General features: G+C 40.9%; 5 protein-coding genes across 9 annotated transcripts in view; all 5 read left to right on the plus strand.

Moving 5' to 3' along the window:
• The first annotated feature begins 5,509 nt into the window (after positions 1-5,509).
• Positions 5,510-12,392, plus strand: vps37a (VPS37A subunit of ESCRT-I). Of its 3 annotated transcripts, none has more exons than XM_084006155.1 (13): positions 5,510-5,590; positions 5,831-5,992; positions 7,025-7,099; positions 7,619-7,736; positions 9,561-9,664; positions 10,057-10,279; positions 10,434-10,504; positions 10,665-10,792; positions 10,906-10,964; positions 11,076-11,144; positions 11,768-11,911; positions 12,044-12,132; positions 12,299-12,392. In XM_084006155.1, exons 2-12 carry the CDS (start codon positions 5,883-5,885, stop codon positions 12,122-12,124), a joined length of 1,182 nt encoding a protein of 393 aa, XP_083862281.1. In that variant the 5' UTR covers positions 5,510-5,590; positions 5,831-5,882; the 3' UTR covers positions 12,125-12,132; positions 12,299-12,392. The 3 variants fall into 3 exon arrangements, with proteins under 3 accessions (XP_083862281.1, XP_083862282.1, XP_083862280.1); XM_084006154.1 differs by having other exon boundaries at positions 5,541-5,703; XM_084006156.1 differs by having other exon boundaries at positions 5,538-5,992; positions 10,060-10,279.
• Positions 12,393-13,995: 1,603 nt separating this feature from the next.
• Positions 13,996-18,586, plus strand: nsmce1 (NSE1 homolog, SMC5-SMC6 complex component). Of its 3 annotated transcripts, none has more exons than XM_084005674.1 (8): positions 13,996-14,092; positions 14,788-14,914; positions 15,307-15,428; positions 16,163-16,240; positions 16,560-16,706; positions 17,035-17,151; positions 17,781-17,907; positions 18,220-18,586. In XM_084005674.1, exons 2-8 carry the CDS (start codon positions 14,797-14,799, stop codon positions 18,225-18,227), a joined length of 717 nt encoding a protein of 238 aa, XP_083861800.1. In that variant the 5' UTR covers positions 13,996-14,092; positions 14,788-14,796; the 3' UTR covers positions 18,228-18,586. The 3 variants fall into 3 exon arrangements, with proteins under 3 accessions (XP_083861800.1, XP_083861799.1, XP_083861798.1); XM_084005673.1 differs by lacking the exon at positions 13,996-14,092 and adding an exon at positions 14,099-14,327; XM_084005672.1 differs by lacking the exon at positions 13,996-14,092 and adding an exon at positions 14,666-14,686.
• Positions 18,587-23,157: 4,571 nt separating this feature from the next.
• Positions 23,158-32,122, plus strand: caly (calcyon neuron-specific vesicular protein). Its single transcript, XM_084006658.1, has 5 exons — positions 23,158-23,341; positions 25,962-26,125; positions 26,773-26,889; positions 28,260-28,373; positions 30,076-32,122. The coding sequence occupies exons 2-5, from the start codon at positions 25,997-25,999 to the stop codon at positions 30,313-30,315; spliced, it is 600 nt and encodes a 199-aa protein (XP_083862784.1). The 5' UTR covers positions 23,158-23,341; positions 25,962-25,996; the 3' UTR covers positions 30,316-32,122.
• Positions 32,123-65,276: 33,154 nt separating this feature from the next.
• LOC311011225 (homeobox protein MSH-C-like) lies at positions 65,277-66,775 on the plus strand. Its single transcript, XM_084006045.1, has 2 exons — positions 65,277-65,755; positions 66,327-66,775. Exons 1-2 carry the CDS (start codon positions 65,335-65,337, stop codon positions 66,737-66,739), a joined length of 834 nt encoding a protein of 277 aa, XP_083862171.1. The 5' UTR covers positions 65,277-65,334; the 3' UTR covers positions 66,740-66,775.
• A 1,857-nt stretch (positions 66,776-68,632) lies between these two features.
• Positions 68,633-71,080, plus strand: part of atp5pd (ATP synthase peripheral stalk subunit d) — a 3,669-nt gene continuing 1,221 nt past the window's right edge. The window contains exons 1-3 of the mRNA XM_084005853.1: positions 68,633-68,699; positions 70,119-70,249; positions 70,974-71,070. Of these exons, the coding sequence (XP_083861979.1) occupies positions 70,128-70,249; positions 70,974-71,070 (219 nt within the window). The 5' untranslated portion in view covers positions 68,633-68,699; positions 70,119-70,127. The remainder of the gene's footprint in view (positions 68,700-70,118; positions 70,250-70,973; positions 71,071-71,080) is intronic.

A 71,080-nucleotide genomic window follows, 5' to 3' on the forward strand; every position in this document is an offset into this window, starting at 1 on the left:
AAGTGGGCTGTTAATACAGCCTGGCAGGCTTCCTACAGTCAGTTAGAGAAATTAGCCTTTTGTGTTCCAGTATTTATAACTTTCATTAAAAACCAGTCAGTCTGATGGCCAGTCAAAGCAGGTGATACTGAGTCACAATCCCTTCTACTTCCCAAATGGAGGAACCCTGATGGAGAACGGTTCTCCTCTGAATGAGATTCAGTTTTCACTCTCAGTCAAACTAAGACTATACTTTCAGGGATCATTTCTATAGTTTCTGACTTGAGAAATGTTTTTCTAAACTGTTTGGTCTCGTTAACCACGATGATGAGTTGTGATATTTCCTACTGAGCGTGAAGCTGACACAGTAATGATTCAGATCATATGCTTTCTGTTATTGATGATCGTTCTTTATTCTCTTGTGGAGAATTGAGGTGGGAAATATGATCATAGTGGAAGTCATGTAAAGTGAAACTAAAGCTATTCTAGTGAATGCATCTGCACTGTTTGACTGCTCCGTGTTTGAAAAGTGTTCTATTTTGAAAAAAACATTTTTATTATTAGTACACTATTGAAACAAAGGAACCACTTAATCATCATAGTATAACACCAAGTCGGTTAAACTTCAGTGAGATCAATCTGTCCATTTAGGAAGCAGACCTGATTGTGAATTAATTCCACCTGCTTTGCTCTCTCCTCCTCCTTCCTGACTGATTCTTCTCTAGTTTTGTGTTCTTCTAGTGTATTTGGTCCCTTCCTTTTTGGAGCAGTGTATATAAGGCTGTAAACGAGCTTTTTGGAGTATCAGTCAGTGAGAGAAATTAGCCTTTTTTTGTTTCCAGTGTTTTGAACAAGTCTATTAAAATACAGTCAGTGTAACTTTATGTAACTAATTTTCTTGCTTGTCACTTATGTAAGACCTTTAGTAAAACCATTTTCATTCTCTCAGTGTTGTCTCTCTCATCAGTGATTGATTGTTCTATACTGCTAATTTACATAAACATACGTGACTGGACAACAAGCAATAACTGGAGCTTATTGATGGCACGGAGGAACCCTGATGGAGAACGGTTCTCCTCTGAATGAGATTCAGTTTTTACACTCAGTCAAACTAAGACTATACTTTCAGGGATCATTTCTATAGTTTCTGACTTGAGAAATGTGTTTCTAAACTGTTTTATCTCGCTAACCACGATGAAGAGTTGTGATATTTCCTACTGAGCGTGAAGCTGACACAGAGTAGTTATCCAGATCATATGCTCTCTGTTATTGATGATCGTTCTTTATTCTCTTGTGGAGAATTGAGGTGGGAAATATGATCAGAGTGGTAATCTCAATATCTAAATATAATTGTATTTCATGAGTGCAGTTGTCAAGTATGTACTTTATATTGAAAGGCCAAGTAGCTGAAACATAAAAATAAACCTTTAATAATTTGAATGACATTGCCAAAGCATATTGTGCACCTTTAAACACATCTAAAAAGAAAGTAAGTGTCACTATGTTGTTTGATCAAAATCCATGATCTTTTTCTTCCAGGAAAGCAAGATATGATGCATTCTAAGATCAGCTATCACCATAGAATTTAAACCAATAATATAACCTGTTTCAGCTCGACTTTAAAACAGTGCATGTAAAACTAGAGATGCACCGATCCGATACCTGGATCGGATATCGGATGAATGAGGCCGATCCAACATTCCGATTCAGTCATTGAATTTTTATTAATATCATACACCCAATACAGTTACAGCGATCTAGTCACTTCAATTCCATGTTTGCAACGCTGGTTACATCATCACGCAGAGCACGCACAGCAGCTAGTGATGAGCAAACACACATGGCAAGGTATACGGTTCATTCATTCAACAGTAGTATCGGATCGGTATCGGATTGGATCGGAAGAAAACTGCATCGGTGCATCTCTATGTAAAACCAATGAGAACAAGATAAAATGTTACTGTTTCTTGAATGTAAAGTGGGCTGTTAATACAGCCTGGCAGGCTTCCTACAGTCAGTTAGAGAAATTAGCCTTTTGTGTTCCAGTATTTATAACTTTCATTAAAAACCAGTCAGTCTGATGGCCGGTCAAAGCAGGTGATACTGAGTCACAATCCCTTCTACTTCCTAAATGGAGGAACCCTGATGGAGAACGGTTCTCCTCTGAATGAGATTCAGTTTTCACTCTCAGTCAAACTAAGACTATACTTTCAGGGATCATTTCTATAGTTTCTGACTTGAGAAATGTGTTTCTAAACTGTTTGGTCTCGCTAACCACGATGATGAGTTGTGATATTTCCTACTGAGCGTGAAGCTGACAGAGTAGTGATTCAGATCATATGCTCTCTGTTATTGATGATCGTTCTTTATTCCCTTGTGGAGAATTAAGGTGGGAAATATGATCAGAGTGGAAGTCATGTAAAGTGAAAGTAAAACTTTTCTAGTGAATGCATCTACTCTTTAACTACTGCCATTGAAATGTGTTCTGATTCTGAACACTACTGAAATAAATGAAGGAACCACTTAATCATCATAGTATAACACCAAGAGAATTGAGGTGGGAATATGATCAGAGTGGAAGTCATGTAAAGTGAAACTAAAGCTATTCTAGTGAATGTATCTGCACTGTTTACCTGCTCTGTGTTTGGAAAGTGTTCTATTGTGAAGAAAACATTTTTATTATTAGTACACTACTACAACAAAGGAACCACTTAATCATCAGAGTATAACACCAAGTCGGTTAAACTTCAGTGAGATCAATCATTTAGGAAGCAGACCTGATTGTGAATTAATTCCACTTGCTTTGCTCTCTCCTCCTCCTTCCTGACTGATTCTTCTCTAGTTTTGTGTTCTTCTAGTGTATATGGTCCCTTCATTTTTGGAGCAACAAGCTTTTTGGAGTATCATTCAGTGAGAGAAATTAGCCTTTTTTTGTTTCCAGTGTTTTGAACAAATTGATTAAAATCCAGTCAGTGTAACTTTATGTAACTCATTTTCTTGCTTGTCACTTATGTAAGACCTTTAGTAAAACCATTTTCATTCTCTCAGTACTGTCTCTCTCATCACTGACTGATTGTTCTATACTGCTAATTTACATAAACATACGTGACTGGACAACAAGCAATAACTGGAGCTTATTGATGGCACGGAGGAACCCTGATGGAGAACGGTTCTCCTCTCAATGAGATTCAGTTTTTACACTCAGTCAAATTAGGTGATCAATCCTTCTGGACATTCTTTGTTTCTCCCTTATGCACTGAGTGGATTTTTGCCAATGATTGTAGTAGTTAGTTGCACTGTGGTTAAACACAGCCTGTAATCCTTAAATATATCAGCTTGCTTTCCCCCCATCGCTTTCTTACATTCAAGTTTTCTTCATTTCAGTACTGCCTTTCTCTCCAGTCGTGGAGAGAAAGGCGCCTTCTGTATCAAGGGTTTTGCTATGCCCATATTCACAGAAACACACATTACTGGACCAATTCATTAATGGCAGGGAGGAACCCTCAGTGTTTTCAGTTTCCTGTGAATTAGAAGCAGTATTCACCCTCAATGTGCTTCGATGGATCGTCTCTAGTTTCTGACTTGAGAAATGTGTTTCTAAACTGTTTGGTCTCGCTAACCACGATGATGAGTTGCGATGTTCCCTCTTGAGCGTGAAGCCGGCAGAGAACAATGATGTGTTTCATATGCTCTCTTTCCTTGATGAATGTTTGTTGCTTCCCTGTGGAGGGTTGGTGATGGGAATATGATCAGAGTAGAGTGAAAAGTGTTGTGGATCAACAATAAAACTCAAGCTCCTCTGAGTTTCTGCTCTGGTCAAGACGATGGCACTGGCCTTCAAGGCCATTAATGGAAGGGCACCCATCTACCTCCAAACACTGGTCAAACCACACGCCCCGACGTGAGCACTTCGCTCCTCTACTTCAGCTGGCCGGCTGGTACCACCATCGCTGGAATCAAACAAATGTCGCTCAGTAAAGTCCAGACTCTTCTCTGTTCTGGTGCCTCAGTGGTGGAACGAACTCCCGACCAATGTCAGGACAGCAGAGTCACTTGCCATCTTCCGAAAAAGGCTCAAGACTCACCTGTTTAGACTTCACCTGGACTCTACATAGCACTCACTTCCACACACAAAAAAAAGAATGCACTCCTATGTTCTTACCTATAGCACTTTGATCATAGCACTGTTGTACTTAAGGTATCCCATCTGAACAGCTACTACTTTACTCAGACGAGGACCTTACACTTGTTTCTACTTTTTTGCTCTTACTTTATCAGCAATGATATGTTGTGGTTCCTTTCTTTCGACAAATGTACTTATTGTAAGTCGTTTTGGACAAAAGCGTCTGCTAAATTTTAGTTATCTATTTTTGTTCAGACATAAATCACTACCATAGTTTAAGCCTCTTATGTTGCAATGTTGACAATCAGGGATCATTTCTGAAGTGTTTGACTTGAGAAATGTGTTTCTAGAGAGTTTGGTCTCGCTAACCACGATGACGACTCATGATATGATAGTGTGAAGCTGACACAGAGTAATGATTCACGTCATGTGCTCTCTGTCATTGATGACTGTTCTCTACTCTGTGGGGAGTATTGAGGTGGGGAATATGATCTGAGTGGCAGCACCAGAAGTCTAGAAGTCTGAAATATAAAATAAAACTTTTGTGTGATGATGTTCATCATATAAAATACAGATTTCCCCCCTAAAACGTAGTTTAGGCATCCACTTTAAGGTTGAAAAGGAACAGCTGTTTTAGAAACTTATGTGGTTTACTGAGGAAACAGCAAGGCCATTGATAGATTGACAGAGAAATAATCAACAATATTGATTATCTAATCATGTTACTTATAGAATCACCTAGAAGATTATACATCTAGTATTGATTTTTTTTAAATCTGTTGAAAGTTCAGTTCTTCTGTCTGGTGTTATGTTTTCCTCTTATTGCATGTCTAATAAACACAAATAATCTAAATTAAACATGTAGGCTACTCCATCTTACCAGCGTTGATTTAATGCTAATAGCACATTTCCACTTGTCTTAGTATAAAACGCACAGATTTTACGAATGACGGTACTGATTGCTCTGTTCTGTTAGCGTCCCATGTGTGAGCCTTCACTTTCCCCACAGAAGAAGTCCCATCTATCTTGCCAATAAATCAAAGCTCAATGTAATATCCTTTTGTCAGCCATAATTTGTCGAACTAAATATTGAATGAGAAATACAGGCTTAATAGAAAATAATATAAATTCAATAAACCAATAAGGTTTACCACAAAAATAATATGAAATAAAAATATATAAAGTGTATTGTATATTGTCTCTTGGGGTCCATAACTGTAGGGTTTACATGAAAAATAGTGATCTTTTTTTTGTTTTTATTAAGTTATTTTCGTTTTGGTCGATCACATACAATATATTATAAATTACTAAATGTAATCATTTTGTTTGGCTTCAAGGGTTTTATTATGAAAACAAAGCAAAACAGGAAGTTGCGCTTTACGTAAACTGCGGCGTGACGCAATACGTAAATAAGTTGATCAAGCTTCTGCTGCTTACTCGCAAGGATTTCTTGTTGTCTTCCTTCAGCTGTAATTGTCTCTCGCCTCGGTAATATTAATGGCAATGCTACGACTTAAATACACAACGCGGAGATTAAACGGAATCGACATTTTATTTGAAACATAAGGATATGCCATCTGACTTCGTAACGTAGCTAGAAAGTAAGCCCCGTGTGGACAACACACCGAATAGTTAGTCAGCCAGCTAACGGGGCTTAGCACCACGGACCTCCCGCACCGTGTGTCGTTCATGCTTTCACTCTCTCTTTCATTTCGCCCTCGTCTGTAGTCGGCCTTTCGATTCTGTCACCGAGTTCAGCCCGTGGTTTCGCCGGGAGAGGATGAACTGGCTTTTCCCTCTGTCCAAAGGCTCCGGACCTATCCCTCCCCTCAACAGCCTACAGCAACAAAGACAGCGGCAGATCGAGTCACTCAAAAACGCTCATCCCAGGTAAAGTGAACGGCAACCGGTGACACCAAACCAGAGCCCGGTGTTAGTGTTTCAAACTCACAATATGGTTACTGTAATGTCCCCCTGGACACTTAACCGACGTTGAGTAATAGAACACGCAGACTTGGTTTACATACACAGCTGATGATTAGTTAGCATAGCTAGCCACCAGGCTCACAGTTGAGTCAGAGGAAGAACGGCTTACACATAGTATAACTTATGGCCTCGTGTTTAGCACAGTCATCAATACGAGGCTGTAAATATGTCTGAATGATACAGCCAATGCTTTGACGTGCCTTCGCGTGATCGTAGAGCACATACTGTTAATCTGTCCCCATAGCTAACAAACGTTAGCTGTTAGCCGGGGAGCTATTTGTGTCAGCCAGTGACAGTTGCAGTTGTGTATTTCTAGGTATGTTGACAGTAGTAGCTGGCTGGGCCTGTCCCGTGGTCGTCCACGACAACGCGTCACACATTTGGTTTTAGGAGGAGCTAGCTAATTAGATGCGGAGATTAAAGTATTAGCCTTTGTTTACTAAGGAACTCTGTCATCTCGGTGGCAATTTGGTTTATCTTTCTACTCAGCTTCTATTCATGCTAAATGGTTTGTTGTTGGGTGCCCTGTGAAGGGTAGAGATGGTTTTAATGCCTGCAATTAATTATGGGATCAATACCAATATTACTGGCCATTATATTTCTTTGCAATTGTCAAGAACTGTATGACCTGATGGCCGCAGTAAACAGTTGTTGCATACAGTAATAGTAGGAGACTTTCACTGGAACATAGCCATGGGATGGTAATGCAATGAGACAAATAATTACTGGGATCAACATCACAATACATTTGCCCTTAGACTGTGTTGTGTTTGTTTTTTGCTAAGAAGTAGAGGTCTCTTGGGTGATAATGGGCATTAAAGGCTTATCTGAATGTTCATAAACGTTGATGGATGATGTACAGTAAGTGTTCTCAATGTGCTCACAACTACAGATGCACGAGTACTGAATATGTGTTTCTATTTCCCCCCCAAACAGCCTAGCAGAGATCCAGAAGGATGTGGAATACAGAATACCATTTACAGTCAACAACTCCACAATTAGTGTTAACATGTGAGTACATCTTTGCACATGCAGTTGAAGTGACTGACTTTGGTTGGAAAACCAATTAACCACATAGCACATGACAATGACGTACTCATAGAGTTTACATTAAAAAAACATGGGAAGATACACAAGGTTGAACGATTATTATAGGTGGTTAAAATAGTTATTCTTATTTATATATTTTTTACATTTCCAAACAAACATATAAACATGCATTAATCACAACTAATGCATGTATTAACACAATACACATATTGTATTAGCAGAAATGGGGCAACAACATGTCTCATTGGCTTAGTCCTCACAGCATGAAGGAGTCAAATGTTGTATTGAAAACCTTCACCACATTCCCTCCAGTGGGTCTCAGGCTTCCAAGTTTAAGAACAAGGGACTGTACTTTTATCAGAGTAAATGGATATTACACTACTATAATACCATAATCCAATATAGACCACATCGTTTGTAACTTGTTATGTATCATGTTACTGGGATTCCTGAAAGCTGAATCTCTCCTCTTTCCTCTAGTCTGCTGCCACCTCAGTTCCCCCAGGAGAAGCCGGTGGTTAGTGTCTACCCCCCTGTTGGTCATCATTTAGTCGACAGCAATAATGGCACCATGATCACTAGCTCCCTCATCACTAATGTAAGTAGTTGTCTAGGCTTTCTTGTCGAGGTTTCAGACAGCAATGTCTCCTTGCACAACTCATGACCAGGTTATTTAACATATTTCACACACCTTTTTGAGTAGCCAGAGTAACTGGCTCATGATTCATCATCTCTTGTACTCATGATTCCATCATTATGCAGGTTTCTGATCATTTTTGTGGAGCATCATTTTCACCCCTCAACAACTCAATTCCTATCTCATTTCTGTACCAAAACTAGGATCAGGGGTTATCCAGGTTTATTTGTTAATTTGTACGAAAACCAGGATCAGAGGCCTATACTACGAAGCAAATTCAACATACCCAGGGTATCTTTCAGTTATCCAGCTTAAGTAACCCTAACAAAGGCAATCAGAGATAAGCGGTCACACGAAGCTGGTTATCAACTCGGTAAGTCAACCCTTTCCAGCTATGAGTGCGTGCACATGAAAGAGGCGGCGTTTGCAGCATTTGACCAATCACAAACATGGATCAGTCTACTGACAGCAGAGCGGCGTATTTCACGTACGAGGAGCAAACCAAAATTCTTACAGAAATACGAAAAAGTTAATAAAAAACATGCAAAAAGCAACAGTTTCGTCTGCCAAATGCAGGAAGGACAGCTGGCAAAAACTCACAGACTGTGTGAATTCTTAAGTCGCATTAATAGTATTAATAGTCGTTTAATATGACTGCCCCATCATAAGGGCACTACTAGATCTGATTCATTAAATGAATGTGTTAAGTGTGCTGATGGCTTAGTGGTAGAGTCACCGCTTACCAAGGCTCCCTGCAGCCGTCCTGGGTTAGAATCCGCCTTACGGTCCTCTTTTAAAGCATGTCGTCCCTCTCTCTCGTCTCTTTAACTCTCACGCTGTTCTCCCGCAATAAAAGGACAAAAAAATAACGTTAAAAAAATGTTTTGCTGAGATATATTTTTATGGCGTGGTTTATGACAATATCAGCCTCATTCTTTCAGCTGCAATCCCAGCAGTGTAAAACGGACTTGGGAGCAAATAAAATAAATATAAAAACAAAATTCAAAGTGGTAAGTAGGCTGTACGCTGACACAGAAAAGTCTTTCCCTCCGATGAGAATCTGTATCTCTCATATAAAACATCGTCAGGGACAGAAAAAGGGTTTTGCTGGTCTCAGTACACTCTATAGTTCTCCTAAGAGACCCTCTCACGATCCACCAAGCTTTTTTTTTTTTTATCCGCGCACCAAGAGAGCTGATTGGTCAGTAGGCGGTGTTTTTCTACACGTTGATCAATTATCAGGAACATAACCTGCTCCGGAGCAGGTTAGCTCTGCAGCGTAAGTTACCATGGCGATCTACCCCGATAAGAGTGAACCAGCGTCGTAGGACTGAAAACCTGGGGTTAACCCTGAAGTTACCTCGCTAAGCCCAAATCCTGCTTCGTAGTACAGGCCTCAGGGGTTATCCAGGTTTATTTATTTATTTGTACCAAAACCAGGATCAGGGTTTATCCAGGTTGAAACCATGGTTTACATTTACGAATACAAAACCAACATAGAGTGTGTACACGTAAACATATTCATACAATTGACAAGACCTAGTTCAACACAGAAATGGGGATAGAAATGTGATTACATACCAGCTGCAAATGGATACAATAACATGGACACGTGGGTTTTCCAGCCTTTTCCTGATTTTCCATGGAGTCTGTAGCAGCATCAACTTGTTTTCTCAATTGAGAAAATTCACTTATTGAATCGAACTCCTTTACAAGTTAATGCTTTAGTTTAATAATGCTATTCTCGCCTTCCTTTAAATGTATATCTTGTTGTGTATGTTGTAGTTTGGGATGCACTCAGATCTGGGTAAGGTCATTCAAAGTCTGCTGGACGAGTTCTGGAAGAGTCCTCCTGCCTTGATGTCCACTGGCTCTGCTGGCTTTCCATAGTGAGCTTCCTCTTACATTCATGGACACTTTACTTGTCTCTCAGTAGTTTCTCATTGCAAAAGAAAGTCCAGGTGTTCTTCAAGTGTCTCATTTTAATATTTTACCATTATGTTTTTATGGGGCACTGCACTAAGTAAGTAACGCTAAAAAGTAGTGGATAATTACAGGACAATACTGTGTACTTGCCTTAATAGTCACAATTGAAAAGTTCGGACAGTGATTTCCTCATGTCCCAAATTCCCTACAATGCACTTGGTCAATAATGTATTCATGGTAATGAAACTAATAAAGTAAAAATATGTTTTCCTGCTATGATTTTCTCTAACATTACATTTGATATGCATGTCAAAATTTAGTAAAATAATCGTATTTCCTTCTCACATTTGCCCAGCAGTATGTACAAACCTTCAGGCATGGCTCCTTACCCCACTCAGGCTTACCACTATGCTCCTCGCCATGTGGGCCCCAGTCACACGGCGCCTCCCGGTGCAGGCCCAGCTCCAGCTCTCATGCCTCATCCAGGCGTCGATGGCAGCCACGGGCCCCCTCGAGCTCCAGCCCCATACGGACTGATTTCTGACCTGCCACTGCCTGTTCCAACTGGAGACCTGCAGGTACACTGATACTGAATATTGTACACAAGTGTGTCCATACCATCCGTTCAAAACACATAGAAGTGTGAGCTATAACTGCTTGCTTGTGTTCATACAAATCTAGTGTTGACTATGACATAAACTGACTTGCTGATATTACTGCTGTCTGTTTTAGGCTGGACTGAACGGACACATGTACAAGATGCCTGAGATTCCTGATTCTTTTCCTGAACTCTGTGACTTGAAGTAAAGTATTCCCAAACATTGTCAACTGAAAACCGTCTTTTTATATTTTCTGAATTGAGACATAGTTTAGGTTTAGGTTATAATCTATGTCTTAGATCAGGGAAGACATGGATTGTCTTTTTTCTCTTACTGACTGCTGCTCTGCTGTTCCTCACCCTAGCCTCGCCCAGTTGTCGGACATGTCTGAAAATGAGGATGTGTTACTGGAGTTCTTTGTGACTTTGCCACAGCTGAAACAGGTCACTAATGATAAAGAAGAGCTGGTCACCAACATAGTGGACATGGCTAGTAAGTTCCTCTACTGCTGCTGGACTGATGGCCTTGATGCTCAATCATGAAGGAGAAGTTTAAATTCAGTTAAGCGTTACAAAGATGTGTGCATTTCTCTTTGCCATTTACAGAGAAAAATCTTCAGATGGAGCCACAGCTGGAAGGAAAGAGACAAGAAATGCTCTACAAGGTCAGATATCACCTCCATGCATCTCTCGTGCTCTCTCTCAAGCAGACACATAACAAACCCATTCATGCTATTGTCCAGCAGCATATGATGTGTGTTTTTGACCGTTGACAGTATGAACAGCTGACTCAGATGAAGTTGGCCTTCGAGACAAGAATGCAGAGACAGCATGAGCTCAGTGAGGTAAGAGGGATTTTTTTTTGTTCTGTCAATAAGGTGCCAGAGTGTATCAAAATAGGCTATTGGAGCTTGTTCATCCAAAAGGGGCCAGAGGAGGATTTCCATCAAATTAATTTTTATATAATGATTTTAAAAAAAAGATTAGTTTTAGGCTGTAGTATTTATTTTATCTGATAATGGCCCCCGTGAAGAGCTCCACTCATCACACTGTGGCTAGATTGGTTTTGTATTAAAGCTGCTGAGGTTTTCAAATACATTTTCACCACTTTGATGACGTCAAACTGAACACTGTGGTTGTTCCTTGAATGTTGGAGCCCAAATGCATCTACTTTTTAACTCAAACTAAGTGTGTATGAATAGCATGTATCAATCAAAACAGTAACCAGTGAGCACATGAGGAAAAGGCTGAATATAAACTTAAATCCAGATGACGATTAACCATGTGTCAACATCTGTCTCCTAAGCGCTCGTACTTGAGATGGGATCATGCTCTCCGTCTCAGTCATAAGACCACGAGACCACATAGTTTTACCGTGTCAAGAAAGTAAACTTGAACATGTCTTGAAACATTCCACTGACAATTTCTGTCTTTCTTTGTCTGCCTTGTGGCTGTTATCCCCAACTAGAGTTGCAGTCTCAGTACTCTACAGGCTCGGCTAAAAGTTGCAGCCCACCAGGCTGAGGAGGAGTCGGAGGAGACGGCTGAAAACTTCCTTGAGGGACGCACAGACATAGACGAGTTCCTGACCAGCTTCATGGAGAAGAGAACGGTGAGACAGTGCAGTATTTGTGTAAAAAATATTCACATATCGTCTTTTTTGTGTCTGAACGTGATCAGGAGTGCAGTATATAACAGTATAAGAAAAAAAAAGATCTATTGGCTGTTTTGTGTAATTCCACAGCTTTGCCACAGCAGAAGGGCCAAAGAGGAAAAGTTGCAACAGTCCATCAACACACATGGACAGTTTCCTCCCAGCCACTAGAACACAAGGTACTAAACACAGTTATGTGTCTCTTTGTGGAGGGAAACTGGTGGTTCTCAGCTGACAGTTTCACAACAGGCAGCCCTCGTGGTTCCCTCCATCTTTAGCATGGCAAACCAATTTGTTGTGATCATGTCTCCACTCTCCTTCTTACTTCTTACATTTGGTCCTCAGGTTTGGTGTTTTCTCAGCCAACTGCTGCCAACTAAAAGAATAAAGACATTTGAGGGGACGAAAAGCACACTCAGTCAACAATGGGCACTTTGGAGAACGAGGAAGATGGTGGGCTAAAAAAAGAAGTCCACTGTGCCCAGATCTGGGCTACTAATACTGTTGAAGTTGGATTGTGTGAGTGCAAGATGGATAAGCTAGTGAGTCACCACAAGAGGCCAAAACGGGGAGAGTGAGTGACACATGCATAGCTTGTCCAACCACATTACTAAGGATTGATCACACCGTGGTTAATTTCTATTGCACATGCTGTTTGTCCAGTTTGACTTGACAGTGATGACGAGTTTTGTTTCTTTCCTAAGTTTATGTCACATTCAGTCAATAAGAGCAACACCTGCACCAGGTCGGAGTGGTTGTTGGTGTGAAGTCATTTGGATGAAAGTAGAAGTTGCTTAGGACAGAACTCATAATCTTAGAGGGATTTTTTTTCATGCGGTGAGTGAGTAAATGTCACTATAAAATAACTGTTAAAATGATCATGTCAGTGTCTATACTTCCCGTCTCTGAGACCATTGTCAAATCATTGCTTTATTATTCCAGACTGGTCCAACTGGATAGAACAACCTCTGCACTGTAAATCTACTGTTTACATTGGATTGGTTTGTCCCAGACATTTACATGAAACTAAGCAGTGGCAGTTTCAGATAAGATGTCCCAAGTTATTCCTGATTTGTAATCTAACAAACCAAAATTTTAATTCTTCAACAACAAAAAAACAAGCAAGGACGGGGCAGCATTGTCAGAAGAGCTTAAAGTGTAAACTTCATATGAACTTCGGGCAGTGGTCGAGTTTATCAAGTTGGTGTGTTTTCCTCTAAAGTAACGTCATTCACAACCTCGATATCAGCATGTTCTCAAACATTAATCATTCGACTCACTTTCCAAGGCAGTACCCAGATTCTCATCGCCTGGTTAATGCCATTTTATCTACTCTACCTCAGAATCAGAGACAACATAATTCAAATAACACCTGATTACTGGTCAGATTTTTTTTTTATTGCTGGATTAGGTTTGTGAGGCGGCTAATAAAATATTTACTCAAGGTTAATAGACGTTAACCAGTTTACCACACATGAAAACTGAGGTTATTGGAAAATCAGAGTACAGTTAATCATATAAACATTTTGTTTTTTACATGAATGATGAGCACCATAATGATAACTCGACTATTTTCTGACACCCTTTGAACTTTTTTGAATGTTTTTACCGACTCTCAAGTGAAGAGCCGCAGAAGATTTGGGATAATGTTGAGGAATATTAGGTTATGTGCTGCAGTAAAACTCAACATCGGATACTGTATTTAAATAATGTTAATAATAGGCTATATTGTAATCAAAGACTCAGACACCTTGTATTATATGTTCTTATTTAATTTGTTAGAGTAATAAAGCATTTAGAATAAATTGTTTGCTTTTTGACAATCACTTTCAGCACTCGGACCGTGTTGCACACTCGATCATAGCACAAATAATGTAACACCGGATGAATCATCGTAATTATCACAGTAAGTCATTAAATGCGATAGTAGTGCATTAGATTATAAATGGAAGATATCATCTTTTAAAAGGCAGAAATGGCAATGGAGGACGTTGACTGCTGCAGCAAATTCGAGAGTTTTCAAGATGTTTTTTGTGCGGCACAACATGATTTTCCCTTCCGAGCTGCAGGCGGCGGTAATTCACCACCACACCTGCCAACTACCGGAAGTCAGGAAGGAGAAGAAGAGAAGGCAGGAAGGTAAACAGTTGATATGTTCCCGCCTTATTTTGAGTTTAGAAGCGAATTTATTCTAATTTGTCCAAATGTGAGCAGCTTCGAAAGGCAAGCCGTCTACTCCAACGGACAAAAACCTCCGCCTCGTCACGTTAGCTTAATTTAGCTACGTCAGTGACGTTCAAGCGCTTGTATGTGGCTACAACGTTAGCTAGCTGAGTAACCAACATACCTAATAGTTGATCAAGTCGATACGAAGGTATGATTTAACTTAATTACAGTCATTACTCTCAACTTTAGTCGACGTTAGCCACTAATGGGTTGATGCCGTACACGGTCATCATTGTGACGACGTTAAACATGTTTCCGTTTGCTTGTAAGGTCTACGTTAAGCTAACGTTAACTAAAACTTTTGGATAAAACGTCTCCTTGATGGGGTTTTTTTCTATCTGTGTGCATTGGACACACCTGCAAACTGGTCACCTTTTGGCTACAGTCACCTTTTTTATGTCAACCAGGGTAGTAGAAGTGAATGAAGAGGGTTTTAGTTTTGCATGTTGTCACCTTTTTCACTTCTCCAGAGTTTGTAGGTCTGATTGGATAACCATGTGATTAATGGTATTAACACGTATTTACTTTCATAACCATTTCCCAATATATTATACGTTAAAGACGTAAGCAGAGATGTAAGCAAGTGTGTGTTTTGTTTGCCTCATCAGTCCGTAGGCATGTCCAGGCAGATGGATGACAGCCACCGGCGGTTCCTACAGACCATGATGGCCAATGGCATCCTTGATGCACAAGGGACGAGGAAGCTCTATCAGTATTGTTGTGAAATACACAAGAGTGAGTCATTGTATCTACCTAAATCCAGTTACTTGTGTTATTGGTCCAGAACAAGTCGAGCTCCCCCTCCTCTGTATCAGGATGCAGAATGTATAGCAGATCCTTGAATGACGAGAGTAGAATTGTGAAGGGAAATCTCCACAATCAAGATTTGCTGCTACTTGCTCATTTGCACTATTGTATATTGTAAATTGATACGTTTTCAATGTTGTGTTACATGTTTTGTATTCACCTTGCGGTGCTTAAGAGAAACCAAAGCCAAAGTGGTGGACATTAAAATCTATGTAATCTAAAATGCATGTTGAAAAGCACAAGAAATAATTTGAGGTGACAGGAGAACTAAAAATATATGGTAAATAATCTTAATCGTTCTTTTTTCTTCTTCTTTTCAGCACAGTACAACCCCGACAAACTGGATGATTTCATCGATACCATCAACTCAAAGCTGCAGCCCATCTTCATGCAGATTAGACAAGGGATGTCCGAAGACAGCGGTCAACAGTTCTATGCCTTGGTCAGTTGCTTTGATTACTGGGCCTCCATTGTCAGGCCCCTTTTCCTAATTAGGGACTAGTTTAAAGTCACAATAATTTTGGTTGATCACTTAATCTAGGATTAAGTATCACTGAATCCAATTATATGAAAGCTTGTTTTTTCTGTCTTTCTGCATTTAAAACCAGAGGTTCTCATCTAGTAAGTAAATACTCACCTGCTGATTGTTAAAACATGTCTAAGGATGACATGGAGAGAAAACAAACTGGACTGTAAATATGTGTTTGGCTCCATCCGCTGTAACGACTAAACCTCACCGTCACTGCCAGCCATTATTAATCCAAATTTAATATAATCAGGGTCATGTTCCCTCACTACGCACTTTGGAGCTTTCACTGGTGCAGTGTCTCTTTTCTCAAGTTTCAAAATCCAATCCACTTTGTGTCACTTCATTGAGGGAAGGTTCGCTCGCTGAAAACACTTTTGTCTCCCCCTGATGATGTATTGGGACTCACCTGGTCCTATTCAAACATAACGGGTAATTGTAATTATGCGTTGTTAATTGGAATTTTAATGTTTATTTGTGTGAATTATTGATTTTGAAACATATTTTAATTTAATCAAACAGTTAGGCAGTACCTACCCAGCCCACTTAACAGGCCGTCTGCGGGCCACCGCTGGACCCAGCAGTTGAGATTAGCTGTGTATAACCTCTAGGTGGCGTTTTAATCACTGTTTTACATTATTCCTGTCCAGGTGAACATGGCTGAGAATGATGTCACCAGAATGTCGTTAGATTATGCTGACAATGAGCTGGAGCTGTTCAGGAAAACGGTGAGTTAAATTCACAGCAAGGAATCTTGCATATCAACATTTTTGTAAATATTTTTGTCCAATGCCTTTTTCTGCACAGTTCTTACATGTATTTTAAAAGATGTGGCTATCATTTAAATTCAAAATTGAAAATTCAGATGACTGTCAAGCTCTTGCCCTGCCCAGTACTTTACAGCGTGACCTTAAAAGATAAATACAACTCTACATTGTAATTCCAACAGTACAGCAGTCTTGATACTACCTTTTGTAGTAGTATATGTTTCATATCGCACATCACCAGTGAAGTGTGCCATGACTAACTTGAGCTGTTGTGATTTAGATGGACCTGATCGTGGGCTCTGACAATGGCATGGCCTCCTCCACAGATATTCTCAACATTGCCGACACCCTGACCTCCAAAAAGCTGAAGAAGAGTGAGACCGAGCACCTCTTGAACCGACTCGCACATGACAAATGGCTCAGTGAGGTAAACACTGTGTTTCCACCAGGATGTCAAAGTCAAATTTAGCTTTTGTTCTATCTGCTTCATTTCCTGCAAACTGCTAATACTTTTTGTGTGTACACAAATCTACAAATGTTTTGATTGATTGAAGCACATTCATCACATTTCCTTAATGTATTCTAGATGTATTTTCCACTTAAATTAAAACCCCATTCCCTACTAAACCCCTAACTAAATTTAAGTCTACTAAATGTATAGATTCAATTTGACCAGTCTCTTTACTGTAGTATTTAACCACATCTTGCTCTTTGTTGGCTTAATTATTGTAATTTACTTCTGTTCATTAATGTAGAAACAGGGTGAATACACTTTGTCCACCAGATGTATTATAGAGATGGAGCCATACATTCGTACCATGTATCCGGAGCAGGTCAAAGTGTGCCACATCTGTCACAACATCGCTTTCCAGGTAAATGGTTACTCTGTATACATTATATACCCTGTGATTAATACCTGAATAAATTAATTAGATGAGTTCTGTCATTTAGAATCCATCAATACTACTTTAAGTACTTGTGTACTAATTTGATTAAATCACTACCTTAAGGTAGAAATGCTATAGGTGTGGTTGAAGGCATGCTTCTTTAGTTACATAATTACATTCAAAATTCTTTATCTTATTATCTTTGTCAGCAAATTCTTTACAGGCAGGGGCACAGCAGATATCTATTCTAGTTGTCAACTCTTAAAGTCTGAAATCAAAAGTTTTAATTAAATAAATGAATCACATTAAATAATTATGCTAAATGAAGCTGTCTGGATATACTGTCTGGACTTTGAGTTTGAATCTGTAATGAAGCAAATTGGCTCTTGCATAACAAATAAATATCAAGAATTTGCTTTTTTTAATAATAGACCGTTCTGTGTTTAAGCAGTACAAACCGATATTGTAAGATTTTCTACAGAAGTTTTTACTTCTTGTGTTTAGTTCTTTATCTTGTGTGATTATTTTTGCTGTAGTTCAGCTAATGTGTGACAAACCTGACGAAATACGTTTTCGCACAGTATTAATCTGATCTACTTTGATGTGATTCTCAGTGCCAGATTTGTGAGAATCCTACGTGTGGAATAAAAATACACAACCCGTGTGTGGCCAGGTATTTTAAAGGAAGAACCGAGCCGCGGTGTCCAGGTTGCGAGGACTTTTGGCCGCATGAAATCCCTGGTATTTATTGTTTTATTTATTGTTTTTTACACACACATTAGACCTATAATTATAGAAAAGTCCTACACACATTTACTTCTTACCTGTTTGGTAAAATTAACTTAATTATACATTTGAAATTTGGCACAATATACTGATCTACTGCTTGAATTGTCTAACTTGTTTATAGAAGGTAACTGCATGATAAAGGACCTCACTGTCTACCGTTATCAGACTTTGCTTTAGATGTATTGATAAATAGCAAGTGACTAGAACAAGATAATACTGTGTCTGCTTGTATGTTTCACATATCATTTGTTCTGTCAATTCCAGAAGTCTGACCGCCCAAAAATCACTCCAGATGATGAGGACTTCAGCATCAAGTGCTTTTTGTTTGTTAAAATGGTTCGTTTTCTAAAGAAGTTTGTATATTTGTTTTCTAAATAACTTTGTAATAAATGTAGCTGTTAATATATTTTTATTAGACATTTATATGAAAATAATTCAGAATGCATTTCACTGAAAATTCTTTATTTTGTGTATTTAAACACATTTGTCATCAAAAACAACCAATGCAATTTCTTATTTTGCTGAATGTATTCTATAATATCTGCATCTGTTTATGTTCATGTATTTCTTGCAGTCACGTTCCATAGATTGTTCCCTTCTGAATGACACAATAAAGCTTCTCAAGTTGTAATGTCGAGACATTTTTTTATTTATCTCTGCAAAACACACAGCAACACAGTTCTCTCTCCAACTCGGTCCTTGTTCTGATAGACATTTTGCTTATTATCACAAGAGCATTAACAGTTTTACTAAGCATGTGGAGACAAATATCATAAAATCTGCTGTTGAACATTTTTCTCATAAAGTGAATATGGTTTTGGACAATTGAATCGCTGCTGAATTCTTACGGTTCACACATTACTTTGATAATTGTATTGAAATTAAATTGATGGGCTGATGCTTCCTCTACTCTTTAATTCTTGCAACTCAACTATTGAGGGGGAAATACCTTAAAATCCCTGTTTCTGAATGACTATTATCCCATAATTTGTTTGTTTGTTTCAAACAGCACCTAAATATGTTGGTTGTAAACATTTGTTGATGTATATTTATATTTTCTCATAGACTAATTATCAAAAACAGTGCCATTTCAGATCGTTCTTGTCACTGATGTGGTGTTGCCATCTGTTGATGATCAATAGTCCTAATTCATCTAGAATGGTGTCGCACTGAACATGTTGCTGAAAACTTTCAGTGAGATCTACAGCAGCTCATCCCACCTGATAGCCAAACCTGCACCTTGTGTTGGTGTCATGTGTTTAATCAGTCACTAGATGGCGATGTCGGTAAAGCAGTCGGCATCGATTTAAAAACACTGGCTTTGACAGAAGAGCAAAGGCATTTATTTTGTATGAACACAATCGTGTGAAGTGATACTTTTACAGTCATACTCGACTAATTTGATCAGTTCTATGGTGAGATATTTTTATTCTTTTTAGACTTTTAACCCCTCTCCCCAACTTCCCGTTGTATGTCAGAACGGAATAAAAATGTTTGAGGCCACTGATGAGAGGAAATAAAATTTACAGCAGACTGAAAGAGCAAATCACGTGGTATTATTATTTTCATTCAGTGAAAACATATTATTGTCATTTAAAAGTATGAAAAAGAACATTTCAATTTCTCAAAAAACATCCGATAAGCGCAAAGAAATTATAATGAGTTGATCAGGCATAATAACTTTTTATTGTTTTTGTGATGAATATAAAAGACAATAATAAATAGTATTGAAACGATGATTTGTAAACTCACTTTAAACAGCATGTGTTGTTCTCTTTTTACTACCATACGGTGTTTTACTGGCGTTCTTTGTGATATTTAGAATTTTGAGTGTTATACCAAAGAAGACAAAAATAATAATGGCAATAGCCAACTTGTTGGGCAATGTTGTACAGGGCCTGCAGATCTGTATGTATGTGTGTATATATACACATGTGTATATGTACAGTATATGTATATGTGCACATATACATTGATTAATACTTCTGTGTTAAATGATATCACTGAGATTTCAATCAATAAATCAATGATTGTTTTTCTCACTGAATAACACTAACAAACATAGACTATTTTTAAAAAAGTAAGTAATTAAAACTTCACCCCAAACTTTTAACCAAAATTATGTTTCTAACTTTATGAAACTGACCTAAAGCATTACTGTTTTAGTGTATAAATGTGTACTTTTGTTAATAAAAGTTCAAATCCAAATGTGTAGTTAAAATTTAAAAATCATATATTGGTCGTCGCTTTTATATGATTTGAAATATTGTGGTCTTCATACACTTTCTATGAACGATCAAGTCAGTGTCTCGAGTTAACGATCGAGTTAATGGCTGTGAGAAAACACTGGAGACACAAGGAAGCACTGTGCTTTATTGTTTATGGCGAACACCAGTGGCTGTTCTTCTTTTGCCTTTAACCACATCATCACTGCTCTGCCTCAAATAAAACGGCACAAAAGCTTCAAATCCACAGTTACTCCAAGTGTTGCAGATGGAGTAGGAACTTGTGGAGTCATGCTTCACTGTGTTTACAAATGTGACAGGAGGACTGAATATTCGACAACTTTCAGAAGGAACATTTCTGCTGGCAACTGTATAAAATGTGATCGCAAGCTTAAAGGCATCCGTTTAAAGGATTAACAATTTGAGACTTTCCTCTTGGACATCACAGGAAAACCTTTTTGACCTAAGTTTCTAAAAGTTCCTTAAATTACCATTAATGACATTGTCTGACTCAACAGCAGTGAAATGGTTTTAGATAGATATATTTGTTTTAATGCTTTGCATGAAACAAATATGACAAATGACTTTTTAAAATTCAAAATATAAAGAATGAAATATTATAATTGTAACACAAAAGCATTATTTTAATGTAAAACAAAAAAAACCATAACCATAGATTTGATTGTTGATCATACACAAACAGTTAAGAGGAGTAATATTATACACTTAAAATACCAAATTTCATTTGTGAAATTATCAAATCATTGGAATGTCTCAAAGAACAAACAAATAAACTTATAAACAAACATGCCCGGTTTCATCCAGTTTTCTTTCCATACACCGCAGCCTAATTGATTCTCATTTTAATTATGTTGACCCAGACTCCGTCTCTCTTCTTCTCTGACAACAAGAAAGCCAGCGCAGGCCAGTAGTCTGCCTCTCACACTGTGAGGATGACACCTCCGTCTCCTTACAGAGGAACTAGTCCAGGAGCCACTTTGATGTCACTCCCCCCGCAAAGGAAAGGTCAAAATAATAAATGTAGGCCCAATTGATGGGTTGGCAGGGGGGCACGGGGGGCTCCGGGCTGATTTTTGGACGAGTGCTCCCCTAAAGGCGTAATGAATTCATACAGTCAGGCATGGCCAAAGAGGAAACCAGCATGGGTCCTCTTTCCATGAAAAGGTTGATCTAAATCTGTAGACGAGTCTGGCTCCTTCTTCCCTCTCATTCTCCACACACATCACTCTCTCTCTCTCTCTCTCTCTCTCTCTCTCTCTCTCTCTCTCTCTCTCTCTCTCTCTCTCTCTCTCTAACAGAGGCACGTCTCACGCTTACATTCACACGTATGAATAAATACTCAAATATATGTTTTTCACTCCTCTGCATATGCATCATCTTCTCCTCACCTCCACCGGAGAATTGAACTGCATCACTGCTAATAGAAGGATGCTCCTCCTAATTTCCTCCTCACGGCAAGGCACCTTTGATTGAGTATAAAACCCAGAAATACACGAATGCTTCGATATGTCTGAAGATTCCTCGGGTCATCTGGATCACAAGGTGTCTGTTGGTAGGTCAAAGACAACGAGGCTACACCATGTCTGCTAGTTTTATAATCTTCTGTTAATCATTTCAAAATCCTGGTTTTCAGCCAGAGAACTTTATTCTAAATGAAAGATCCCAGCCTCTTCAAAACTGCCAAATAAATACAAGTAAATGTGCGTAAAATAATACAAAAGCCATCAAGAAAATTTATATTGCATCTAAAAGTGTCACTGTAAAAACATTCATAGCATGGGCATATGTTTCACCCAACTGTCACTTAAATTAACGCAACGTAAAAATAATAATAAAAAAAAAACTAAATTACAAGAGAAAGTACTCAATTCATAATGGGGAAAAGTACGGAGGCATTACCTTCAAAAATTTGTTAAAGAATCAACAGCAAACATGCTTATTATGCAGAATAATGTAGAATTATTGGAATAGTATAACTGATGCATAAATATGTGAGCTATTTAAATTACTTAGCATACACTGATGGACCATTGAACTATTGTCTTATTTTTTTATTTAATTTAGAAAAAGTTAATAATATATATATATATATATATATATATATATATATATATATATATATATATATATATATATATATATATATATATATATACACACACACACGTTTTGTATGTGAAACCTGTATGACAACATTTTATTTCAAGTCCCCCTATTTAGCATATATAGTGGTATATTAGCATGTAATATTTGGTTTACTAAACACTATTTTGTAGTTATTACCAGATACAAGGCAGTAGATGAATGACAATTTAGTGAATACCGTTGTAAGTATTAAACATGTCTTCATTGTCGAAGTAGTAATTGTTGACATTAATAAACCCACTGATAAAATACCTGTATATCTGCTTACTTATTATAGTGTGTTATTAAAATGTTATTATAAATGCTAAACTTAACGTGATAGGCCTCAGCAACAGAAGCAGTCAGATAAGGAGTATCCCTCTGAAACGCAGTCAAAGAAAAATGAAAATACTAAGTTATAAGTAGAAGTACCTCAAAAAGCTGAAGTTACTTTCCACCCCTGAGGTCAGCAGACAGGGAAACACATGCTCCTAACAGTGTTTCATCGAATTTATGGGAATTGTTTTTACATTTAGCACTGTGATTTTAGTTTGGTTTGATCATAAATGAGCCATACAACAATAATATTGTTTCATTGACACATTGAACTATACATATAAAGCTTTGCGGTTATTAAATCATCTATTCAGACCGCGTTTCCACCCAGAGACACGTGTGGACCTCGTAGCTCTCTGTCTTACCGCGCTGACGACAAACACTCGGATAAACCCGAGATGTGATCGTTTCCCCGCAGATCGGCCGCAATAAGTCCGGCGAGGAAGATGCGCATTCGCGCTGCGCTGCCAGCTCCCTCCGGAGGAGCGAGCAGCTCCCTCCGGAGGAGCGAGCAGCTCCGGAGGCTGAATTACATGCGCAGTGCTGCCGTGAATCACACATCACCACGGCAACCGGCGCTGAATCACACCGAGTCCCCGTCAGCATCACCGGGCTCCGAATCCCGTCCACAGGCGACACGGAGAGCACAGACGAACAACCTCCCCTCCCCCAACCCCCCGGTAAGTTGTTTCTATGCTCTTTACCGCGTTCGTGCTTCCGTTGATTTGCGGGTTGGACGCGCGCGTTTGCGGGCAGAGAGCGCCTGTAGTCCCGCTGCGGTACGTCACCTATAGGAGAGTGCGTGTGCTTCACAGGACGGCTGATCCGGGATTTCTCACCTGCTTTAGTGAGTGGACTCGGACTATCTCTGAGCACCGTCGTGTTACAGAAACGGCTACAATATTATTACATTATTGACTGCCCTTACAGCTTTAGGCTACATTAATGAACTCCTTAAACACAAGCCCTACAGAAAATGTGACATTTTCAAGATCATGAAAAAGTAGCCTGTGATTCACATGCAGGAATAATATTTTCTGATCTAATTAGATAGAAAATTGGGTTTTATCAGCCTTGTGTCCATTTCCTGTGCTGCTGGCAGGCTACATCTCTGCTCTCCGATGCCTTGGTTACACAGCCTGGATATCTGGTCTCAGCAGTCTCCAATGCAGCAGGTTCAGATATGCATGAGCAGTGAACCCTGAAGAACTCCAGAGGCACAGGCATTAACAGCCCACTCTCACCCAATACAGCATGTCTTCACCTTTATGGAGCTGTGTCTTTCCCCCCCGTCCTGTGAAATTGATGACAACATGCCGGATTTGTGGCGATTAATTCAACTGTATCATCATTTTGAAATTAACACTCTTTTATATAGCTTGCGGATGAAATGTGCATTTAAAAATTGTAAAAAAATAATAAAAAAATTGCACTCATTTCCGGGGAGTGTTTGACAGCAATCATTTGTTGATCACAGATTCAGTATGATTCATCGGACCCACACTTCCCTCCAACTGTTAAGCCACCCACTCACCAAGTAGGCTAACTGTAGTCCTGAGTAATAAACTCAATCAAGATCCCTTCTTTTGTCACTCACTTGCCAAAAATTGCTCTTTGTTGTTTAAAATAAATAAATGAATAGATTCATTCATCAGAAGATACAGCCTTAGTTTTAACAGTTCAGTGGTCATTTTGCAGTAATATTCTCTGTAGACTTTGTCTGCTGTAAACTCAGTCCAACATGTCAAATGTCTAGAATTTAATTTGGTTTAAGGTTTCCACTTAAACGGTATACTTCCTCAACAGACCACTTACTCCACAATGGCTGTGTCTGGCGGCAACAGTTAATGATCCTGCATCTCCTTTATCAAAACCGCATATCCTGTGCATCAGGGATGTGTCCTGTAGCATAAAAACTGGAGCTCTTTGCCTCCTGGCGAGCGCATCATCATTGTGAGTCACTGGCGTCGCTGGGGCCTGTGGGGTCCTTGGCTGAGAGAAGGTGTTGTGTTGCACTGTGTGAATGAGATAAGTGGTTCCTCACCTCTTCCCCCAACATTTAGACGATCATTTGATCGAGGAGAGAAAATAGAATCGTCATGAGAGAGCCGAGGTGTTCATGGAGGTGTTGGCGGAGCGTTGGATTACTTCACGTGTCGATTCCAATTAATTCCGATTAAAGATAAGAGTTTGGCTGATTTGTACAAGAATAATCGTAGCAGTTGGTCTAAAACATATTTACTTGAGATTGCTGTAAAGCATAATCAGGGGGAAGGCATCCATATGAGGATCAGTGCAAACACAGAAAGTCATGTAAATATGCACTTGTGTATAATTCCATTACCTTAACCTCACATTGTTATTCAGTTATTATAGGAATACTCTGACATTTTCGGAAATATGCTTATTGGCTTTCTTGTTGAGGGTCAGATGTGAAGATTTCTATCTGATCATTCTGCTATCTTTAGCCTGCTGTACCTACTGCAAGCAGCCGGCTAGCTTAGCTTAGCATGAAAACTAGAAATGGGGGAAACTGCTAGCCTAGCTGTGTCCAAATGTAACACAATCCACCTACCAGCACCTCCTAATGCAGAAATTGAAGTGTAACGATGTTGTGGTTTTACGGTGGGTTACGTGCCGGACTATGTCTCGGCTCTGAGCAGTTGCCAGGCGACCTTCGAGGCCTCCAGGAAGTCAGTGTTCCCAGCCACAAGTGAGCCAGCATAACCTATAACACACATGGTTGCTTTTACGTTTTTATCCTCAGAGTGTTTCATTTGATTTAACAAGCTAACAAGGCAAAGTGCAAACACGCTGGTGTTTAGCAGGTATAATGTTTCCGTGGCCGCTATGTTGCTAGCGTATGCTAATATTTGCAAATTAAAGATCAACGCAGAGAGCAACTTAGGCTGATGGGAATATCTTGAGTTTTCCAGGTATTTGTCACACATCAAATCAATATTAGACAAAAAATATCACTATTCATCCTGACAGGGACCATGAAGTCTTCACTAGATATCATGGCCATCCGTACAACAGATGGACCAACAGGCCGACATTGCACATCAAACTGATTTCATGCAGTATGAGAAATACTTTTTTTTCTTCTTCTTCTTTTGTGTGGTCTATATTTCTCTTGTTGTCCCATTCTGTGTTTCATCATCACGCTGTCATCGTCTTTCTTGTCCTGGCAGGATCCTCGGTTTGAGCGAGCCGACAAGCAGCCCTGTCATGTTCGGTTACAACGCACACAGTCTGAGTCGGTCTGACCTGAGCTGTCTGTCTGTCCCTGCTCTCCAGATCTGTCCAGGCATTTTTAGGCAGCACAAGCAGCCATGGTGAAACTCGGCAGCAATCTGTCTGACAAACTGGAGAAGCAGCCGTCTTCGGATGACGGTTTTGATAACATCCCCCTAATCACGCCCCTGGAGGTCAAGCACCTCCAGCAGACGTTTGCGGACAAGGTGAGTGCGGCCTATTAGGTTGGCATTCGCGAGTCTGTTATATGCCTGTTTGTTTTTGTCTAAAATACTGTGTTTCTAAGTGCTTCACAGCATTACATGAATAGATAACAGATTACGAGTTGCTGCAGAACGCTCCTGGACTAACAGCATTAAAATTCATGCAGCATTCTTGCCTTCCAAGCATAAGCCCCGACACTGAGACCGCTGTATTTACCTTCCTTTACCCACCGGTGCAGGTTAAAACCTTGGCATCAGCCCATGCGATGCAAGCACCTTTTTTTGAATGCATAATGAAAGAGGTAAAGCTCATACAATCGTGTTTTGGTTGGATGATGCACTCAGCAGCACAGGATGTTCCACAGGCTGATTAGATATTTCTGTAACAATAACTTAACAAAAGAACACTTTGTAGCCCCAAATTGTGTTTTCACAGCATCACTTAAAACGTTGCCGCTTTTCGAACGATTATCATGTATTTTTAGAAATGCAAAGTGGTACTTTAAGTGGATACAGGATCCCTGAACCTGTGCTGAACACCAGGGGTAACATCCGTGAGGCATAATGCGAAAACAAATAGCAGCTAATTAGTAGTTCTCAATGTTTTTACCATGAGAGTCACAGTAACGAGTGCATTGTTTCTGCTGCAGGTCATTGTGAAGACGTCAACACAGTATCAGCTGCAGCAGAAGAAGAACAAGCTGTACATGCCCAATGTCAAGAAGCTGAATATCAACTTCTACAGTGATGTGTCGGAGAAGGCAAAGGTACAACAGCCACCTGTTGTCTGGGAAAAGCCTGATGTTGTGATGAAACGATAAGCCTGGCGATATTTAATGTTTTTCTTATTGTCAACACATTTCACAACAAAACCAATAATGCATGGATTATAATACAAGAATTAACTGTGTATCCGAAGCATGTAGTTTATTCCTCTGTGCTCCATTGATGCCCAATATTTTTACTTTAGTTTTGCATTATTGAAAGGAAGTAAAGAGCTCTTTGGGGACATAATAGAGACAGTCTTTTTTTTTGTCTGGGCCAGCTAGAGGAGTGTGTCAGCATCTGTGTTTGATAGACAGAAGTGCAGGCTGCCAGAGTGTCGGTGTTACGTCGTGGTGAGCGGGAGACAAAGTGAAGAAACCAATGCCGTAGCTCGGACGGACAGGTTGTTGTGAGGGATTTTCGAAGCATAACCGGAGCAGAGTGTAATTTGCTGGAACATTTAGCCTACATGCTCTTTTAATGTGATGCAGCTGAGCAGATTATTAGCGATCTAACCTGCAAACTGACAGCAGCGTAGCAGCAGCGGTGCACTTTTCCAGGTGGTTTGGTCTCTCGTTGAACAGGCCAAATACGTGTGGGACAAGATGTGTGGAAACTTCAGCAGGAAAACTTACGTGGGTTGTTGTTCAGAGGGACTCTTCTGTTGTGTAGCAGGCTGCTGTCTGCATCAGTGTGACCGTCGGCCTTGCCTTTGATAGAAGGCTTACGTCACTGCTTTATGCAACCCTTGATTGGCTGTGGGGAAGGAAGGATGGAAGAATACTCCAGCTAAACTGTAAAAACTAGAGGGTGCCATCCTGAAACCAACAAAAACAAAACAAAACAAAAAAAACATGCACACAAATGAAACATGATCCCTTCATAACCGACTGTTGTCTTGGTTAGACTCTGTTAAAGTTAAAATGCTGACTCATAAATGTAGATGCTGGAGGTTAGAAAGCCCATCCATGGTTTCATGATTAAATAAATATATAAAAGATATAGAGAGATCAAACTGGCTCCAAATACGATTCCCTGAAATGTGTATCGTATAAACAGAAGACTTGAAGAAAATTGTGAGCTTGAATATTTTTCACATCAATGCTTTCTTTTGTTATTTTCTGCTTTTTTTCCCAACACAGGGGAAATGATTTCCAGAGCACATGCTGTAGCAGACAACAAAAAATTAAAAATCATTCCACTTAGACGTAAAAACACAACAAGGAGCCAAACTATTGCACTGGCTGATAGTTTATTTTGAGTCAATCCCACATTCAATGCCCCGCTGCTATAATAGCTCACTAGACCACCAACTGTGTATTCATTCGCTGATTAAAATAGTCCCCAACTATGTGTGTGTGTTGTTTCTCAGATCACAGGTCTGATCCTCATCACTTTGGCCTTCCTGACCAGCTTGCTCCTCCTGCTCATGTACAAAGCCATGTGGTATGACCAACTGACTTGCCCAGAGGGATTCATCCTTAAGGTGAGCACCATGAACACACATATGAATAAACATGGCTGCACATGATTTAGGGAGACCAGCAGAAGCATCTCGTGTAATAGTCATTAGATATCGCAGACTTCTCATTACCTCATACAAGCCGCAGTAGTCTGTGCGACTCCCACTCAGAGGGTATTACACCGTCTACAATGCAGCTGGTGCTTTGTTTCTCGGCACACACCCGCATCAGTCACTTTGGGAGGATTTTCTGAAAATTGGAGCTGGGAACTCAAACTCATTATCTCCCAACGACACCTTGGAGGCATTGTGTATTGAGCCACCGCTGCCACGCATGTTAGTTAAAGAGCTTGTCTCACATACGAAAAACGAGAGAGGGGGAGAGGCAAAGTGAGAAAGAAGGAGAGGGAGCTACAGAGCCAGCTTTCTGGGCAGGCAGAGATTGGGACGCCCGCCTGTGAATCGGAGGGGTCTTTAATTAGGGCTGAGCGTGACTAAACTGTGATTAAAGGCTTAACAGTGAGGGGGGAAGCAAGGACGGGAATGGGGGGAGGAGGGGACCTTCCGGCAGGGCTTTTGAAGTTTTTGCCGGTTACAGTTGCTTTCAGCATTTTTCCCTGCTAATTCGTTGTTGGAGACATAAAAAGAGGAGTGAGTATGAAGGATGGAGGGTGGAGGGTGGAGGGTGGAGGGAGGCGTAGTCACTGCTGTGCTTTTGAGAGGTTGGACTCCTCGCTGTGAGAGAAGGTCAGGTAGTGGATCCTTGCAGGAGAAACACTCGTGAGGTCAACACAACTGTGTGACCTCTTTCCAAAACATTAACAGGATGAACGCTCCGTTACTTTGGTTTAACTCACCCGCATTGAGTTCAAGGATGTTCAGGATGCTTTTCCTTAAGCCATTGCATCTTCCATTTTTTTAATCAATAATCCTTTCATAAATAAAGTTAATTTTGTGGCTCGTACAGTGTTTGTTTTTGTTGTTTTTTTTGCTGATATGGGGTTTCTGAAACTGTCCTTTCCGAACCGTGCAAATGTATTTTGAAGTTCATTCATTCTTTGCTTTGGAAACCTTTTTTTTTTTTCTTTCTTTCTTAAGTTACGGTCCACTTGCCAGTTTTAGAGTTGAGACTGAGCTCATTTTTGCCGTTGATGAATATTGTCTCGTTGAAAGCCCCAGTAGAAAAGCTAGTGGGTGGACCCTGTGTTCGGATCATTTTGTTGTCTAATGTTTCCATTTACAGTAGCTGGTTCTCGCTCCCAGATGCTTGTTGTGGCTTGGATGTCATCACTTTGTCTGTTCAACAGTCCTTGTCTTTGCAATGTGGCAGTGTTTGGTAGTTATTGTAATAGTCTTTGTTGTGATGGTATGGCACATTTACTTGACCAAGCCCGCTAACACCACCTGAAAGTACTTAGATTGACTATCACCTCTGAAATGCTTCGTCATAAAGACAAACAGAACCTGTGACAATATCTACACGTCACATTACGGGATTATTGTTGTTTCTCAATCAAGTACTTATAAGCTACTCAGTTACTCAAGAACTGCTCGTTAACTATTGGTTTACAAGTTTGTTTCTCATTTGTTCCTCAGTTAACTGGTAACGTCTCAATTCATGTGCATCATTGACACATTGATGATGTCCCCTGTCTACTGTCAGTTGTGTGAAACTGTGTACTTTTAGGAGAAGTTGTATTTTGCGTTTGTCTCTGTGCCGTAACAGCAGAAGCACTGCACCCCGGCAGCCCTGGAGATGTACTACACAGAGCAGCAACAGCAGGAGGAGCCGGGCGTCCGCGGCGGGGCCAACACCGGGCTGTACGCCGCCCTCAGCCACCTCAACCAGGTCAAGAGGACTGGGCCTGAGCTGCCATCGCCATGGTTACCCGTAATCGGTGCTCTGAAGGAGGCTGAGGTGGCCAAACGAGGCCAGCTGAAAGGAGCGCTGGAGGGAGAGGATTGAAGGCTCTGGCAGAAATGCAGGTGTTGAAGGAGGAAATGATGATGGGGAGGCAGCATAGGTTATTTTTCTGACAGTGAGTGTGTGTGTCCCCCCTCCCTGTACAGTCTGTTGAATCACTCGTTTATACTGATGCTCCAAAACCTTAAAGGTGTCTGTATAACTACCGAGCATTTAAATCAGCTACGTAAACCTCACATTTACTCAACTTCAATCAACCTATAATCCGTTAATATTTATATTACAAGCTAACATCCAGGTGTGTGTGTATGTGTGTGCGTGCGTGTGTGTGTGTGTGTGTGTGTGTGTGTGTGTGTGTGTGTGTGCGGTGAGTTGTTGTGGTTAGAGGCAGGAATGTTATTAAAGTGTTGGAGAATGTGCCTGACTTTTACAGTGTTACTGAGGCATGAGTAATCGCCGCCATGTGTGTGCGTGTGTACTCACATAAATACTGTACGCCGTAAATGCTCACATACACATGAGTGCATATGTATTGTATACTTAATTGCATTCATGTGTGGGTGTGTACGCGTACACTGTATGATTTGTGTACCCGTCTGAGAAAGTTGGAGGTGCGAGAAGAGAAGCGAGAGCTCAGACCGAGAAGTGATGATCACAACTTTTAAATGAGATTAGTGGAATGTATGAAATCATCAGCGCATGTGCTCCCACGAGTCCACATCTGCTTATCTGGAGACTCTAAATTGCAGCTCCGATAAAGTCAGAGGAAGGTTTGTTTTACTTAATCACACGGTGGCTCAAACTATTAAAAAAATCAACTGAAAAACAACCTTTTTTGTCATTACGGGCTACTGTGTGTAGAAATAAATAATGTATTTCTCTAGATTGGAGGACACTTATTATGATACATGAAGATGTGAGCTTCTTACTGTAATTATGAATAAAACGTTTAACGTGTTACTACAAATTTAAAAAATGCGGTATGTTCATGTATGGAAGATGATTGTAAAAACTAGCAAATGATGCGTTTTGCTACTGAATTGTGTTGTTACTGTAAATGACCTTGTGCAGTGTAACCACAGGGTTCATCATGATCCCGATATGAATGTATGAAGTAGCTGCTCTCATCATCCAGTAGATGTAATTAGTGCGTATAATGTACAACCTAAAGGCTTCTATTGTCATCACGTCTTTATATTTATTTCATTAACAGAGTCACGTGTTCATTATTGGTGTCTTTTCAACAGTAAAGTTGCTTTGTTGAGTATAAAGAGTTCTTTTTCTGATCCGTTGATGCACTTTTGAAGGAGAAAAAACTCGTGAAGCAAATTTGTTTTTCTTCAGCCGTCAGCAGAAATAACTCACAAATCTTGTAATTTGTCCTCATAATCTACCATTACTGATGTTGACCTACTTATTTTTTGTCTTTTCTGAACAAAACTCTTTCTGTGAGGAGGACGAGTGTGAGATCATGGCACAGCTTGTCCTTTGAGGTTCAAATGCCAAACATTGACATCACACCCATCTGCTCTGATGTCAGCGACTGAACAGAAATAAATGACTACAGTGTTGAGTTCTCACATTCAGCCGGCCCTGTTCATTAACATCCATTGCCTTGGATGACCTCAATTAATGAGTCTGATGAAATACTAGTGGTGTTGTTTTAATAGAAACCATTCATTAGGTGTGTTTTAGCCTACAGGAACTAACTGTCATTTTAACTTTGGTGTTGGACGTGATGTTTTATGATGATGAGTTTGCTGTATATATACATAGCACTATTAAAAATAGTTTACAAATAATTGTATTGGACTAAATTGTACAATCTCAATCCAGCGGTGAAATTTAAAGTAGCTAAAGTACTGTACTTGAGTAAATGTACTTTTTCATTACTACATTTATTTGACAGCTGTATTAGCTAACAGGACTTTACAGATTAATATACATCTTATGATATACGATTCATTGTTGTAGATTTCATTACCTAACAATAGATAAAATACGTATCTCTATGTAATTATCTCCACCTCGGCCAGTTGCAACAGTAAAATGCGACTTACATATACATATATACATATAATACCAATAACACGATTACATAACTGCAAACTTAACAATCAGGTATGCAAAACATTAAGAATTTACCAAAGGGAGGAGTGAGGAACAAATCAGGATGAATATAATAAGTGTTTCCAGAATGACTCTGAATGGATGTCTATAGATATATTACTTAAAAACCAACCATGAGAAGCTAATGAAGAATAATTATGAGGCATCTGTGAGTCGTGTTGGAGGACTGAGCTACTAAAAACCTTTTTCATGAGTCATTCCTCATTAACTCCAAATCAGTTACTGAGCTGCACAAAACAAATAAATTAAAAAATAACAAAACAATGCATTAACCTGAATTTATTACTTTTTTCTGCTCCGCCAAGTAAACGGTAAACGTCATACTGAGAAGTTACTACCAACCCTTGATTACTTCATGATGATCTTACCATTATTTCTACTTTTTCTGCTGCCTCAAGGAAAATAAACCATTATCACAAAAAAAAAAAAAACTAACAAATATCTACTGCATTTACTTGGAATTCACCATCAGCTCCTTAAAAGCAAACCTGTGACAGCAGGATTCATTATCCATAATTAGTTCCTGGTTTGTCCCACAATCACTGCAGAAGGATTTTCCTTTTGACTGTTTAAAGCAGTTTTCTTATCAAACTTTTTGAATGCAGGTCTTGCATACTGTACATACTCGTTTTGTGAAATATTATACAGAGTCTTGTTTGAAGAAGAAGAAAAAATGCACAGCTACTTTTACACTCCGTTGCTTAAAGATGATCAGTATGCATAGAATTCAAAATATGATTCCTTCCTCCTCAAACTTTGGTTTAGCTTTTCAAAGCCAAACCACATCCCTCTCTCTCTCTCTCTCTCTCTCTCTCTCTCTCTCTCTCTCTCTCTCTCTCTCTGTGTGTTGGGTTCACCGCTGTGAGCCTGTCTGCATCTCATTTACACTCACATATTTTCACACCATCACTCAAACCCAGGGATGTGTGGCTTGGATTTTCTCTGTGTGTGTGTGTGTGTGTGTGTGTGTGTGTGTGTGTGTGTGTGTGTGTGTGTGTGTGTGTGTGTGTGTGTGTGTGTGTGTGTGTGTGTGTGTTTGAGCCCATGCTTGTTAATTAAATCTATATTATGCCCTGGTTAGCCTGTAGGGCCTTTTTTTCTCCCCTCTGTTCCTGGGTGACATACTTTAGACGCTGTTGGCCCAGGGCATGGAACTGAATAAAGTGCTAAAAAATATTTATTAGGGCATTTACAGATCCCATGCTTGGTCAAGGCAAAGCATGTTGTGCCAAAAAAAAAGGCTTATATTCAGGGCCGGGGGAAAATCACGTAAAAATCAGCCGAGTAGTCACGTAAAGGCCGCCAAACCCCATTTTCGTTGCTTTATAGCATCAACTGATCTGAACAGTAAAAAAGCAGGTTGGCTTTTTAATTTGTCCTGACCGAAGGGAGTCCCCCCTTCCCCCCCTGAAGACTGTGAGGGACGGCCCTGCCAAGTGTAATTTAGCTGCTAATAACATCCCACTAGAGTCATAGTCCTCTGAGTCCTGATGTCACTCAAATGTTGGAGAGGAGGAACGAAGCTTTGTTGTGATTTAATTACTGGCTTCCTGCTTTTCTGTCTTCCTGTGTATGTGAAGCTGGTCAGATCAGAGGCGTTACAATGCAGCTTCCACTCAAGCAGTGTCAGTATTTCAACAAAACACAATATACAATAACAAGACCGGTACTGTATCTGGAGGAAGGTGGGATAGAGGGCAGGACCCATATTTAGCAAACGGCTAAAAGTGAGATTTGTGACTCAAGCAAAAGTAAAAAATCCCACACTTACTCCTACTCACTGCTTTATTTTGGAGCATATGCTTCTTGGCTTTCTTGCAGAAAGATAGATGAGAATATCGATACCACTCTCATGTCTGTACGTTAAATATGAACCTTGAGCCAGAAGCTGGTTAGCGTAGCTTCGCTTAGCAGAACAACTTGAAACAGCTATACTGGCCGTCATTTTACATGAGGTTATGTGTCACACTATTTATGATCCTGGTGATTCATAATTAGTTCACAGATAGCATCAATCTTTAATTCTGCTGAAAGGATTGGAAGCAATTTATTAAATGACCTTACTCATTACCTTACTCTAAGGTACTTAATTGTAATAAATTGCTTCCAAAAAAGATACTCTTAAAAGTAAGAGAACGCCAGAGGTTTCTCAAGTTTGTTAACATACATCATAGATGGCTGAAGAAACACTCAAACAGAGGAGAGAAGACACATTTATGTAGTAGTAGTAGTAGTAGTAGTAGTAGTAGTAGTAGTAGTAGTAGTACATTTAAAAAGCCATCTAAATGATATGTAAACTAAAGCAATTTGTGAATTGTAGTACTTTTAGCAATGGCTAGCATTTGCATTTGAAAGACTACACACATTAATTGTAAACGTTTCCTTGTTGTATTTCTGAATATATTAGAATGTTGTTTGGATGAATAAAATGTATGCAAAAGGTTTGAGGCTGCGACTTCGCTATTCAAAGTTCAGTAAAGTTGAACGGCACGATGGAAACGCAATGAACTTTGACCCACGAAGTCGCAGCCTTAACCAATAGCAAAGAAGTGTGTGACCCCAGACCGCCGCTAAAGATTAGTCATATTATTAATCTGCATTTGTACATATGACTGTGTCCTATTTTTGGCAAGGTCCGCACTCGAGCGCTAGAATTGGCCAGGTGTGTATGGTGTGTGTGTGCTCGCCACAGTAGCGGTATCCTAATTTGTTCTGGTCCTACGCACCGACCAATGGGCTGTCCTGATTACTCGAGGTCAATGCCAAACCTTTACTGCCTCAACTATGTTCGCAGGACGGGTGTTGTCAAGAAATGCAGTGGGATTCATAATTACACTACATGTTGTTAATGTGATCAATTAAGAGTTTCTCATTCGTTACACAACAAAAACTAAGAAGTTGCCCTGGAAGTTGCCTATTTGTAATTCAATTTGATAAATTGGATGATTAAATGCAAAGAAGAGGAGACAGCAGAGAGGTGGAAGGAAAAGCAGAAGAAAGGAGAGAATGAGCAGATGAGAGGCGGCCAGGCCTGGGAAGAGAAGGCGGGGGGCGAGGGTTTGGGTAGAAGAAGAGGAGGCGGTGGAGGCCAAGAGGCATGGAGGTGGAGGAGGAGGAGGAGGAGGAGGGTGAATCCAGGCTGACCCCTGTGTCTGTGTGTGTTGTTGTGTGTCTCAGTGGGTTTCCTCTGCCCTGGCGCCAGCTGGAAATGCCTCCACTAAGCAGAGGCAGTACACACATCATCCTCCATTCACCCCCATTCAGTCCCCTTTGATGAGAGTAACACTATACATGCCCAGAGCGCCTCACAGATCCTATCAAGCTGATGTTTAAAGGGCAGGAGCGAGAGCCAGTGCAGCTGATCATAACTTATCGAGTGTTCGGACGCACTGTCATCCAGGCTCGTTGCCCTGCGGAGCAAATAAAAGGAAGGACTATTGAGGAGCTTTTGTAATCGGAGCGATGTTGTTGTTACAGTGGTGGAGGTTTCATGAGATACGCTGCCACCTAGGGGTCATCTCCCACGGTTGCAGAGAGGAATGTGGTCTGAACGGCTAGTTTCATGAACAGAATATAAAAGGATTATGTTTTCTCAAAGGCCTTTGGAGGCTCTAAGAAACATAGACAGAGAGACATATTAATACCTTCATTTTCCTTTTACAAGGAGTTCATACCTTGTTGACCATACCTTGAGTACCTGCTGTTGGATTAGTCACAGTCGCTCTGTTAAGTTGATCCTCGTGATGGTCTTTTTAAAATGACTCAATAGCCATGAAATTAGTCATTAGTTTGTTATCCTGCCGTGATGCTGCCATCATGCAAGAAAAACCCCGCCAGTAAACAATTACCCGACCGACACGGCGAGGTAAAAGGCCCAAATCTGCAGCCCAGACATGCCGTGCGGAAGAAAAACAACCGGATTTGCTTTGCTTAGCTTTACTTTGCTTTGTTCTGGCCATTACGGAGCTGAAATATTGTCATTACTCATAGACCAAATCATTTTACGACATCCTGCAATTAAACTTTAAGCTAATAGGTTAATGAGACAAATGGGGTTTGAACGCTGGAAGTTGGTTTCTATTAAGGATGGTAACGCGGGGGGATTGTTCACCCCCCTTCTCTCTCTCTCTCTCTCTCTCTCTCTCTGTCTCTCTCTCTCTCTCTCTCTCTCTCCCTCCACACACACAAACACAAACACAGAGCACAGACTGGTTTGATTTAGGTTTGCGGTCCCCTCCCGGTGCACCCTCAGACAGGCAGAGAGGACCGGAGCGTAGTGAACTCCAGTTCAGCATGAGCGCGGCTGTCTCTGCTAAGCTTCAAGTTGAAACCCTCCAAATTGGGTTTAATCTGTGTTTTGCTTTGCCAATTATCGACCCGCAGAGCTGCATGGCAAATGGGGATGAATGAGCTTTAGATGGGCCCGGTTGAGAGGAAGGTCACAGTGTGATTAATGGTTATCTGTTGAATCTATGGCCCGGCCAGCTAAGACGTAGCACAGGATGAGTTATCAGGAAATCTGCAGTGCATGACGCGGCAGAAATGCATTTTGAACGCTCTTGAGTATTAACATTTTTACTGTTACTAAAAGCAACGTGGGTTTACTGTACAGGATGTTTGTTTCTGGATCAGCGTGGTCCCTAAACGTATCCAGACAGGAAGTCTGGTTTCTGTGTCATGTAATACCAACGCTGCGGTATCAAGTAGTTTTATGAAGATGAATATACTGTCTGTGATCCTCCTGATCATTAAATTCACTAGTAATTATACTCCATTCACATCAGAGTGGAGCACTCAAGAAAAAAAAAAAAAAAAACAGAGTGACATCTCCATTCTACATCTTTGAAGTCCATGTGCTGAAGGTGTTGGAAAGGTTTTTTTTTACACTTAAAGGGGCGCTGATTATACAGTTTAGTCACGGCGAGGAATTAGCCTGTGAAAACCTCTCTCAAGGCTATCTCACTTTTCTCCTGAGAATTTTCTACAGTGGTCCTGAGAGCTCGACGCACTGCAGATTACGAAGACCCATGCAAATGATCAAACATCTTCACCAATCTGATGTCACATGCGTAGCATTTGGAGAAAAAGAGCTCGACCCAAGGGAAAGTGATTCCAGGGGACAGTAGAGAGAGATGCACACACAGCTGGGACATGCTTGTGTTGTTGTTTGGGGATTTTGAAGTCGGGCTGCAGTCGTAAAGTAAAAACAATAGTGAAAAGGGAAACTACAATGTGCTGAAGATGGACTACGAAAATCTTTCCCATCACCCGTGTTGTTTCATGCCGGTTTTACAGCTTGTTCAGCGACAGCCGCAGAACCTTCTTCCCATCTGCTGTCACATTTTACAATCAACCTGCTGCCAGAACAGACTATTCACTATCAATATCAGTGTCACTATTTCTTATGTGAAATATCGTGAATCAGATATATCTTCCTGTTTGATGATTTAATTATTTATTGAAGGTCTATCTTGCTTTTTTTAACAGATGCTTCTTGATATGTTTGGACTTTCCTGCTTTCGCTGCTGTTACCCTAAAATGTTCCGGCTGTGGGACAAATAAAGAATTTAAACCCGATGAAAAACATTACTTCATTACCGAGGTTGGAATAGAAATGAAAAAAGGAATATACCAGTCACACTATAAATATAGAATGAATTGTTTAAGTTATGGTCAAGGAGTGGGATAATATGAGTATATTCTTCCTTCTCCTTTTCAGAAATTTAATATTTATTTATGTTGAATATTTTTGTGGCTGATGATAATTTGTTTATAAATAGTTTGCGATTTACTGTTCATTTTATTTGTCGTTCTTGTTTTTCACTTATTTCTTACATGTTTGAATAGAATCACTTTTTCACTGTGTGCATCGTTTTTTACTGTTTTACTATAAATTCTTTCTGTTCTGTTCTGAGCTTTTCGCAGCACTTTTTCTAAACAATGTGCAAAGGTTGTCAAGTTGATGTTTTAATGAGTTTCTTATTTGGTGAATGTTTTCTAAATGGTCAAGTTGCTGAAGTTTTCTTAATTTGCATTGCCTTGAGCTCTCAGAGCCTCCGTACCTATAGACTTTCTTTTCTTTTTACGAAAAAGCATGTGTGACAAAAACTGGAGGTTGAGAAGAAATCACCATTGCAAGGGTGGCGTCTAATGAAAAATAATATGACGTTAAATTATGGGAAATGTCAATCCATCCAATAGACTGCTGCTTTAATGTTGACCAACCTTTTTAAAACATGTTTCTTGTGAGTCTCCCAAGTTCCTGAAAGCGCAACACCAAACTGCCCGACTGTCCCTTTAATTCAACTACTGAAGACTTTTCTCTTGATTTACTAATCAACTAATCACTTCAGTTCTATAATTTAACATTTTTATTTATTTTAACAGCTTTGCTTTCAGTCCATATTGATCCTTTTTTTTTTTGCAATTTGTGATGAAGAAAATCAACGATAAAAATCTTTAAAACTCGTTAACCTGTCTTTCTCTCCCTCTGGGTGTCTTTGTCTCTCTGTTGGTGCCATTGTTGACACACAAAGCATATTTGGGATGCCATCATTTAATTAAAGGAACACAATGTTCGTATTGAATTACTCATTTTACTGTAACCAGAATGCAGAGTGTTTCATTATCTTCTATTTCTCTTTCAAAGTCCATGAAACCTTCCGTGAAATAGAAATTGAATTCACCTCCTGTTTGCTATTTAATGCACTTTATTTCATTTCCACCACTTGAGTGTCCAAATCTTGTGAAATATGTGCATTGCAGAGCCCCCCCAAAAGTGCTATAATGGAATAGAAAAAAGCAGTGTTCATAGTGTACACGGCACTATTTAAAGTCTCTTAAAGTCCCACTGTGTTCTTTGACTGTGATGGACGTAGAAATACAGCCCCTATCATGGTTCATAAATGTCCATTCATAAAATTCCTGCTCATAGAGTAAATTATAGACTGTTTATTGTTGAGGGAAAATTGAATGAATGGGAGAGTGATTTCTGACTGTGCTGTTTCCATGTTCATCGAGCTAACAACTTACAAGATCTACAATAACTGACGAAAAGTGTTTGTCACGTGGACGTAATATTTACTGTACTTTGTAAAAAAAAAAAAAAGCTCCTCGAGACGGGAAATGTATCGACATTTCTACTAACTTTCCCCTGCTCTCTCTTTACTTGCATGTTCCTCCACATCACTCAACTGTAAGTTACAAGACACAATAATCAGGTGACTATCTCATCCCATGTTGAATAATAATAATAATAATAATAATATATTTGTCGCCCTCTCCATGACCATATATCTGCAGGTCCAGACCTAAGAGGGGTGCTTCTAGAAATGGACTCCTGAAACATCTCACAACCCCCAAAGGGTTTCAAATCTTTAAACATTTGTTTTCAGGGAAACCATCTAGCTTCCTGAAAAAAGGCATCACAGACTCATGACATATGCTCCAAATCCTAATGGCCATTTTTTTTATTGTTTCTGGTACAACTCCTCCCCGATCTTGATTCCTTCAGTATCCTGCCTAGTTGCCTTGGAGCCACACTTGCCCTCACCTGTTCTCTGGTTGCCACCACTTGATCTGCTCCTCCCCTTCGCTCACCTGCTTCCCATTTCACTTATTACCTCTGTTGTCAGGTTGTCTTTTCTCTGAAGTTAAGCCTTCCGGTGCGTTTCAGTGCCATGGTCGTGTTTACCGAACCCTGTTTGACTTCCTGGATTCTGATTCCTGTCGACAGGAATCATGGTTAGTTTGCCTTATCGTGATTGCTTCCCTGGTTTTCGGCCCCAGCTTGATGGGAACGAGCTTTTTGGGATACTGGACTTTATCTTGGTGTGTTTTGAGTTGGGCTTGTCACCTGTTGTGAAACCACCTCGTAGCAACCGCTATATTTTGTCTGATCTGTGTCCAAAAAAGGGCATCTTGTTGGAGCATCTAAATATAGATTTTAAAGCTGTTTTGTGGTTATTTATTTAGTTGAATTTATCCCTTTTTTTAATAACCAGTTTAATACTAAACAAGCAAACAATTACTTGCTTTTTTTTTAGCTAATGAAAACAAATAAATACATTTTTCCCCCAAGAGTGTCACACCTTACTGTGTTGTGACTGGCTAGAGCTCGTTGCTGCGACTGTTTAGCTAATTTTTCTCTCTGGAGAAGTTTGCCTGAGGCTTTTTTTTGCCAGAAAGGATTCATTTTAACCCGAACCATGATATTATCCTGAACTTAACCAAGTGGGTTTGTTGCTTTAACCAAAGAAGATTTCTGGCAGTGGAAGTTTTTTTTTTTTTGCGTGCTCAATTTCTTGTAGCATGAACGCATTGAATTAGCGAGGAAGCTAGCCAGTCGCTTAAGTGAAATTTAATAGGTAAAGATCCATCTTTCTAAACAGTCTACGCTCTTCTTCAACTCTCCTGTTCTGTGGCGGGTGGTGACCAGCGTTGAGGTGGATGTTTGAGTTTGAGCTATCTATCCCTTCTTCCAAACAAATTCTCTTGATCAGCCTAGTTTCTTTCAAATAGTGGAAAATGCTACACTCTTGTCACAATGTTGGACATATCGCCAGATAATCCATCCCACCACAGCCAATCAGAGCCCAGGACGGCTAGATGAGGTGGGGGTGAATATAACTTGTTGCTTACCGTTGAATTATTGTTTAGATTCCTGAAATGTATTTTACTTTTCCGTATGTCGACTATGTATGTTTAAAAGATGAATTATTGTGCCGTATTTCCTAGGGACTTGATGATGATGATTGTTATCGTTGCATTATATTTTCTAATACATTTTTACAACATCTTTGGTCTAATCACTGAACTTGTCGCCCAATAGTGTTTTCACAGTTTCACAAGTGCTCCCAGTAAAAACGTCGCTCTTGAACCTTCAGTGAGTTTAGTGAGGGCAGAAGAGAGAGCCTGCAGGAAATCCCGCTTCTATATGTAATTACCACGAGCAGCCTAACTTGAAGGTCTTTTCCCTGCAGCGTGTTAACAGCAGAGCTCCGACTTTAGCAGATGGGTCCACTTCACCACGTTGAGTTTCCGAGGAGTTCCTCAACACATCGGTTCTACGCCTGCCCCGTGTGCCGTTAATATGACCTCAGCTAACAGGCAGCAAAGGCACAGGCTTATTCAGGATTAATATTGATTGCCACTGCTGACAGATTCACTAAAAACCCTCAGTGGGGTTACTCACTCACGCACCGAGCCAACTGTCAGCAACTGAGATTCGGTTAGAGCCGACACAGAGCGGCTCAGCAGCAGCACTCACTCACTCTGCACAGGACGACCCTGGCTTTCTTCTATTGGGCAACTACAATTTCATGACTGGATCTTCTTGCCAATGACATATCATAAAAGTTATTCTCCTTTTATTCAGGGAATGAAAATGTCACTCACACTCATTTGAGCTGGTATTCCAGGTCTCCGGGTCTGGTTACATGGTGTAGCAGGGAAGCCAAATGTACTCTTGTAAATAGGTTTATGGTAGTGTCTCCTGAGCCGGACTCCTACCAGTGCACAAGGACAGTTATATGAATCACCACTTGACTTCCTTTTTTTTTTCTTTTCTTTTTTTTTGTTAATGCCCTTCTTGCCACACACTGACCTAATTGTTGACATGTTTTCACCCCTCACTTAATTTGACAGTGGTCATAACTGCAGATAAAAAAAACTAAATACACTCAAGATAATGCAATAAATTTGGAAATGATGATGAACAACTGTCAACAAATAATGACAGTCGCTATTAAAAACCGAAGCGACCCTCTTGCCACAAGCCTCTCTCTCTCGAGGGGATGAGGGAAGCCAAGAATAAATTGCCTGTCTGTAGTCATTTGAATGCAACATTTAGCTGTGATTTATGTGAAGGCAGAAAAGCATTATGAGAAAACATTTTCCAAGTGCAACAGCTTGCAGCAATTTACATTATATGGGGGGAAAACCGCTGAAACAAATATTTGACTGGCCTCCATAATGAAATGGATATATTTATACACATTGAATTGAGTCAAAGGCTCTGTAACGAACGCATGGCTTCACCAAAGGACCTCTCTGCGTTCTTGTAGTAAACATTTTACTGATGCTACAGGGGCCTCGAATGAAAGTTATTAGAGCCATAATTCTCCCAGCAGGCCAAGAGATACAAAGATAGTGCACATGAAGAGGGAGAAGATACGCTAGAGGGAAATCAATGCTATGTTTGTATCGGTGACAGACAGAGATTCAGAGATTTACTAATTCAATTTCAATTGGTTTGGAGCTTAAATAGATTTGCTTTTGCTCTTCTAATTAGTGTGTAGGCTGATTTACCCTTTAATCTCCCATATTTTTCTTTTCTGCAGAAATGTCACTGAGGAAATGTTAGAGACATTGCTATGAGGATACATTATACGAGACATACGTTTTACAGAATTCAAGCTTCAGACCGAAATGAATACATTGGCCTAAAAATATATAAATTTCCCCTTTCTTCTTCTTGTTAAATCAACAATTTAAAACATGAAGATAAAGGCATTTTTTTTCCGTTTTGTTTGAGGCTTTGTATTATCCCCTATATAATCTATACAATCTAAATATTAATGGCAATATCATCATTACAAGAAGATCCCATGGATAACAAAACAACTGAATGTCTTATCCTATTCTTTGCTAAAACTATGACTGAATTTGAATTTACAAATATACACTTAAAAATACAATTTATGATATGATTTATTAGAATTTATTCAAGCCTTTTCCATGTTTGGCCAAGATTACATTTTACATGTTGATTGTTCCGAGTTTTACCTAAAAAAAACTACTTATTTTCATACATCCATGTTAGAAATATAATATCACCCAAAATATTGTAATAAGCATAATAATAATAATAATAATAATAATAATAATAATAATAATAATATTGATCAATATCCACATCTAACTGGAGAGCTCCATGCGATAAGATATATAAATGGAAAATGCCAGGCCCACAGTGCTCTTCGGCATGGTGTTTCTCAAATGGGGTAGTCTACTGATAATCTGCAGGGGAGAGGTGCGATATTTTAAAATATTATTGTTAAAAAATATAGAAAAGAATACTTCAATTTAAAAATATGTCAGGCTCAGAAGTATTTTCGGGTTCATGTTTGACATACATGAATGTACAAATTTCTGTATTTTTCTTACCATAATCAAGTTTAATCATTTGTTTTCATTACTGTATTACTTTAGAGTCTCACAAATACATCATTGTTATAAATTTGCCACTTTAATCTGAGAATAACAGATTTTTTTCTCATAAATGTACCTCTTTAATCTTGGAGTATTTTTTATTTCCACCTCCCCCGGCCCTTTAATTATTAATATTCATTCATTCTTCTTTTTTTTTCCAACTCAAACACATGTGGTTGGTCAGTGTCTCTTGGAGTTCCCCCCTCTGATAAATACTGTTAGCTTTGCCGTAGTTTGCACTGTTAGCACTGATAGCACTGTTAGCTGCGAGCAGCTGGCTCAGCATGTTCTCATGTTGAGAGTGGTTGAGAAATGCTGAAAATCTTGGTCCAGCAAAGTGAAGAAGGCTTGGGTTATGAGAAATGTATTCCTGCATTACAGAACGAAAAAAGTACCGAAAGTATATTTACGTGAGCTGAGTAAATACAATATCGGAAATCTGAAATAATCAAACCTTCTTTTTCGTTTTGGGATGTTGGATTTTTTTCCTCAGCGTTTCTTGTGTTCCTCAGTGCTTCTTCCCTGTTTGCTAGTTAGAACGTGCCGTTGAACCTTCAGTGTGAATCATCTTAAGACTACGTCTTTAAGTGATAATGATGAGTTACAGATGGTTGAAATGTGTATACAGCTATGTTGTCCCTGTTCAGCACATCACGTCGCATGAATGAAGCCACACACATACAAACTCACACGTTTGCGAGTAAGCATGCAGAACTTCATGCACATGCGAGAAGACACAAACGCGCAACACTCAAATTAATATGTCACAGAGAAAATATTTTAATGGCTTACAAATGGGGGTGACTGCATACTGCCCTGTGCCATTTATTTACAGTGAGGCTGAGACGTTCTGGCATGAGGCAGCACATACAGCAAATTCTTAGACATCTAAATTAGAGGGGGCCCGAAGTGTCGTGGCTTCAGATACATGTGTGTAACCCATGTGGTCTTTAAGCCCCCTCCTTCAAATTTGCGTCTTCCCTAATCAGTGCCAAATGGAGATTTTCCCCCCTCTTCCCCAACTTGGGCGATACAGCGAGAGAGACGAAGGAAGTCACTTCATTCAATGAGAGCCTTCCATTTTTATTTTTTACGGCCGCGTCACATTGAGCCCCCCCAACCCCCCACATGAATGCAGTAACTCTTACAATTACCAATGCTTTCATGTGTCCCAGTCATGGCCGGTGGGGAAAGAGGGCCAATTGCTTATAATTAAGAGGTATTTGTTTGGGAGCTGCAGGGTGCTAAATTCTTCATACACATGGCACTTTTTTTTTTTTTTACATATTGGCAAAACTGTAGGACAGAATCTCAAGTGTAAATGCAGAACAAAGCCATAGCTCAGCGTTTAACCAAATATACTAAAAGTGCTGTGATGTTTTCTCTTCTTCTTCTTCTTCTTCTTCTTCTTCTTCTTCTTCTTCTTCTTCTTCTACTTCTACTTCTACTTCTTCTGAGAAGATTAAAGGGATTATTATGAACTCTAAATGTGATATAACACCAAACCTGAAATTGTTATCGACATTTTTGCCCATTTCTGGAAATCCAAGCTGTCAGAGGTGCTATTTAAAGTAAACATGCTGCATAGAAGGCTATTACTGCACTTTTAATCTCATTTGCACCTAATGCCACAGTAAAAGATTTCCACACTTCGCCCAGCATATGCTAGTGATTATTAATTAGTGTTTTGCCTGCATTTTAGGTAATAAGAGAGAGAACCAGTAAAATTGTGAGTCCTCATACCCAAGGCAAATGCCGACAATTAAAGTTTACTATGTGTTTGTTTTTCAATAGGTTTATAACGTTCGGCTGATGCAACAACTTGGCAGAGCAGAGCTGCAAGATAAACAGCGCTGCAGCGAGTCTGACGGAGGGAGAACGAAGCTGAAGGATGGGGTCACTGCGATCGTCCTCCATCTCTGAACCCCTCAAGGTGAACAGGAGGAGAGTTTATTAGTGAAAACATCTCCTTAACTCTAAACTCAAAACAAGTGGTGAAATGGAACAAGCTTAATATGTAAAAAGAAAATCCAGTTCAGTACAAAAAAAGACACAAACAAACAAGTTATCTGGGATTTTTAAAAGAAAACAAAATAATTCATACCGTATTTTGTGTAGGTGTTTTACTTATTGAAGTGTTTATGAGCTGAAAAATCTATATTTTGAATCTTGTTTTTCTATATAACCAATAACGTTTCAGTATAAGCATTCAAGTGGATACACTTTATATATTGACACCCACGTTTTTTTAACTTAAAATTGGTTGCAATAGTTTTTTTTTTTTTTTGGATAGACAAACGTCAATAACATATCGTCTGAATGTGTAACTATACTTTGTTGTCTTATCAAAACATCAAAACACACACTCTTATTTTATGTTGATTCAATTCCATATAAACCTTCTGTCAAACTGTAAATAATCACTTTATCCTAAAATGTGTATTAATCTGCAGCCGAAATTACCCCAAGAAATATACTAATTTCTACTTTTTTGAGAAATATTTGCTCAGACCTCAGATGACCAGCTGTTTGAGGAAATGATTGAGCCTTGAGTAATGTTTCTAAAATAACTAAAGAAAAGAAAAAAATGCTGACCTGTTTTTACGCAGCTTCAATTGTGCGTCACAAACAAGCTGGGGGAGTTTCGAAGTATTGAGAGTAGGCCTGTTGACAATAAGGACAATATCCAGCCTTGTCCTTTAACCACATCAAAATAAGACTTGATGGATCCTGCTGATTCCATATTTCGGCTTCACATCTCAACAAGCATGTAGTGTATGAACTTTTTATCCCGTTGAGAAACGTCCCGCTGCAAACACTGAACATGATGCTGCTGTCTCGACCCGCTCGACGGTCCGAACAGGAGGTCGCTTTTTCTCTGCTCATCTCCAGGGGCGACGCAGTTGACAGGACAAGACGTCTGATTCTCCACAGCGACACTCTGCTAGGCACCATTGTGTGTGTGTGTGTGTGTGTGTGTGTGTTGGTGTGTGTGGGGGTATTACTACCATAGCACTATCATTTGGCCCTGCTGACATGGCAGAAAACCGTCTGGGTCACAGAGTCAGCTGGCACCAGAGCTAATGGGCCTGGCCTCTGTGTGTGTGTGTGTGTGTGTGTGAGTGTGTGTGTGTGTGTGCTAATGGTTTTGTTGCATGCATGTCTATTGAAATGAATCGGTATGTGTGCATGCAGATACACATATGCGCTTGTGTGTGCATGCGTCTGCGTGTGTGTGAGTCCCCCCCCTCACCGGCCCCCCCAGCTCTGCTCCCGGTCCACAATGAGCCGTGCTCTGAAACATGGAGCCGCGTGATGACAGGCCGATCGGCGAGGGACAATGCGCTGTAATTTGTGAGGGGCCTTGCCACGAGAGGAATGATGGGTAATTAAGAGGAAGACACTGAGAGACACGGTGGGGGCTCGGTGACAGGCGACAGGCCATTGGCTGTGTGCTCCGACAAGCCAACAAACCCCTTTCTCTGGCTCTCCCATAACGGACCGGTCCCCTGCACTGTTACACACACACACACACACAAACACACACACACACACTTGCCCTTCTGTCTCAACTAGGCCACATATGGATACCGTGTTCGAGTGTGTTTCTTTCACTAAAAAACCTCCACATGATCGATGAATCCAGTTCATCACAACTTATTTACAGCGTTGGCCATCAGATTACACACATCAAGGTGACATTACTTTATTTGGAGGGGAAAAAATAAACTACAGTGAGTGCTGAACGTCGGTCATAATCCCTCACCTCATTACACGGAAAACTATAATGGATGTTTCCGACAGGCAGCTTGAATAATCATTTGCAGGTTTTCCATTGTTTTCTCTTTTGTTGCTAAGCTTGGACTTTGTGTAAAACCTGTCTGATTGTCGGTGAATGTTCACGGCCTTATCGGACTTCTTTTTAGCTTCGCCACCACTTTTGCACAATGAATAATGTTATTATTAGCAATAGGAAAATGGTCGCCAAACCAATGAAAATAAGACTTGCGGTGCAATAAACAGTGAATATACTTCAAAATGCCAATTTCTGCATAGTGTTGAAAAAACATTATCACATCTAATGTCATAAGCTGCTACTTAGCCTCTTGCAAAGCAGTTTATTAGGTACACAGGACTAATGCGGTCTAACGCAATAATCCAATTAATCCAACCTTAACGAAGGTTATAATGTTCAGTTTGAGTGGAGACCGTTTTAGAGGGGTGTTGATTCAACTTTATGGTCATTTTGGAGGATTTCATTTGTGGTGCTGTGGGGATACATTGTGTTAAAAAAAAAGTTTTTTTTTCTATTATTATGTCCATGCAATTTGAGAGAAGCTTTGTCCACCATAAACTCCCATTGCAGTGGACTGCAAATATGACCAACTAGTGTATAATATTGAACTGTGTCATAATATTATCACTAAAAATAAGAGCAAACTAAAAGTTCACTAATATGTAACTACTTTTTGTTGACTTAAAACCTGACAAAAATTAGTTTTGAGTTGTCGTTGACAAAAACTGTGAGGACAAAAATGTGACTAAAAGAAATAAGCATTTCAGTCAAAAGACTTTAAGAATAAATCTCAAATATTTGCTACCCTGAACACTGTCTCACTTCCTGTCTGGGGGGGACGAGGTAGGGGCCTGAATGAAGGACATAGGAGTGTTACATCAAATGATAAGAAGTCACATGCTCTCTGCCGTTAGAGTAACATGTAACACACTCCATCTTTTTACCATACCTCCTACCTCCAGGTGCGACGGCGACATGTGTAGCACCCATTGGTGCTGATCAATGACTGTCTGATATGGCAACGAGTAACATAAGTATATGTGAAGAAAAGTTCCAGAGTACTATTTGAACTGGTATCTGTTTATTAAAGCACCTAAAGTCCTGTTTTGGGGATAGGAACATTTCTTTGCAGTCCAGGATTCAAAGCCAGGAGACAGACATGTGGCCAAGTAGCTTTCACTTCCAGGAGTAGTGACGGATGTAAAGTGCTCAGGTTCTGATTCATGTGTATTTGTTTGCAGTCTAAATATTATGACATATTCACTTTGCACCTTTCCCACATTAATCAATCATAGGTGTTTATGTGTGGCCTTTCAGGCAGTATTCATGGCCGAGGCCTCATGAGGCTTACATGAGTTCTACAGTAACTCAGGATGAACTGGGTATTAGTTAAGCATCAATAAATGCTGATGAGTGTCTACTTAAAGTCTTACCAAAAAGATATCTTTGGATGATGAAAAATAGTTGGTGCACTGGTGAAGGGAGGACACCTAATAAAAGACAGCTCTGTACAAATCAAACAAATATATATATATCTCATCATCTGCTCCGTTTAGGATAAAACACACCAAAGAGAAAACATATCTCTCTTAGCAGTTTTTAACAGTTTTCTGGAGATTTAAGTTGCATTTTTACTTTCAAAGCAAAATCCTAGATCAATAAACATTATGTATATTTTATTTGAAAGCATATCCATAGCATATGATAAGAAATGTTGCTCTTACACAATAAGCTGTGCTTGAAATCCAATACACATGAAAAGAGGCATTTAACCTTCCAAATAATCTCCCACATTTTCTCTTTCCTTTGCATTTCTTTTCCTCCTATGCAAAGCTTTTCATCTTATGGAGGTTTCACCGCATTACTGCAGGGACCTTAAACCGCAGGACCAAATCCTCAAGGTGCACGGTACGCCGGCTCCGTTCCCACAGACCTCAAAAACCCATATCAGCCCATGTCTGCACATCCCTCCCTTACATCTCCCTCTCAGCCTGTAAATCACCAAAGCTCACTGCCGGCCCCGTTGAATACATGTGCTGGAGTCGCTGACTAATTGATAGCGTTACAATCTGAACTGGTTCATAGTGGCGCTAAATTGAAAACACCGGGGGAGGAAGGCCGGAGGATGTTGGTAGTAAAAGATAGGGAGGAGAGAGACGGAGCACGGGAGGGGGGGAGAGGAAGAAGTTTTGATGATAGAGAAAGAGGAGGAGAAGGAGAGAGAAGCGGGGAGTAAATAGGATGCTGATAGAAGAAAGGGAGGAAATGCTGTTGAGGAGGAAGTTCAAGGAGAAACAGAGATAGAGTAAAAGATAGGGAGCTGGCTGTACGGGGAGGGGGCGCGGTAACAACAAGATAGAGCAGGAAAGGCATCTGAGTCGTTTTCATAAACATCTCCACACGAAAACCAGAGATCATCGTCTTCATCTGCTTTAGGTCGTCAAACAGCAAAACTTGACTTTACTGCAGCCAGCGGGTTCAACCTCCAGTCTGCTATCTGGGATCACCTTACATCGTGCTCTCCAACAGTCATAGCTGCTCTCGTTGAACCCGCAGTAAATTCTTGTCTTGTTTTTCAGTTAACCACAAAGACACAACAAATGCTTCAAACTAAACAAAATACGTTGTTTGAAAAGTGCTTTTTTTTTTTATCTGATCCGCTCGAAGGCTTTAATGGCACTTGAATGCACACGTCTGTTTTTGGGAAACTGTTGTTTTTCTTGAGAGGACAATCTTGTTGTTTATCGTTCAGTCTCGTGGCAGGTTGTGAAATAGTCACGAGGTCATGAAATGCAATCTATTGGGGTTTTTTTTACTTGTGTTGCTCAGCAAGAAACCAATGCTAATGGAACGCCAACTAAGATCCTTTTTCGTGGGGGACACCCAGTGACGTAGCATAGTAAATATTGAGAAAGACTTATTATAGCAGGGGTTTGGGAAGGTTGGTAGGTCCAATCACACGGGACTTTCAACCAGTGTGTCCCAAGTATCCATGTGAAGTTTGTGATGTTTTTCCAAATGCTAACTAAGTGGCTTTGCTACCTAAACCTGACATTAGTTTCGTTTGCGTAACGTCACCTAGCCCGACAGAAAAAGAAGTTGTTCTCTAGTGTCCTAGGCGGTTGAAGGCGCTCACCTTGAACCACAATGTCCTCAGTTAAGGTCCGCCCTGAAACCTTTGTTGTGTGTCAGTCCCCCCTCTGTCTCTTTCTCCTCATATCCTGTCCTCCCTCTACTGTCGACTCTCTAATAAACACATTTAGAGAAATGATTGATCCTATCTGGAGTCTATTTTCGTAAAGCTCAGTTTTCAAACATGGGCTTAGTGTGGACGGAGGGCAAAAACAGAGAGACCTCCGACTCCTTGATACAGGCGGAGGGAGGGAAAGAGATAGAGAGAGAGACGGAGAGGGAGAGGGGGGTTGTCTTTGATCTCGGAGCATGTCTGCCATGCTGGTTTCCTTCAAGGCTTCCTGGTAAGTTTCAGTAGACACCAGCGGGTCCACTCTCAGGCATCGGACGCTAATGGATCAGTTAAAGGGGCCTATGCTTTATGGCCAGGCTAAGTGTTATCATCTGGGGTTAAAGACACTGACCATGGAGCAAACTCCTGCCAGATAGCCGCTCCTCTGGGGGATTACAGTAGGCCCTTTGCCAAAGTGAGGAGGCAATTGAGGGGAAAGTGGTGTTCTTTCTTTGTTTTGTTTTGGTTCATTTATCTCACTTAGATCTTCTTTATTCCATCTAATTGTTTCCCCCACTTTCTCTCCGTTTCTTTCCACTTTTCTCTCGTCCTCTCTACAGACACACACCGGGGAATGCCTCTCTAAAGCTTCCTGAATGCTGTTTGCATCCATTTGTCAGTTGCGCCAGACAGAGAGCGGACGATGGATTCCAGAGGTCGGGGTGACCCCTTTCATACGGCAGTTTATCCGTGGGACCTGTCAGGGCAGACCGCTTCAAATACGACGCAGGGCCCGTCAGATAAGGATCACAAAGACAGAGACATACCTCCTGAAGTGATCGCTCTCCGTCTGTGTTTTGGTTTAACGAGCGGGCCGAGGGCTGGATTGACAGCTCGTAGGCTCGCTCTAATTGAATGTGATAGATTCAGTCATTAAGTTAATTGGCAGCTGGTTATGATCAGGATCTGTCACACTCACTCAGAGATTTTTATGGCATAATTTTGGTAGTCAATTGGGAAAAGTTAATACCGGGTCTGTGGGAGCGCACCGGACCTTTCGGTTGCGGCTTCTCATCACATCACGTTAATAACACGTGTTGTGGCAACGCGTGGATCAGTGGGCCGGGTATACGGCAGGTTTACCGGTGTTTTTGTTAACTTAATGTGTTGGTTTTGCAAATCTAGGCCATGTTATTGCCTGATCCTACACTAACTAACCAGTGCCACCTGTAGCCTGATATATCCTATTCATCTGTGTTGTGTTGACAAACAGGTTAATGAGTCACACTGTTACAATCTCCCAATGCTTTGGCGCCTGCCTATCGTGTTGCACTGGAAAATACGTCACCATACGGAAGCTAGATACTTCTGAAATGCAGCCCGAATTTAAAGATGCATATTTCTCCAGGAAGAACAACTGGGCTTGGAGCTGAGTATAGAAAATATCACTAGTCTTATCCTAAAAACCGTTAAAAAGACACATTAAAACAATGATACACTGCTCTGTTCAGATGCAGAATCTAAATTGGTGCAACATGATTCAAAAGGGTAAACAAACCAAAGTGATGCTTTTAAAGCAAGAATGATAGCTATGTAAAGACATAGTGGAGTAATGAAGTCTCTCTCCGCTGGGCTGGCTGAGCATGCTTTTAGTGCATGTTCGTGCATGTTAGCGCTGTTTGCTACAAACCGCCGGCTCAGCTGTCGCCAAGTTGAGAGCCATTGTGAGGCTCCTAATATTTTATACAGTGCCTTGAAATTTCAAGTTAATTTCAATATCTATTCAAGCATATTTTCTGACTTACCAACACAGACTTAATTTTAACAGCCTCACAAAACTGGAGATTGCATTTGTAGGCAGAACACACTATGGCTCATCCAGAGTAACGGGGACACTGGAAACAAGTATTGCTTTACTTTTAAGAGTAGATTACAAAGCTGTGACCAACACAAGTTACTTTACTCTTTTATTTTGGAGACACATCTCGAAACGAAAGCAAAGTATTTGCACAGCTGGATTACAGGTTTAACTTGGGTGTACTCGCCCTTTAAGGTAAGGTCATTTATTAATTTCAAGATAGCTTTTTCCAACACTTTGTCAGTTAAAATACACTGAAAACTCATTGGGGGGGAAAAATCATCTTTACGTCACTGTTCCTTTATTCATCATACTATCCTCTCTTATAGTCTAAACCTGAACAAATCCTTGTTACACACCAAAACATCCCAGTCGAGTAGAAGAGGGGACCAGTTGTAAAATAGGCAATAACACATGTTTCAAATTGGCCATTGGTTATAGATTGGTTTACAAGGCTGGCTGGTTATCGGCCCAGTGGCATTTCCCTGTGTTGATAAAGCACCAGGGAGTTGTGGGTCAATTAGTTTGCCACAGCAAAAATTCCTACAGACAGCCAATTAAAGCTCTTGGCCTGTAGTCATGAAGCACACTCTTCCTGTTGACGGCTCACGCAGTTATTCTGAGCCCCCGGCACCTCCTCGCTCCTGCCGGTGTAAAATCTTATTCTGAGTCCAGTGCTATTAAGAAAAGGCTTTAGGACTCTCCGTAGTTAGCTGAAATTACTTTGAAAACAGCTCAAGCATGTGGGTTTGCAGGTTATTCGGTGCAATGCAGTGATCGAGGTCCTTATTTCTTGCTTTTAAGTCACCGAAAAGCATACGCAAAAAAGATAAACACAACATATGAGGAAATAAACAAAATCAAAAAGGGTTAAAACGAGTTCATCTGTTCAAAGGAGCAGTCAGTGCTCAGGGATGATTGGAGTGAAGGCTAAAGTGGTGCAGTGTAGACAAAAGACGACAGGGGATGATTGCAGGGAATCAATTTTCCATTCTGCTCGGTCCGTCATGGTCACAATGGCCTTCCAGAGCAAACCCATCATCTGCAACTATAAACTTTTATCTTTCCCCCTTTGCTTCTGAGTTCAAAAACAAACAAACAAACAACAGAAAAAACCCAGTCTCTGCTGTCACAAGCTTTTATTATGAAATCTCCTGTTCTCATACGGGCTGCAAATTGTTGCTTTTGTGACAGAGCATAACAGTAAACACTGTTTCTTTGTGAAGAGCAGCAGCTGAGTCATAAGCTGACATGTGTGTGTGTGTGTGTGTGTGTGTGTGTGTGTGTGTGTGTGTGTGTGTGTGTGTGTGTGTGTGTGTGTGTGTGTGTGTGTTTGATGCAGTAGAAAAATGACCACTGAGCTTTTGATCTCCGGTGTTCATCAGCATCATCCTGGTCGGATCCTGCAAAGACAGAACCCCCCTCAACACGGATACCTGTGCACTTAATGTTTTGTTGCCGACGTTTTTGTTTCAAAATACAAACATTGCAATCATCCATTCTGCAGAGAGCGTAAAAAACTTCAAAGATGAACCAGATAATTTGATCCGATTCAGTCTCACACTTACGAGCGGCGCGTCGGCCCGTGTGCCAGGGGCCTCAAGTAAAACAGAGTTGGTTCCAGCGATCGCTATCATCCTCGCGGCTACGATACATGCACAACCACTTATGATCACTTATGACGAGTCTATAGACACGATGGGCGTCAGCTGATCCTGATGTCAGCCGACAGGCACAAGGAGCGGCACCCTGGGAGGATCCCCCTTTAAAGCCCAATTATCCTGTGGAGCTGGTGTCGTTTCAAAAGGCCAACAGTAGAAGATGTTGGCCCCTGATAAGGGACACATGTGTTCCATCACACTTAATTGAAGCAGGGTTTCCTGAAAAAGAAACAACCCCGGAGCAATATGACAAAACAAACAGATTTAAGGACATAACAACTGTATTTGTAATAGGAACGTTTTTCATGGTGCATGGAAATTGCTTTTCGTGGGGCATATTTCTTTTTGAAAAAGTCGGCGCAGCTTGGCGAATGTGTTTCTGGGTTTCTTTTTTTTCTTTTTTTTTTACTGGACATCATTCTGTCTTGGAGAGCACACCATGACGATAGGTTTCCAAACCTTCCCAAATTTGATTACAGGTCTGCAAAAACCTCAAACAATGCCGTGGTAAGCATGTCACTTACAGTCACAGGCCAAAGTCCTTCTCTGTTTTTCCCCCCTTCTCTTTCTTTTCATCCTTATGATCTGAAGTACAGAATAAAGACATAAGTCATGTGTTTTAACAGGAAACACACAGAACAAATTTACAGTAAAAAAAAAAAAAAGAAAAAAAAGCTGAGCTGCTGGAGGAAAATGATAAATCTTGATTGTGTGCAATGTAAACAAACAAAAAAAGCAGCACATAGTGGTTTTCATTTTGGGAAGTTAGTCAAATCCCCGTTCAGCAATTACATCATCTTTTGTGTTTGGATGCACATAAAAAAAGGTTGCCTTTTAAATACATTTAAAGAAAATGAAAGGCTGAGAAATATAGGGTCAACGCTGATGCAGTTATACTCAGTTTTCACAGCACTGCTCCCCGTCTACTCCCAGGATCTGTAGGATGTATTTAGCATTTACAATTTCTCATTTACGGGGATATTATTACTTCTCTGGCACCGAGCCCTGTTTTTGGAATCCCTGCCTTTAATGTTAAATCATGTGGACATTAAAGTCTTTCCTTGACTTACAAGACATGACATCTCTGGAAACATACAACCCAGGTCAAAGATGGAGCTCATTAAAGGATTGCACACGACCACAAATTCACTGAGAGAAAAAGGGGGATAAAGAGAAAAAAAAATGTTTAGTTAACTCAGACTTCAGTCGTCAGGGAAGCTCGACTTTGTAACTGGCCGCCGGAGATGAGAGACAAAGACAGTCTTGTGCAGACTGCTCAATAAGGCCGCCCTGTCATACTCAGTTTATCATGGGAAAATTGTGTTTGTTATCGACAATGGCTTTTAACAAGCACCACAAGCAAGGAGGGGATATGAGTGTAAGGAGATAAAAACCCCAGAATAACGCGTACTGTACTTTGCTCACTCTCTGAAGTCAAATTAAGACCAGGTTTTTTTTAAAAAGGTCAGATATGATTAAACGCTTGTGCGTGCAGCTTTTTGATCACAAACTGTTTCCCCCCTGTATTCAGTGGCACCTAAGTAATGCAACATTGGCTCTTTTCTCATTTGTTTTTTAGTTGTTTTTTTTTAGCAAATCATCCCGTCTCCCTCATGACTTAGGTATTCATAGTCCGCCTTTAATCATCGCGACCCAAACTAATCTGAAACACACTTAATATGCATCATTCGGCCAATGACTCTCACCTACAGAGTACAAAGAAATCTCAAATTGACTTGTTTAGTCTTCACAGCGTCCACAGCGAGCAGTCAGCCAGGCATAACTACAGCTAACTATTTGTCTCATTAACTGCAGTTTGTATCCAATTAAACCAAGCCAGGGGGACACTTAATGACCCCACAGGCGAGCAAATTACAGAGTTTATATTGTGATCTTTAATTAGACTTTACTAGCCGCTTCAGATTTGGAAAAAAGTTATTTAAAAGTCTTATTTTTCCGTTGACATCCAATAGGCTGGAGCTCCATGAGACGAGTTTACACACCCCATAACTGTTCAATAATCCCATTCGCTTCATTTGGAGCACTTTTCTCTCTCTCTCTGCTAAATTGCCCAACATCATGATGCAATTTGGGTTTTTTAATCACCGTTTTAGCAGTTACAGCGCGGCTGTCCGATTTCCTGCAACAAAAGTGTGTAGCGCCATTAGCGCGAGTAATTCCACACAGCAGGCCTCCAGTTGTGCATGTGAACGGGCGAGAAGAAAACAAGCTTCACAATGGAAAACCTGAGCTAATGTCCTCGATCGTCCCACCTTGTTGTGGTTGTTCTCTGGGGCAATTACATTCTGTAGACATGGGGGGGGGGGAGAAATACCCACAGATGGGAGCTAATCCCTCGGCTCTGTTCCTCCGTGAAGTGTGTGCGTGTTTGTGTGAGCTCACGCTGGATTTCAGGTGTGTTTAAAGTCATGCCATTTCATATGCGATGCAGAAATGTGCGGCGGTCCCATAAGATTCCCCTAAATGGGTCTGGAGGAGCGCTGGAAAGTTATTGCAAGGTCAGCGGTGAGTCATGCAGCTGATGGCAGACCACTTGGGAGCGTGTTGCAGCGCTGGGATAGTTTGCTACTGTGTCATCGCTACATTCAAGGGATGTCAAGGTCGGGCTTTTTAAGTGTTTCCACAAAGGATCCCCTCTTCTCTCTGCACCAAGTCATTTTGTGGACAACCATGCACCTTTAGTAAAGTGTATTTTTACATATACCCAGGGCCATATGCCTGACAACACGGAGGCTAACCTTACCGCTTTGGCTCGCGCCACCTTGCAGTCCAACGCAGAAGTCAAACAAGCAAAGTCACGCAGCGGGTCAGATATTGAGAATTGTTCACTTATAGACTGAAAATCAAAACAGAGAGAATTCTAGTCCTGTTTTAAACTTTGCCTTATATAAATGTAGCCGGGACCGGGGTGATGTCTGATAAAATAGATCAAAATTACATTATTGGCTTTTATAGCCCACTGAAAACATAGCCCAAAGGTATGCTATTTGGCAGAGAGCAGCTCGTAATATGTCTAAGAATTGTTACCATCTGGCTCGACTGCAGGGAATGCTTCTCTCTTAAAAACCTCAAAGTCAAAATGATACAAGAAAAAAAATGCAGCATTCATAACCAGGTTGGCTTTTTATGGACGCCTGTCCACATCGATTTGGCTCCACAGTGTCTTCGAGATAACTCATGCGATTTAGAAATAATTGTTTTTTCCTAAAGTGGATTTCACTATTTCTCTCTGAACGGCATCTGAATTTTAGATTTGGAGCCTGATGGTCTGTAAAGGAGTTGCTCTTTGTGTTACGCCTGTCCTAAAAAACAATCCTTTGGGTCACAGCATCCCGTAGAGATAAGGAAGAAAATGACAGTCAGTTTTTAGTTTTGCCTTGTTGGTTTCATCGAGACAAAACCACAAGAATACCAAACATACAATTCACCATCCCTCCGTCCGCTCACGGAAATGTTGTCCCCTGACATTTTAACCCCTTTTTTCCCTGAGCTTCGCCCTTGTAATCGCACTCCTGTACACAGTTTCAGCCCCCATTACCTTATTATGAGATTACAATGTCAATGTGCTCAGAATTGTGACAATTACAGTAAGTGGTGGAGTAATTTTCTGCATTAAATGGGGTCTTTGTGAGCTACGTTGCTGTATATTTCCGCGGCCTGTAATAGGTTGAAAGAGGGGATTTTGCCGCTGAATCCAATACGTTCTCATATGTTCAATACATTCAGGTATACAGACGCATGAGTGTGTGTGTGTAGTCGTAGCATTGTGCCCACATAAATGCAGAGTTAAATATTCATATTAGCAAATACACTCAGTCACACTGACAAGCTGCCACGGAGCAGGAATCCCAGTGTGTGTGTGTGTGTGTGTGTGTGTGTGTGTGTGTGTGTGTGTGTGTGTGTGCCCGTGCTGAGGCCTGTGGCATATGAAACATGAGTCCCTGTTTAGCAGTGTGAACCGTGGGGGAGAGGGAAGGGGGAGGCTGTTTTCTCAATGCCTCCTTGACCTGTCACTATTGATGATGTGTGCATGTGCGTTGATCTGTGTGTGTATGCATGTGCACGTGAATGTGTGTGAGAATCCGGCAGACATCTACAGGGGGACAGCCACCACCAACCCCCCCCCCCGCCCCACCCTCCCCACCTCTCGGCCTCCTCTCCTCCCCTCTCCTGGCGCCCCGGTATGAGAGAGAAAGCTGTTGTTAATAAAAAGTTTTCAAAGAATGGGATGAAAAGGGAGGTGAAATTGAGCGGCCCTGGCTGTATTATTTCTTCTCCGTATGGGAGCTGGCCTCTCGCGGTCTCTCCGACGCTCTCGGACCGGGAGGGGGTCGCTGGCTCGGTGACCATTACTGCCCCGGGGCCAAAGCAAATGATTTGCCTCTCTGAGGCTTCAAAGGGGAGCAATTACACTTAAGTAACCAAATGAAAAGATAGCTCAGCTTGGCAGCAGTTTGGGGGGAAACAGTGGAGGCCTTTGAGGGAAGAGGCACCACACCTCAGGAGTAATATGTAACAGCTCGCATCACAGAGAGAGGGAAAAAAAAAGAGGGAAGGAGAAAATAAACAACAGAATATTCTGCCACCGAATTCAGACGAAAACAAGGTGCTGAAACCTGCCCAAACCAAAACAACAACATCATTTAGAGCGGTTTACCAATGCAGACGATAGCTTTTAAAGTAATTGTGGCCATAGAAACACAGACCCAACCACTGGCCACTTTGGCTAGCATATCACATAAACACACACTGTACCTTAGAATGTTGCACATTTAAATAAGTCAAATGTTTTCATACTATATTTTCATTGTTTTGTTTTTGTTCATGGATTACTTTGAGACGAGCCTCAGTAAAGGTCAGAAACACTTGTTTCTATGATGCTTGTGTTTGTTGGTTTTGATATTATCGTAACTAATGTGAACACAAACCTCACAAAGATATGTGAACGTCTCGCATCCCATTGAGCTCGAGCAGATGACGCTAAAAACCAGACGCAAATCGTCCCCGTCCTGATTTAAGCTGCATGCGTGACACAATAAATAACATTAATTGCAATCTTGAGAGCCATGAATTTTGGCCCTGTGAGTGGCACACATAAAGTCAGCCTCTCCCCACTGATGAAAGACTTGAAAAAGGCCCTATTGAGTGAAGTGGAGACTGGGAGTTTGGTAGGGGAGCTCACCTGTGGAGAGGAGTCTATAGCTGCATAGAAGGCCCAACAGCTGCCAGGGTTGTAAGTCTAGGCACCTAGCAGAGCCGCAGAATGGGAAATGCAAGGCACTCTTTCAATGCACTGCCACTTAGTAACAGAAGGCATGTGCCAAACTTGCAGAATGAGAATGAAAACTCCCCCTTCGGAGTTCACTAAATATCAGCAGTGACTCTCTTTTTACCCACCCCCTCCTCCTCTTTCTCTCTTTTCTCCCTCTCCTTTAGTCTATTATAATTCCTCCATAAAAGAACAATGGTTGACTGAAAGACCCCCAAACCACAGAGATATACCAACAATCGGCAGGGAGGAGGAAAAAGGGGGGACTCAGCTGAAGTGTGGAAGCCATCAATTACTGAGGGCCTAAAGTTAACATCCCAGCAGGATATGTGCATTAGAATGCAGATATGGGCAGGCTATGGGCAGCAGATGCCTAGCGGAGCGGTCAAAAGAGCACCGCGAGCTCGTCAGAGGACATATGCAATGTGGGAGACTCTCGGCTCTCCGCTCTCGCCTTGGAGCCTCCAGAAGAATGGAAAATTAAATTGAATGATGATTGGAGCGGCGTCTCAAAAGGGCCATTGTGTGGAACTAACTGGAGTTGTGGGTTTTGAAATGTGACAAACAACTGACATCTCACATAATGGACACCAACGCACATGGCTGTGGGCGCAGCCTCAATCAATCTCACACATCAGCAGCGAGAACGCCACGGATCTGGGGTTCGTCGCTGCAACAAGTGGTCCCGTCGTCTCCAGCCGGGTCTGAAACGCACCGCGATTCCTCCGCATGCACTGCCCTAACAGGATTTTACCCCTCTCACCACATCTCCCTATTCTGGCCGCTCAGCAAGACTCAGCCCTCTGGGCTTCCTCGCACCGCTAATTTACACTAGCCCGCAGGCTACCTTCACAGTCAGAACAGTGCAATTGTATTTTCAGGCTCATTAAGCAATAGCACAGAAAAGGGGAGCTCCCCCCCCCCCATCCACTTTCCTGTCCACACTCTGTTCAGCAAAGAGAGAAAGCAGAATGCAGAGGAGATAAAAGGTGGGATAAGGAATGGAGCAAAGTGCTAAATTATAGTTGTGAGGCCCGATCAGGTTGTTTGTGTTTACTATATCTGTTGATTTGGGGAGTCGAGGAGGAGGAGGAGGAGGAGGAGGAGGAGGAGAGCCTCCACAGTCGCTGCTCTCGATCTTCTGAGAACCAATCCGGCTGCTCGGTGGCAGCCCTATTCATGATCAACCCATGCTTGTTTATTTGAAAGAGAGCCCGCTTTTTAAACTTCCCACCCTCTCCATTGTTCAGCTTCTCATGGGGAGGACTTTGAAATTGTAATCTCAGGATATTCAAAGACACACATTTGTTCTGACCTTTGGCGACTGCAATAACATTATTACTATCAGACAGGCATTGCCAATTTGGATCTACACTGCATTCAGCCACTGTGACTTCAAAGCATTGTCAACCTATAAAAGATTTATATGGCGAGTTAGATTAAGAAATGGTCGACTGAAAGAAGGGAACTTTTTTTTTTTCTCATGAAAACTAAATTAAAGGAAGTTATGGTCTGAGCAAATTGAAATTTACCTACACGTGTTCACATGTCCAACAAAAAACATACAAAATATCAGAAACTGCAAATAAAGATTTCAATGCAACCATATTATTTAGTGAGTTTTTCAGTATTATAAAGAATTGATATGAAATACTATTAACAGCATTAACTGTCCATTAAATTTCCAAGTGCTGTTTCCATCATTATTGGTGTGATGATTATTATATTTATTTATTTTCCAGAGCAAAACAATTATATCTCTGAAAATTATCAATGAAGTCTATTTGCCTAAATAAGTCTAAATAATACATTTCATGAAAGATTTTTTATATATATACCCCATTGCTGTAATTTATACAATAGTTGATGGTTTTGGCCTTGCTGGGATTTGAAGCCAGTAGTAAAAGAGAAAATTGATGCTTCTGCCTGGGTTTTTTTTTTCTTTTCTCAAATCTACTGCATCACAGCTTTGGCTGCTAAGAGCCTCTGAGATTGTGGCGACATTCTTCGGTTTGTGAATGAGACCACAGAGTAGCCACACAAAGTTCCTCGTCCCCAGCCTTCAACCTAACTCGCCCACTCACATTGTCTCGAGACTTTCCTCAAGAATGTAGATTTCTATGGTCGACGGCAAGCCAGACAAAAATTGCCAATTGCATTGTCACCTCTCGTGGTTTTTCTCCTGAACAATCTCTGTTGGCAGTAGAGTTCACCAAACGTCTGCTTTTGAAGATGCTCGAGTGGGAAACGGTGTTCAAGATGTCCTTTTAAAGTCATGCAATCAGTATGTGAGCAAACATTAATCTCAGCTCGAGTTGAAAATGCAAATTTCCACCACCACAGTCGAAGAGGAATAAACCCGGTTGCATTTAGGTTTGAGTTAAAAACAGCATGCTTTAACACTGCGGGACACTCCATCCCCTGATTGCTTTTTTACAGTCCACAAAATGATGCCATGATGAAGGCAGCTCGCTTCCTTTGCCCCAGCACGGCAGGACTATTTCCCTCATTACTCTGCATTCAAACACAGGGCGCTCTGATGCCACAAGAGGAAGTGGCTTTGGCAGAAAACGTCAAACCAGCGTTTAAGTGCAGGATAGGAACGGGTCTGATGTGGATTGGATCAACTAGTTAAGTCAAATGAAAGGTCAAGATATTTTTCCACAGTGTCGAGCAGCTAAGAACAGCTATTTAGACGGCTGTTAAATGGAAAAGCGTCATTGCCTGTCACCTTATGCGAGGAAGGCGCATGAATCGAGGCGCTGACAGAGGCAGGAAATTAAAACAATACATGGAAAGATAAACAGTTACCTGTGGCTTTCATGCAGAAATGAAGACTGAACGTCCCCCCACAGAAAATGTTACTTTCTTAACAGAAAAGTGAGAGTGACGTGGCGGAGATGAGCGCTCTCACTCGCCCCTGTTTACCCTGTGCTATCATGTCAGCGAAGCGTCCATCTTCGTTGAGGCCTGTAGCTACAGGTCTTTGTGCCGCTGTCGACACATCTCACAGGGATTGGGTTCCACAGCTCGCTCGCTCCTCTAAATGATCTGTTTGTTGGTCAGAGGGCCTCGCTACAGCAGGGAATTCTCACATTGTTGATGGAGGACAGACACCAGCGCGCCCCGGACTCCCACAAAGTCTGAGTTCATCAGCTGGTGCACCTGAAGAGTACGCGGCCCTGGCTGGAGGCGTCTTTTTGAAAGAAAACTAAACGTGTCATAAGAATATGGTGTTGTTTTCTCACCCTGCTTATCATGCCGCCACTTGGCCCCTTGCTCTTCTCAAAACTTGCTAAGTGGTTCCATCGAAGGACCGAGCATTGGGAGTCGCCCCCGAGAAAAAGCTTTTCGTTCCTGGTGCCAGCTGAGGGGGGGAAAGCGCTTCCCATCGAGCTTGCACCGTCCTTGAAGGACAGATCTGCTTTCAAACTCACTAACGCTTTCTGACACAGTTCACTCGCCTGCATGCTGTTACAGAAATGTCTTTTGGGGTAGGGGAGAAGGGGCCCCGAAGCTAAATACACTGGCCCAAACACCAGGGGGGGTGGGGGGGTTACTGTACTTCTTGTGTCGATCTATCTCTGGGTGTACCTGTATCGGATGAACCTCTGTATGGGCCTTCTTGCACAACACTTCGGAGATGAGATAGAGGGAAGGGTACAAACGGTCGCTGGGATTTAAACCCAAACCAGCTGGGTGACGAGAGGCCCCGGCGTGCGAGGAGACAGAGGGCCGGCTTTGTCAGATGGAACATGCAGCAGCGCACTCAACATCAGGATTTACTCAAGGTGAATCATCAAGCAAAGCGGTGCCTCTTACCTGATGGGGGCTAAACTGTTCTTTGCACCTGAGGGCTCGCACGAGGCCAACCGCTCCTGATCTCAATGAGGAATTTTGTCAATCAAACAATCTCTTGCTGTTTTTTGGGTTGTTGTTGTTGTTGCAGCAGTAGCTAATTTCAATAATAAGCGGCATGACATCCATATGCAACGGGATAGGCCTGCAAAAAAAACCCAGCGCTCGTGGTTACTAATGGTTAATAATTAATCGTTTGATCCAATTAATGACTTAAGCATGAGGAGGCCTGTTGAAGTAATTTAGTGGAGTGAAAGACGGTGGAAAAGTGACATCCCCGGATTAACCGCTTCTCACGTGACGACTTCTTAATCGTATATATTCAATAGTGTTGATGAGTGCGGGGCCCTCAGTGGGCTCCTGTGTTGGTGATGATGTCCAGGAGACCGCAGCGTGTTGCCTGACACGTTGAAGGTGGAGAAATGAGAGGACGGACATGACGCAGTTTGTGGGCGTGAACGTCTCCCGGTGCAAAACAAGATGCTTCTTGAAGGGAAATAATTTATTGTGTGATGAAGAGGAACTAAACGGACGACTGCAGCTCAAATTGTACTTTAGTCAACGTGCATCTTAGTTATCAGTTGCTTTGCAGATTTTGAGACTTTACTTAACATACGGTCACCCTTTAAAATATGATTTATACCTTCAATATATAAAGTGGCTGGAATTTGCTCCACATCAAACAACAGTAGAAATGTTGGAAACATGTTCATGCAATAAATATAATATGATAATATATATTTTTTGATACTTTTTGTACATTTTGCAGATCATCTTTGGCACTTTTGCCTCAAGTGGAATTTCAACCGCAGACTTCCACTTCTAACAGACTCATTTTACACTGTGGTTTTGATGCTTCAGCAAAATATCAACAAAGAGTCTGAGCACTGACTTCAATCACTTTCATTCATCAGATCTTATTCTGCAAATACTGAAGAGCACAAAAATGGCACTTCTGAATAAAAAAAAATGTAATTATGATTCTATCAAATACATTCACATGAAATTGACATGACAAATTCCACACTGATCTTGTATTTCTGCTGCATCATTTTAATAAAACATGTCGAGGTGACTTAATTCCACCCTCGTCCGCTTCAGACGTGAAACAGTTAACTGTCAGCGCCTGCTTCCTCCCAGCTCCATACAGTGGACTATGAAATATTTGGAGGACAATTGGTTAAGTGGAGTTAAGCGTTGCCTTTTCTCCCCGAGGTATCTTCCTTTTTGATCCCGCCGAGCCTGGCGCCTCGCAAAACACAACTTGTCTGGCTTATTAAATAGTATGACCTGGAGAAAGAAAACGCCTGTTGCTTCTCAATTGAAGCCATTGTGGAGCGAGAGGAGCTCATGGCAGGCCTTAAATTGCTGTAACGCTGTGTGACCAACAGTCATACCTAATCAATTTCTATCCTGGTTGCACACTTTTTTTTTTTTTTTCTTATTTGATTTTCAGCTGAATTGTTTTTAACTGTTGTTTTCTTTAAGTCTGTTTGGGTAACTTGATGTTTGATTGTTTACAAATGTAATCTGTGTGGTTATTCTATTTGAATCTGTTCATTTTAAGATCCTCTTTCTTCGCATTTGATAAAATAAATAAATAAAATGTTTTTATTAACATGTGGCTCTTGATTTCCCGCTCAGCTTTGCAGTAAGAGAGAATAACACCACGAATTGTACCGATGGAGTGCCCGGCTAATGGATGTAAATGGTCAAGAGAGTCCTCCCCACTGGTTAATTGCGCTAAAATTGGTCTGAGCTACTTTGTGAGCGCCATCAATAGCCGCGCGCCGCATGGGGTCTGTATGATTAACTTCTCCTTCCTCTCAAGGCCTCTTGATGTTCCCTTGGAAGGCAGCGGGCCAATCGGCCCCGCACTCGCCGACGTCACGAGGCCAACGTGACGCGCTGATTGGTGGGAGCGCGGAGGGGGGACAGCCCCTGTCCTTTTATAGACGACCCCGTACGGCGCGTAAAAGCTACTTACTGGGCACCGCTGACAGCGCGGAGACGCATCTTGGATACTGTACACCTCCGCGACTCCATTCCTCTGAACAGGCCACACGGAGGTGCATGGCCCCATCCCCTTGTGTCACGATGAATCCTGCGCAGGGCTCGCCGTCCCAGGACGCCAAACAGCTTCATCATAAAGAGGAGACGGACACGGAGGGCGAGGAGCTCCAGCCCAAAGACATGACCACCGAGAAAGGATACAAACTCCAGCGGAGCAGCCTCCCGTTTAGCGTCGAGTCGTTGATTTCTAAGAAGACCACCTGTCGGACTTCTTATTCCCCCACAGATTTAACCCTGGCCCTGCCGAAGCCAGCGGTCGGGCAGGGCCTGCAGTTCTCTCCCAGGACTCTTTACGCGGAGAGCAAGGTTTCCGCGGAGAGCTCGCAGGGTGTTTCCAGTAGTTCCAGCGAGGACAGCCCGCAGTTTTGTGAGAAAGATCAGAGCACTTGGTTCCAGACGTCCTCCTTTTCTACTCCGCCTCGTAAGTCCGTCCCTCTGTCGTTGTGAGAGTTTTGCGCACTCGAGAATGCGTTTTCACCTTTATTCATATTCTATTGTCGATCATTAAGACTGCAAAGAAACCGGCGCTATAAGACAACCGATACATGAAGGTTTACTTTCCTTGCTGTGGCGCATTCATATTGATGGTGGCCCTAAAGCTCTATATTCTGTGCGTAAAATTCCTTCTTGCGTTTTGCCGTTTTGTTATGTCCTATAAACCGCAGATTCATTATGGTGTTGCAGAGCGTGTGACGCACAGTTGCTTATATGTCAGTGTTTGATAATTTGATAATATCACATATATTTGCTTGCATAAATCATATATTAATACATAAATGCGTGATTAAACCTTCAAATATTTTTTTGCACGACCAGATCAGTTGGTGATGCATGTTAACACAGCGGCTCAATGCGTCATCACAAATGTAAAACGTATTTATTAAGGGTTTCCTTGCTGTATCGTGACTGCCTTTAAGATGAAGACTCACCTGACAATTACATCTATTTCATCTAACCTCGGCTATTTCCCCTTTTTTTTTTTTCTGTAACAGGGAGCACGAGTCCACCTGCGTGTACTTTAAGGAAACACAAAAACAACAGGAAACCTCGCACGCCCTTCACTACCTCCCAGCTGCTGGCGCTGGAGCGCAAGTTCCGCCAGAAGCAGTACCTCTCCATCGCCGAGCGAGCCGAGTTCTCCAACTCTCTCAACCTGACGGAGACTCAGGTCAAAATCTGGTTTCAGAACAGGAGGGCCAAAGCCAAGAGACTGCAGGAGGCCGAGCTGGAAAAGTATAAACTGGCCTCCAAGCCCATCCTGCCCGCCTTCGCGCTGCCGCTCCCCCTCGGAGCGCACATGGGGTCTCCAGCATGGGGTCCGTCAAACCCCTTCGCGAGGCCCAGTCTGCCGGTCCCAGGACTGTTCGGCGGACCCGTCACTTATGGGATGTACTATTTGTCTTAGTGGTACTGTGTGTGTGTGTGTGTGTGTGTGTGTGTGTGTGTGTGTGTGTGTGTGTGTGTGTGTGTGTGTGTGTGTGTGTGTGTGTTTTAAGAGGCAAAATGTCTCCTATCATGGTTGCAATATACTTCGAGGATGATGCGTTGGACACATTTTTGTATTTGGAGTTTAGAGCGTTTTTTTTGTACTTCCAGAATAATAATAATAATAAAAAAACATTTTGGGACACATTTTGATATATATATTATTGTGTGCATAATTGGACTGAGCGAGGTCACTTGCTCTCCTCATTTTTAAACGGTCCCGTGGATTGTGGATTCACAGGCCTAAATTACTGATACTCCAAAGCTAAATGTCAGGTTTTTAAACCACATGCCTTAAATACGTCATTCCAGTCCATCCGCCGTGCAGTAGATTTGTACTTTCGTAGTTTGGGTTGTGTGTCGGGACATGACGGCGGTGATCGAGGCTACTGAAGCGGAGGTTTAAAAGCAACAGAAAAGTACTTAGACGTTGTCAGTGCCTTAAGACCAGTGTATCACTTGAAGTATTCCTCCTCATTCAGCGTTGACTGTTTCTGGTGAAACTGCAGTTTCCCCAGAGTTGTTGTTTGAATGTTTGTATTTCCTTACAGCAGTTTCGTGTCACGATTTCTACATTTTGTATGGAGCAAAAAATATATATATTTTAGAAAATCACGTGTATTAGATTTGTTTTTTATATACTCTCAAAACGTTGCCTTTATGGGAGTGATAATAGATTTTCTTTGAGGGATTTTTGCTGTAAATGTAAATAACTGTAGTGTTCATAAAGCCCTGGCTCGCTTGAAGAGCAGCAGGAAATGTGGTATTTATTGAATATCTTTGTATCTGTACTGTGTACATACTTCAATCTATCCAAATGTTCAGTTACTTGTACAAACTGATTTTTAGTAAATAAACATTATACAAGACTTGAAAGTGGCTGACTCATTGTATTACCATGTTTTTTTAAAAACATTTTTAACTAATGTGATGCATAGCGTAGAGTTTGATGAATCAGTGTGAGTGCTCTTCCAAGAATTATGACTTCATCAAAAGAAGCACAGATGAGATGATTTGTATTTGTTTTTTGTTTGTTAATGTATTTTAAAGAAGCAACGACCCAAACCTCAAACACAGTGCCAAAAAAAAAACAATGCCTAATTAGAATAATAGAACAATAATTATGCCAACTTTCCAATATCGTGCCATTTATTTTTACTAAGCTGGAATTTAAAATAGCGTGCAGACTAAAATCTGTAATATTTATTTACCACTTTGGAAATAAATCTATTTCTTCATTACCGTAACATCCGCAGTAGCCCTATCTGTTAACGTAAAAGGGTTTGTAATAATTATGAATAAATACATCAACACAACTGCATGTCTTCTTTGGCAGTTTTATCACAGCATTTATAAAAATAAATGCATTTTAATCTAATATATCTTGTCATTTCGTTGTCATTAACTACAGCGGAAAGGTGTGCGTAACGGACGTAACGGATGTAAAAATGTTCAATATCACATCTTTAGTGCAATTGTTAATTGGGGTAATATATATGGCCCAATGTTTAACACCGATACCTCAAAAGGAACAATTTTGTTTCATGTTGATGCTCTTTTGTTCTTGTCACCAATACTTCTCCAACAACTTCTCCCGTGTGTCACTCTTAAAGGATAAATAAAATCACGGTTACAGTTTATTGGGCAATATTGTAGAATGCACTTATTTGCATCTATATACAGTTATCTATATAGTGGGAGATCTTGCCTTGTTTCTGAGCTTTCGACGAACAAATAGAGTCAGTATTACTCGCTGTAGGTGCTCTTCCCGTCCAGCGGAGGGCGCTAGTGAATTTGCTGCCGCTGGTGGAGGCGCTGATGAAGAAACTGCACTTCCGCTGTCCGCCCCGGCCGTCACAGACTACACTTTGTACAGCGAGGTGAGTACTTTAGCCGAGCGGTTTGCGGAATGACACAATATGTAATGAAATCTTAAAATTATTAGGTGTGCAGTTCTCACATGTATTGTTATATGCAGTAAAACTTACTGTTTACTCGATGTTTTGTGAAAAACCTGGAGTTACAGAGAGACTTCTCTGACCTTGGCTATCTAGCTAACGGAGTTAGCCACCGTTAGCTAGCCTTGCAGCCGTCTTGAATTGAACATAATGTCAAGGGCCCGATGTCATTGATTTCCCTTTGACAAACAATGTGTTGTCACCATTTAACATTCACCTTTCGTTATTTAAACATGCTTTAAGGTCTTTAATATGGACGTTAGTAATCGGGCCTGCTTTAAGCTGCATTAACTCGAAGGTCTTCATTGCTAATATTACCTGCGTTAACGCTAACGTTACTTCTGCACGGTTTAACCCAGTTATGTGTTTCATCTTGAGACCTATCCTGAAGTCAGTCATTACAAGTGAACGTGTCGCACTGGATCGACTAAATGCATTATGCTATAACATCTCAGTGTAAGTCAAGTTTGAGGTTAAATGTTTGTGTCGATCTTGGCTGCAGCAACTTGGCTTAACATTGACAAATTCAATGTGTCTATGTTTGTTTGTGTATTTTCTCACATTTAACTGATGTTTTTCTCATAGTCTATAGTTCAAAAAGTCGACCCTCAGGTCAAATATTAGTATAATAGCAATAACATTCATCATAAACTACGGCATCCAATACAATCAGCAAGCAAACTTAACAAAAATAATAATAGAGACCGTCAACCTGACAACTGAAAGGCACAGCTAAAAATACATTTTCAAGTAAGTTTTCAGTTTAACTTTAAAGGTCTTTAGCGTTGGGGAACACCTAGTGGGGAGGATGTTCCTGTGGCTTGGAGCATAAAAGCTAAAGGCACTTTCACCAGTTTTTGTGGAGACCTGGGAAATAACTAGACAGCCTATTCCAGATGACCTGAGGGTTCTGGCTGGTTTGCAGCCCACAAGCATGTCAGACAGATATTGAGGTGTCAGACCATGTAGGGCCTTCAAAACAAGCTTCAAACATTTAAAATAAATTCTAAGATTTACTGGATGCAAGTGTAATCACCTCAGCACAGCTGTTATGATTATATTGCTTAAAAAAGGTTGTGCTAAAACTCTTGCTGCTGCATTCTGAAGTAGCAACATGGACACCTACCTGAAAGACAAGTGAAACGTTTTAGTTTTGACCATGATAGCAGTAGGATAACAACACATTTTTCAAATGGCTTTAACATTTTCATCGCACGGCTGTTGTACTTGATAATTTGTTTTATGCGAAACATTTGCTTGTTCAGCCACATGTAGCCTGGATTGTTTTGATGTTTTGGTGAAGATGGTTTGGACATAACAGGATTTCCTTCCACCTTCCAGACAGACAGAATGGCAGGCCGTCGTGTAGCCCTGAAAGCCATTGACTGGCTGGCATTTGCTGAGCGGGTCCCACCCAACCAGAGGGGCATGTTCAACGCACTGAAGACTCGCAGTGACGCCATCGCTGCCAAGTGGGTTTTACAAGAACAACAGGCTTTTAGTGCCAAACTTAATTCTTGGTTTAAACACTGAATATAACAAACGTGCAAATGAATATTAATACTATTTTGAAGTTACTACTGCTTGGTGGAGGATGTGTTTTCTTGCTGATAAGCCAAATGACAGCCATCCGAGGGAAGTTTAGTAGGAGTCTAGCTTTAATCTTTGAAAGATTCATGCAATGATACAGTTCCTAAATATCCACCAAGCATGAGAAGCGTTGCGAGGTGCTGGAAGGACGATCACATATAAATACAGAAAATAGCATCTGCTCGCTAGCATTTATTTGCAATGTGCAGTTCCTTGTGTGTGGATGTTCATTTTTGTTAAGGCAAATCAGAGCTGAATAATTCTTGGCAGTTTGCATGAAAACTTGTAGAAAATACTTTGGTCAAACTGCTCAAGTGTTCAGTCTACTGAGATGCCTCTACCCATGAGATGTTTGAGGAGAAGAAATCAAAGCTGCAGACAATTACCGCATGCAACTTTTTATTCTTTGCTTCTTTAGTCTATATAATTGCATTAGTTTATTAATTTTTGTCCTTGAAGAATTTACGACAGTATTTGTCTTGTTTATGCCATCTAGCTATTAAGTTGATCTTTTTATGCCACCTTATTAGATTTAACAGCTCATGAACATATTTGCTCATTCTTCTTACTGTCTGTGCTGATTTACATCTTCTCTCTTAAAACCAGACTAACCTCGCTGCCAGAGTCTCCTGCCACCATTGATTGGAGCTTCTATAAGAGCGCAGTGGCCAAGGCTGGGATGGTGGATGAGTTTGAGAAGAAGGTGAGCTTTA

The sequence above is a fragment of the Eutrigla gurnardus genome, assembly GCF_963514095.1.
Source record: "Eutrigla gurnardus genome assembly, chromosome: 3".
Taxonomy (NCBI): Eukaryota; Metazoa; Chordata; class Actinopteri; order Perciformes; family Triglidae; genus Eutrigla; species Eutrigla gurnardus.

Excerpts from the sequence above, each read along its gene's own strand:
- vps37a (XM_084006155.1), top strand. The coding sequence starts at position 5,883 with ATGAACTGGCTTTTCCCTCTGTCCAAAGGCTCCGGACCTATCCCTCCC. Across the intron at positions 11,145-11,767 it reads GACAGCATGAGCTCAGTGAG|AGTTGCAGTCTCAGTACTCT; the intron begins GTAAGAGGGATT and ends ATCCCCAACTAG. Across the intron at positions 11,912-12,043 it reads GCTTCATGGAGAAGAGAACG|CTTTGCCACAGCAGAAGGGC; the intron begins GTGAGACAGTGC and ends GTAATTCCACAG.
- caly (XM_084006658.1), top strand. The coding sequence starts at position 25,997 with ATGGTGAAACTCGGCAGCAATCTGTCTGACAAACTGGAGAAGCAGCCG. Across the intron at positions 26,126-26,772 it reads AGCAGACGTTTGCGGACAAG|GTCATTGTGAAGACGTCAAC; the intron begins GTGAGTGCGGCC and ends TTTCTGCTGCAG. Across the intron at positions 28,374-30,075 it reads CAGAGGGATTCATCCTTAAG|CAGAAGCACTGCACCCCGGC; the intron begins GTGAGCACCATG and ends GTGCCGTAACAG.
- LOC311011225 (XM_084006045.1), top strand. The coding sequence starts at position 65,335 with ATGGCCCCATCCCCTTGTGTCACGATGAATCCTGCGCAGGGCTCGCCG. Across the intron at positions 65,756-66,326 it reads CTCCTTTTCTACTCCGCCTC|GGAGCACGAGTCCACCTGCG; the intron begins GTAAGTCCGTCC and ends TTTCTGTAACAG.
- nsmce1 (XM_084005672.1), top strand. Across the intron at positions 16,241-16,559 it reads TGGAGCTGTTCAGGAAAACG|ATGGACCTGATCGTGGGCTC; the intron begins GTGAGTTAAATT and ends GTTGTGATTTAG. Across the intron at positions 16,707-17,034 it reads ATGACAAATGGCTCAGTGAG|AAACAGGGTGAATACACTTT; the intron begins GTAAACACTGTG and ends TCATTAATGTAG.